This window comes from Lissotriton helveticus, chromosome 11 (assembly GCF_964261635.1).
Source record: "Lissotriton helveticus chromosome 11, aLisHel1.1, whole genome shotgun sequence".
Lineage (NCBI taxonomy): Eukaryota > Metazoa > Chordata > Amphibia > Caudata > Salamandridae > Lissotriton > Lissotriton helveticus.
The window spans coordinates 606,659,825-606,731,913 of record NC_136072.1 but is presented as its reverse complement, the minus strand read 5'-3'; positions in this window follow the sequence as shown (position 1 = coordinate 606,731,913).

Genomic DNA, 72,089 nt, shown 5'->3' with positions numbered 1-72,089 from the left:
GGTGGGATGACCGCTGGCGCAGCAGCTTGCCCTGATGGTCCGGGCTGTGGGGTATGTTGTGTGTCTCCCTCCGTGTCCTCCAAGTTGTCATCAATCACCAGGGCCTCGCTGTCCGTGCTGGGGACATCAGCGCCACCTGTGATTTAAGGTGGACGTTGATTAGTGACATGTTCCGTACACGGTTAGGCTTGCTACATGCATGCAGACTACCATTCCCTGACTCGCTGCAGGATTGACTCACACTGGGCATGTCAGGCTTAATGGTACAGGATGGTAATTGTGGTCAGACTACATGTCCCACAATGCAATAGCGCTATAGTGGTGTGCTTTGGCAGCATGATTGGGGTTTGCTATGGGATGCACTGGAGTCATGGACATTGTTAGGGGACAGGGGGTCGCTGTCGCATGGCACTTACCTGTTGTGTCTTTGGTGGGTCCGGAGGAGTCCACATGGGTCACACCCACGCAGGCCTGTGGATTGATGGTCTCCTCCACGCGGTCCTCCAGTGGTTTGTTCTGTGGGACAGTGGGCTCCCCTCTACCTGTCACCACATGCTCCCCCAGCCTCTCCGCAATCTTTTCCTTTGCCCGCCCTCTTAGGTCGTACCAGCGCTTCTTCAGCTCGTCCACCGAGCGCTGGGTCACCCCTACTGCGTTCACTTTGGCACGGATGCGCAGCCATATGCGCCTTTTGTCGGCCTCAGGCACCCTTCGGGAGTCAGTGCCAAATAGCCTGTTGTGGTCCTTTGCTACTCCTTCTATGAGGTATTCGAGCTCCTGCTCAGAAAACTTAATTTTCCGCTTTCTCCCACTGGTGGAAGCTCCTGCTGCATCCTGTGACATGCTTGCCACTGTGGTGTCTCCTGCTGTACCAAGGGGGAAACACTGGAGGGGAGCTCTGACACTGCTGCCTGTACTTCAGCCTCTCACTGCAGAATGAGGGTGTAACCTGCCTACTTCCTGGTTGTGATGCCATCACTGTGCTCAGGATGCGACTTCCCGTTTTTGCGATCTCGCAGTTAGCGAGATCGCAATTTGCGATTTCGGTAATTGCGAGATTGCAATTTCAACACGGGAATCGGCGGATTCTGCGATTATTTACCGATTTTTGGGGACTCGCAATCGCCGCTTGCGGCCGCTTGCGAATCGCATTTTTTTCTCGCTAAAATTCATGAATGCCGTTCTGCGATTTATAAATTGCGATTCGGTTTTAATCGCAATTTAGAAATCGCAGATTGAGGCATTGATGAATCTACCTGTAAGTATTTGACCCGACCCTTTGACATCGCCCCCATCTACATGCAATCCTGTGTTTGCCCATCAGTAGCGCCAAAGCGACGTATCTGTGTGAGGGTTTGTCTATGAGTGCAGTGTATCCCAATAACGCCAGTATTGGAGACATCACCACTGTCAATGATGTAATCTGTTCCAGAGCTTCAAAGACCTGTCGCCAATATTCATAAACCCTTGGGTAGCTCCATGCCAAATGGACAAAATTGGCACCTTCCATGCCACATCTATCACACCTATCATTGTCTCGTAGTTTATATTTGTACGTTTTAGCTGGTGTATAAGACAGGCGGTGTAAACATTTTAAATGGATAATATGCAATCTGCTACTTGCCGACACCTGTTGTGTTTGTAAGCAGCAGTAAGACCATTTCTTGTCTGATATCTCACACCCCAGCTCCTTGTCCCAGTGTATGTGGGTGGGGCACTGTTCCATCACCTGCTGAGTGTGTAGCGCATGGTATAGCGTTAATACAGCGTGTTAAGGTGACACGGTTTGTAGCATCATATGAAGTGGGGCCAAAGTTAGGGGCTCTGGTGGGTATGCTGGGGTATTGGGTCGAACACCTTGCCTAAGTCTCACGTATAGAAACACGTCTAATGGCGTGGTCGGAGTGGCATGGACTATCTGTTCTAAGGTGCGAAACTTCCCATTTTGATAGAGAGTCTACCCAACATGTTATGTTTGTCCTCGCCATGACTTTCCTGAACACCGTCTCTTGTAACAACTGTATGCGTGGGTGATTCGTCAGCGGAAGCAGTGAAGAGTAAAGTATAGTGGCCTGTAGCAGTTTGGGAATCCGCCTCCAGGCAGTCGCCATACATGTGATCGTCGTGGTGTCTTTATCGCGAGGCTGGGGAACGCATCATATCATGCCTGCTGAAGGGATTGGATCTGCGAGCCATTGCTCCACTGCTATTTGTGGCATGTTTCTGTCCAGATAAAACCAATAGTAAGCGTAATGAGCCTAGGTGCATATGTAGTATAGGTCAAGGTTTGAGACATCAAACCCACCATAAGAGTATGGTCTGGTAATAATGCCCCATTGTAGTTGTGGTTGCTTAACTCCCTATGTCAATTTGATCAGTTCGGAACGTAAATCTGTGAAAAAATGTCTGCCTGGGTAGTGTGGTATGTTCATAAATAAGAATTATAAATTGCTGGGAAACCACAATTTTAATTAGTGAGGTGCGTCCTGCCATAGATAGGGGCAGAGAGATCCGTTGTGTGACACAGCTCATGATGTGTTCTAATGCCCTGCCGTAATTAAGGCGCATTAGCTCCTCCCTATCTCTGGTGATACGAATACCCAGATATTTTACTTCACAGTTACACCACTCTATAGGAAAATCAAGTGAGAACTGTGTGGCCGCAGAGGTGAGAGGGAATATTTGCGACTTCCCCCAATTAATGTGGATCCCCGAAAGTCTCCCAAAAATAATGATTTCTCTCAAGATAGGATTTAGGTTCTGTTGTGGGTCATTGATATGCAGGGTAATGTCATCTGCATAGAGGGAGATGAGCACCTGCCGCATGGTACACTGCAAGGCTTTATCCTGATGGTGCTGCCTCAGTTTAGCCGCAAGTGGCTCAATTGCCAGCGCAAAAAGTAAGGGGGATATTCTATGGGGAAACCATCTAGGCTTGGGGCTTTACCTGATTTCATATGCATGATGGCCTCACATATCTCATCCTCTTCAAAGGGGGCAGCCATGGATTCCCTCTGTGAGCTTCCCAGCCAACCTAGGGCCACATTGTCCAGGTAGCTGGCCAGATCAAGTGGACCTTGCCTACTAGTAGAGTACAGTGTAGTATAAGTGGTGACCGCGGCCAGTATATCGGTATTATCCCTGTACTGAATGCCATCATAACCTGTAATTTCTAATACGTAGCTAGAGAAGAGAGGTTTGCGTAATGCTTCCACTAGGGCTCTGCCCGGTCGCTCTTCCTCCCCATATCTGTGGGCTACCCAGTGTTTACCCCTAAATCGAACCTCACATTCCGCCTTTTCTTTCTTAATAGTCAGAGAGTTTCTCCCGGAAGTCCCGTTGGGTCACCCTGTCTGCACCAGCAGCAAGTAGCAATTCCAGCTCCTTGAGTTCACCCTCCAGTTTCTGCAGGGTGCCCTGAATGTCACATAGAACTCCTGAGCTTTTAGGAATGCAAAACCCCCGGATTGTGACCTGGAAGGCCACCCAAACCGTTGCAATGCAGTCAACGGAACCCACATTTCTCTGAAAGAAATCTATGATTTCCTGCCCTAGTTCGTGGCAAAACACTGTGTCCAGCAGAGTGAGAGGCATCAGGCTCCAGCTTCTAGGGGATGCACCTAAACCTGGAGGGGTTAGTAGCAGGCAGACAGGAGAGTCATCAGAGTATGTTCTTGCCAAATGTTCTTCTGAGTCGATCGATGGGCCCAGGATGCGAGATACCAAACAATAATCCAATCTGACCCATGACATGTGCATTGCTATGTAATGTGTGCCTTCAGTTTTTTGAGGGTGGATGTGTCGCCAGGCATCCCGTAACCCATTGTCAAACACTATGTTCAGCAACAAGTTATGTGATCTAGTGTAGTGATGTGAAACAGGATTAGATCTGTCCATTGCTGGGTTTAAAGTAGTATTAAAGTCTCCCCTCCATCTTATATGAGTAGAACCTATTTCAAGGATCTTTCCCCAAAGTGTGGCGAAGAAGTCAGGGTCATCCACGTTGGGCCATAGCAGCAGACAAACGTGGTGGATACTAATCCTAATCTGCTCCACATCTTGCAGTAGAGCCCCAGCTGATGTTGCACCATGCCAGAAGGCGTAAATGGAGTGTGCTTTTTCATAAGTATTGCTGTCCCTTTGGAGTATGATGAGAATGCCCAGTGACCCGGCCACTTACTAGCAAATGAAGGGGCAATGGGGGGGGGTCCAAGTGAGTTTCCTAAAGCATTGCAACCTGGACATGGTGGTGGTCCAGGTATGCCAGGACCTGTCTACTTTTGCGTGGGTCGCCCAATCCTCTGACATTCCAAGTTAGGAAATGTAATTTCTGAGTAGTTTCCGAGCGAGCCATATAAGAAACTGCAGTCTGATGCAAAAAGTGGTGTAAGATTTACATCTGCAAATCTGGTACAATACATACAATAAAGATTCCGTCTGTGCCTTGTTCTCTCGCATATCATTCCGCATTACAAACCCCATCCCACCCCCACCCACTGTGGCATCCCAATCATGCCATGATGGTCATACTCTCACACATAACAGAATCAAGCGAAACCGCTTGCCCTCTGCGCACTGTTGCTGGTCCCCTTTGGGTTTACACCATATACAAGGTATGAATCATTGCTTGTTCAAGATACAAAGAAAACAACATAGACTGTGTTGGAATTCAATCAATGTGTATTTTTTAGTTTTTCCAAATTCTTGTTCATCATATTCTTCAGTTGTGAATTGCTACAACAATTTCATTTAATCTTGATGTTATAATCACATCAAACATTTATTTGTTTAATTCATCTTACAAGTTGCCCTGCCCAATGCATTTCGGGCCCCATGGCCCTTCGTCAGGGGCGATACCTGAAATGACAAACATAAAGCATACTTTCACTCCATTGATCAGTCTATCAATGTACAGTAGAATAATTCACCACAGTCACTAATTAGTATTTACAAGAGAATTCTCATATGTGCGAAATGATTAATTTCAAAGGGAAAAGAAACCAAAACATCATGCGGGAAGTCATGGCTAGCTACGCAGTGTATGGGCAATAACTCACTTGTGAAACTGAAACCACTGGCGGAAACAAATGGGGTCTGTGAGGAGAACGTGGTGCTCCTGATCTAACATTCCGAAGTGCTAAAAAGATAACAGAGAACAGGAATGAAACCATAATGAATAAGGGTAAGTGCAAATAATTACGTGAAAACTGAAGCGTCACACTCACGTAGGCTGTACTGTGTTGGCAGGGTGTAATGAAGACACGAGTCTAATGTTGATCCTGTGCAGAGCTGCTACACTAAACCTATGAAGGCGATAAACACACAATAAAAACCTGAGTCATCCGTCCTATTTCTATTCAACAAGACACGATCTCGAAGAAACTAATGACCATGCTCACCAACTTTTCTAAAAACATGTCCATCTACGAGTTTAAATAAAAAACGCTCCGAATAACTATCTGAAACTAACCTTATTAAATCCGAAATGGCTCATGGACTCTGCTCAAATGCTCATGGTGCTAGTTCAACGTTGACCCTACTTTCTACAACAAAATTAACAACATGTCTGAAAAAAATCCCATCCTGAATGCGCAAATACCCTCTTTCTAAGACAATACGATGTACCTGAAACAGCCAGTATCGGTCGAAATTAACCCACGCTTTCACATCCCGGTATGCGGACGCGAAATGTTAAATGCCGTATCGAACACTGAACCGTGTGCGACGACAGTATATGATGACGTGATAAGATCATGAAAATAAACGACGGACTAGACGGAGACGTGGAAAAGGGTGTAGGAACTGATAACCAAAATGAACAACGGACTAACCGAGCAAGGAGAAAAAAGTGTGGGATGTCATGCGGACGCCATGATATAACGTGTGCAGTGTTGACCTAATCATCTGTATTACATAAGATTCACTTCATCAGATACATATACAAGAAAAATTATTCATAGAAAAAAACGAAATGTACAAAATTAGTGCAGTCCTTATGCGTGCATTATTTGTGCAGAAATCACAGGAAACAAATAAGGTCCACTCGATCATTGATCCCCTTGGGATCTTGTGTCTGTAATTTCCGAATCCAAAATATCTCTCTCTGTAAAAGAGTCTTGGTGAGACTTTTGCCGGGTGTGGGGGTAACAACTTCAAGGATCTGGAATTTCATTTGCGCTATTGTGTGTCTATTATTCTCCCAGTGTACAGCCAAACTGACATACTCTCACACACCCATAATGCCCCCCCCCCAAAAAAAAACATCCTGCATTTTAATCTGCAGTAAGGGGGATCACCCTTAGGGAGGACTCCTAGGTTTATGCACGACTACACACTCCCCTCCGAGTTGCAGGGTAGTTTATAAAGAAACCCATCGGGGAAAGGGGTCCCCGGTGCTATGTGTCATACATTCCCAGGAAGGCACTTATCTGTTCATGAAGTTCTAGCCACTGCCTTTGCGTCAGTGTCCTATTGTCCCTATATAAGGCAGGAGGTAGAGTCCGGGTGAAGTGAAGAAGGGGAGGCAGTGTACCGGTCTCATGAGACACACAGTGATCAAGATGGAGTTCGTACCATTCTATGGCCGGGGACGACAATCTCGGTGAAAGTTCCTGAGTGGTACGAGGAGTATTTAGCCATTTGGTACGCTTCAAAAAGTCATCTACTTGCTGCGTAGTAGTGAAGAAATGTTGTTTTCCTTGATGTGTTACTCGTAGTCTAGCCGGATACATTAGTGCATAGTCTATTTGCGCCTGGTGAAGCTTTTTGCTTGGCTGGAATGAATTTCCGCCGCTCTTCCTGGACGGCAGCCGTGAAGTCAGGCTAAAGGGTGCAAGCATTTCCCTCGAACGTGAGCTTCCTCTTCTCCCACGCTGTCTTGAGGGCCACTTTGCGGTAATTGAGCAGCCTCGAGATGATTGGATGAGGCAGGCTTCCTGGTGGCAGTTTGGGGCCTTTGGAGCGATGTGCCTTTTTGACTATGAATTGTGAGGACAAAGATTCAGCGCCAATCGTTTCGCGCAGCAGCCTCTCTTTAAATTCTTCCATCTGGCCTGTATTGGTACTCTCCGGAATACCTATAACGCGGATATTGTTATGTTTGCTGTGCGCCTCGAGGTCTTCTTTCTTGGCAGTGATGACTCTAAGTAGTTTGTCCATCTGTGCCACGTGTTGTCTACTGTGTTGGAGATGCGGCGTTCGATCTCTTTTATACGCTCATCGTGTTTGTCCAACTTATGTACAATGGCATCCATACGTGTGTTCATGGTGTCCATTTTACATTCTATAGAGGTGAGGCTTTGTTGCATTGCTAGTAGGAGTTCTTTCAAGTCGTCTTCTTGCAACTGCACTGACCCTTGTGTTTGTTCTCCACTAGTGTGGTCAGGATCCTTTTGTTGTGAGCGGGTTCCTTATTTTAGCTTCAAATGGCCGCCGAGTTTGCTTCGCGTCAGCTTTCTCCATTCTCTAGATAGTACTCTACTTTGCAACAACTGCTTTGGAATTGACAGTCTACTACCTCTGTGTGTCTGATACCCAAGGGGAGTGTTTCCACACTTAGGGGCACATTAGGATGGTCGGTGGATTTTGTCCGCATGCCATACCGTCATAAAAAGGGACCGCCCGCCATAAGGGCGGGGGTCCCATGTGTGCCATTAGATTGCGCCCGCCACAATGGCGGGCGCATCCTGCATCCCTAACATTGTGGCGGGTGGTGCACTCAGCATAGGCCACCACAATGCCATGGAGGCATGTTGTGCACTTCAATGCACAACATGGCAGGCACCGCCTGGTGCCTGCCATGTTGTTCATGGAACTGCAGGGGGTGCCATAGGTACCCCCCCATGTGCACCCCCACTCCCCCAGAGTCCCTGGGGGCCCTCAACGGGCTCTCCAAGCAGACTCCGCATGCCTTTCCGTGGCGGCAATGCCACCACGGAAAGGCATCTGTATACCCACATTCTAATATGGCTGGCGGTGTCTTTCAGACACTGCCACCATATAGAACCTTTTTTCCGCCCGGTCGACATATTGACGGATCGCCCCGCCATCCTAATGGAGCCCTAAGTGCAAAGCGCCTAGGACAACTGAAGGGCCTCCAGAGATGCTGTTGCCAGTGGCTCCTTTTTCCACCGTAGCTCAACTGAGCAAGTAGGACGCCGTCAATGCAAGTAGGCCACTGTCACCTTGTTCCAGTGCAAGATATGTGATTGTGCATGTGTTATGTCATGTGCGCAGATGGGGCAGACTCACTCCCATAGCGCTCAATGCACTCTTCTTAGTAAGGTCAAACTAATCTAGAAGCAGCCTGTTACACAGGGGCGGCCCTACCGCAGTAATCCTTTCTCTGAGCTCCCCCAGCCCACAAGGAAGGTCTTTGTGGTTCTTTAATGTAGTGCCTGTAGGACCGCCAAGATATGCGCTGACCGGGCTCCGTAGGTATCAAAGGGGCCGCGTTCGAGTGGCTCACTAGTGAGCGGTCCATTCAGCTATTCCTCTGTTCCTTGCGGCCGCAAGACAGGGGGATCAGCAGGGGTTCCAAGTAGCTCCTGGCCACCAGTTTATCGCATGTCAGTGAGCGGGAGTGGCCAGTCTCTCATGGGGCAGATTCACTCCCTCAGTGCTTTATGCACTCTTCTTGGTAAGGCCAAACTGATCTTGCTACACAGGGGCGGCCCTGCTGCAGTAATCCTTTCCCTGTTCTCCCCCAGCCCACAAGGAAGGACTGTGTGGGTCTTTCGTGTAGTGCCTGTAGGACCGCCAAGATATACACGAGAGGGCTCCGTAGGTATTAAGGAGGCCGCACTCGAGTGACTCAACAGCAAGCGGTCTATTCAGCTATTCCGCTGTTCCTTGCGGCTGCAAGACGGGAGGACTAGCAGGGGATCCAAGTCGCTCCTGGCCACCAGTCTATCGCATGTCAGTAAGCGGGAGTCACCAGTCTCTCAAGAGGGTATATCCAATGTGCACTCACCACCACTTCTCCGTAGCACCGCAAGTCCCAGCCGGATCAGACGTGCGGCCCGGCATCCGAGTCCAGGTGCGCCAGTCGGCGCCACAAGTGTTTCTTCAGGGGAGCATCTGCGGCAGTCAGCAGCGGTCAGGAGTATAGGCAACAGCTCCTCTAGGCAACAGGGTCATGTACTCCACCCCAGCATTATGGATCCTTTAGTAAGATATCCTGGGCAGGATAAATGAGCAGAGCTGCAGGAGCCTCACAGCAGTGCGGCCATCTTGCTCGTGCGCAACTAGCGCCCCATGGTTGTGTATATCCCAGCTCTTTCGTCCCACTTTCTGTGCTCTCCTTCCACCCTCCCAATCATCAGCAGGATCCAGCCAGCCTCACAGCAGAGCCAGGCCCCAGAGCAGGGGGCACTGCAGTCTGTGCCTGTCCTTCTCCTCGCAGCTGCCCGAGCTGTGGCCTGGCTCTGGGAAGAACAGCAGGACATGAGCTCTTTGGGAGGGAGGGGCGAGGGGGGATGAGCAGACCACCAGACAAGTATATGTGTGTGAAAAAGGCCGCTTTATTGAAACAGGTGCACATTAACAAATTAAAACCTCGGCCAATGCCTTACAAAACTAATCCTCACTAAATAATAACTTCCTTAATTTCCACCACCCCCACCCCTAAAACGTCATTGACCCCGCCCCCACCCGAACATTACATCATTACAAATCCAACAATGCAAACACCCCGCATAAACATTTCAACTTATCAAACCCTCCAAACCATAAAACCAACTCCACTGTTTACCCTCAAACCCCTCTTGGTCCCCCAACCTATGCAACCATCCCAACCAGTCATCATGCCCAATTCCCCCTGCCGAATGTGCCAACCAAGTAAAAACCAACCACAAACTTGCCAAGCCTGACAAAAAACAACTAAACCCTGCACAGCACCTGTTCCAAGCGACAAATATAACAGAAAAAAGGGCCCCCGTGTCCACCTGTTCCAGCAAAAATGCCCAAAAAGAAGGAAAAAGACAGAAAAAACCTAAGAATCAGAAAAACCAGGAAAAAAGACCAAAAAAATACCCCAAAAGTACAAGTACACGAAACATGTACCGAAAAAGAGGGAGGGAGGGAAAAAATACTCTCAGCACTACCTCCCGGCCACCAGGTCACCAAACCTAAAATGGTCGCCGGGGGGAGGAGCCGCAAGCATTTATGCTCGGGCTACATTTGGTAGGAAAACAAGCCCAATCTCAAAAAATGCCCGGGAGACTGCAATAACCCCCCCCTGACCCTCCCAAACTGCCCGGGGGGGGCCTCCCTACGGTCGGCTGCCCCCCCCAAGCCCCCCTTGGGAGGGAGGGGCGAGGGGGGGTGAGCAGACCACCAGACAAGTATATGTGTGTGAAAAAGGCCACTTTATTGAAACAGGTGCACATTAACAAATTGAAACCTCGGCCAATGCCTTACAAAACTAATCCTCACTAAATAATAACTTCCTTAATTTCCACCACCCCACCCCCACCCCTAAAACATCATTGACCCCGCCCCCACCCGAACATTACATCATTACAAATCCAACAATGCAACACCCCGCATAAATATTTCAACTTATCAAACCCTCCAAACCATAAAACCAACTCCACTGTTTGCCCTCAAACCCCTCTTGGTCCCCTAACCTATGCAACCATCCCAACCAGTCATCATGCCCAATTCCCCCTGCCGAATGTGCCAACCAAGTAAAAACCAACCACAAACTTGCCAAGCCTGACAAAAAACAACTAAACCCCGCCACCCAGAAAGCGGGGGGGGGAGAAATACACCCCCCTATCTGCCCCCCAAAAACAGTGCAAAGACACTAAAGAACAAAAAAGGGGGAATTAACCAGCAAACTCCTGAATCTTCAAACAACGAGACAAAACTTCTCGCAACTCCAAAAGATATAAGTCCATACCCAACCGAGAAAGGTGAACACCATCTCCCGAAAGAACTCAACCGCATCATACAGAATGTCACTATGGGACACGCGACCAAAACCCAAATCTCTGCAAAACTTGGAAACCTCTTGGTTGATCTTTTTCCACGCCTTATCAATTGCCTTGGGCTTGTTAGCCCCTCTCCAAGATCTCCTCGGGACCAATTCCGTCCAAAAAACATGACAACCCGCCCACTGCTGCCTCAATAGAGAAAGATCCTTCTTCATTGCTCGTAAGAGAACCACTCCCTTCACCTTGAACAGATCATTTTCTCCCAGGTGAATTACTAAAACATCAGGACAGTGGCCCCCGCCCAACCAGGAATTAAGAGCAGGAATCAACTCCTTCCAACACATACCCCCTCTGCCCCTCCAAATCACATTGAAAAAACGCTCATTAAAACCAAGCATTGATCCAAAATAGCTATTCCGTGCTTGAATCTGTGCCCACTTCACGAATGAAGGACCCACAATCCAAATGGTCATAGCCGTTGACCGAGGACCACCACCGAACCTGGAATGAGAAAAGCAGCATCAGATTTTAAGACAAAGAGGGTGACGCAAGCGCCTCGCCCACTTCATTTCGTACATAGCGCTGAAAACACCTGGAGGACCAACGCCCTAAGCGCATGATATCTTGCCCAGACCAACCCCGATTATGTGCCTCAGTCGCTGCCCCAATTCGAAAAGAATGAGTGCCATACTTCTTGTCATCCAAACCAATGCTCCTCAAAGCTTTGCGTAGGACCATGCGCGCAATTGATATTCAGTTACCCTGGCGCCATCTGCGTGCTGAAAAACGCCAGCTTCCAGAGCCCCACCAGAAACAGTACACCATCTCCTGGCCCACTGCAAGGGGCACATTCCAAAGGGTGAGGATGCTTCTAACCAGACCCCTTTACCCTTACCTCTTTGATCCGTTTTTGAACGAAGCAGCTATATATGAACACCTTTCTCAGACAGATGAACATCCCCCCACCCAACACCTTTATTAAACTTAGAACCCAACAACTCTGAAACCCTAAATGCTCCAAAAAACATCCACACCATGAGCGTGGAAAACAGGCAAACCTCAAAATCATCTGTACTAATAAAAGGAAGTGCCTCCACCACCCGGGCCAGATTCTGCCAAGACAAGGGATTCCAAACTGACTGCTGTACACTGCGTTCTCGAGCCCACCCCTCCAACAATCTCCTCCCCACTTCACCGGCCGAAGGAGAGTAACCCCAAAGGAGTTTACCCATAAAGGATATGCCTGCTAACTTCCCAGCAATAGTAACCCTGGATAACCCTTTATCCATCAAGTACAGAATAAATTGAACTACATCCTCCAAACGCCTCCAACCAGGTTCCCGCCTGCGAGCTCCTGACACCAAAAAGTCCCTCCAAGCCAGGTCATATGCGGCTCGAGTAGATGAAGACAACGAACCTACCACCAACTGTAGGACCCTATGTTGCCGACCTCCCATAGGTGCTCCGGCATGCGTGTCGGTGTCCTGTCCGCCTCCGAGGCAAGCCCATGGAACCTCTCCCACTGCAAACGAGACAAAGCATCCGCAATGTCATTGTCCACACCAGGAATGTGCAGAGCCCTAAAGCTGATGTCATACCTAAGGCACCCCAACACAAAGACTCGCAGCAATTTCAGAATCTGGGTATCCCTGGCAGACTGCCTGTTGATAATGTCCACCACAGCTCGATTGTCAATTCGGAACAGAACCTGTATGTGGGCTAACTCCTGCCCCCACAGCGTCAAAGCCACCACCACTGGAAACAATTCCAAGAAAGCGATAATTCTGCCACCATCTTTCCACAGTTCCGGCCATTTCTCCGCGCACCACCTGCCTTGACAATACAAGCCAAAACCATCACTGCCTGCCGCGTCTGAAAAAATTTGAACCTCCCACAGCCAGTCCTCCTCCCGAGCCAAAGGAACTCCATTAAATGAATGCAAAAAGGTGGACCACATCCGCAAATCCTCTTTCACCCCAGCATTCAATCTCACACGGGGATGAGGCAAATGATGTCCCGACAGTGCCCTGCCCAGACGCCTGCAGAAAGTTCAGCCTGCTCTCACCACCCTGCAGGCAAATTACCCAACAGGACCTGTACCTTTTTCACTGTAACCTTTGGTTTTGCCAACATTGTCTGTAAAAGATCCAGCATTTTCACTTTCTTATCCTGTGGCAAACGAGCCTGCATAGCTCTTGAATCAAAGCTCAATTCCCAAAAAAGACATGGCCGCGCAAGGACCCATGGTCTTTTCCGGTGCCAATGGCACTCCCAAATAATCCATAAGTTCTTGAAATGTGTCCAATGCTGCCTGACACTCAGAGGATCCCTGGGGCCCCACAAAAAAGAAATCATCTAGATAGTGTGTCACAAGCTCATGACCAGATTGGTGTGTGAAAACCCACTGTAAAAAGGTGCTAAAGGTTTCAAAAAGAGCACAGGACATCGAGCAACCCATTGGCAGTGCTTTGTCCACGTACCACTTTCCATGGAAATGGATACCCAGAATACACCAGTCTTTAGGATGGACTGGAAGCAGCCTAAATGCAGATTTAATGTCGCATTTTGCCATTTCGGCCAAGGGACCCGCTGCCACCACTAAAGACATGTAGAACAAGGGGAGCTTGGCCCTTAGAGGACAAGTGGGGAGGCTGGGCCTAAATATAGTAATCAAACAAGAGTGCCTCTCACTTTTCAATTACAGCCAAAAATCAGGGCAGGTTGAAGACGCTATTTGTCATTTTCAACACGGTATTTTTATTTATACCAGTTACTTTTGTAGTTTGTTGAATATTTGTCGTACACAACATATGATAAGCAGAAAAAGACCTGTACAAAGCATCAATTTTAAACAGAGTTTAAATTATTCATTGTGACAAATTGCCAAAATTACACGTGGACCTAAATGTGGTCAACAGATAGAAACATTAAACATATGTGACAAAGTACATAGTGCAACACATATTTACATCAGTGCAAAATTTGATTAAAGCAAAGAACTAGCAAAAAAGGGAAAGATTAGAAAAAAGGAGCGCGAAAATGAATTCGGTCGCGTCTCAGTACGTTTTAATGTAACATGGATTTTTTTTCCCCAATTAATAATTGACATTTGCACAAACCACAAATCCCATAATGCAAAGCGATCCCTCAATGATTCATTGCCATAGCAACCACAGCAGCATCCATCTTGAGAGACCAGACAGAATGCTGTGAGCCGCCAACAGAATCACTACGAGGTAAGCAATGCTCCTGCGGCACAGCGCCGCGTCCCAGCGCGCTCGTAAGCACTGAGGCTTGCTGGAGACTAACAACAACTCCGTTTTTCCTTAGCGGAATTGGAGCCCGTCCACCAAACCTTAACACGTCGACTTCGCCAAGACGTCCCCTCAGACAACAGGATCCCCTTGTGGACCCACACAGTGGCAAGCGCAAAAGGTATTATTCCCGCTTGTCGGAAGGGAACTGTTTAAAGACCCAGGTTTAGCTCACAAGTGCCGATATATAATTACTTTTTTGTACACAGCGCCACTGCCCCCTCCTCGACTGCGAGCACGCAGCGGATCCTTCATCCCGCAACAAGCAGCCGTTCTGATCGACTTTGAAACTAATGACGGTACGCTTAGCGGTGATTCATTTTCATTTTCTAAGTGGTAGCATTTAAATGTCCGGTTTGTGCTATAATGCCCGTTCTTTCCAATTGTAGGCGCTCCACACTTGGACCCACTTGCAAGTCTGCACTTTATTTCCCTGCTGGAATCAGTTTTTTCTAAAAGCGGTAGGTCACAGCTGATTGTCACAGCATAAGGAGTGTTGTCTCCGCGTCAAATCATTACACTCAAACCTTTCCCTTTTCTTAAATTCACAGATAGATTAACTATGCCCTGATGAGAATCCTGACAGTTAATCTCTGGATTCGAAACGCGTCGGCGAATTAGAAAAGGACAATTCAAATTCAAGCCATTGCTGACGATAAAATAGAGTCTCGAATTCATTTTCGCGCTCCTTTTTTCTAATCTTTCCCTTTTTTGCTAGTTCTTTGCTTTAATCAAATTTTGCACTGATGTAAATATGTGTTGCACTATGTACTTTGTCACATATGTTTAATGTTTCTATCTGTTGACCACATTTAGGTCCACGTGTAATTTTGGCAATTTGTCACAATGAATAATTTAAACTCTGTCTAAAATTGATGCTTTGTACAGGTCTTTTTCTGCTTATCATATGTTGTGTACGACAAATATTCAACAAACTACAAAAGTAACTGGTATAAATAAAAATACGGTGTTGAAAATGACAAATAGCGTCTTCAACCTGCCCTGATTTTTGGCTGTAATTGAAAAGTGAGAGGCACTCTTGTTTGATTACCACTAAAGACATGGCCACATCAACAGAAGAATAGGACACTGAAGCTGACTCTTCATCAATGAAATCATTCACTGATGCCCCTTCTGGCCATGATAAGTGTTGGATTAACCTATACTGTCCAGGCTCTTTTTTAGGAACGACTCCTATAGGTGAAATGATCAAGTCCTCCAAAGGCCAATCATCAAAAGGACCTGCCATCCTTCCTTCTAGCACTTCTTTATCTAGTTTGTCCTGCACCACTGTTTGAAGCTCATCCGCTGATTTCAAATTCCTGGACCAACGCCGCACACGAGGACCTGAATATCCCAATCTGAAACCTTCTCGGAAACCTGTTAACAAAATCTCTTGAGCTCTCACATCCCCATACCCCCTCAGACTGTCTGCCAACTGATACAACTTAACCGGAGTACGAGCCTTTGGACCCAACCCCAGGGGCATTATTTCCCCCTCTGTTTGCCTGGGATTGTTGAGAGGGGCCGGACGTGCCAGCACCCTGCTGGGACCACTGTTGCCCACCTGCTGATCTAGGGCCCCAGCACTTGACCGAAGGGTGTCTCCTACCACATTGAGAGCATTCATGTCGAAATCTGCAGAACTCCTTTGAACACAGCCCCTTGTTAAAGTCCCAACAAGCCCCCCCTCCTGACTGTGTAACCGCTGTGCTTCCCACCCCTCCCCTGGTGGGCTTTCCTAGCCGTGAAAATGGTTTTACCACCGACTGAAACACCCATCGTGTGTTGCCAAAGATCTGTGTCCAATTCACCCCACTTGGCATCAGGGTCCCACGCCATACGGGCTCTGAACTCTTCATCATATTGCGCCCATGCAAAACTACTACCAGTGATCTGTGCTTTTCTGATAACATCCAAGTATTTAAATAAAGCAACGCAGCGCTCCGGAAACTTTTCGCAATACACACTAGCGTAAATTAAAAATGCTGACGTCCAGATTTCAATAGTCAGCGGTACCTTAGGGCGCTTAGCCAGCTCATACTCTTCCTCCTTTGAACCTTCCTTAGAGCGCACCTCCCTATGTAGCAACTTCAAAAGCTCTACATACTCACCTTTCCAAATCCTCTCTTTAGTGAAAACCATCAAATGGGCCCCTAAAGGCTTAGTCACACCCATATAGGGTAATTTCTTAATTTTCAATTCCTTGCTATGCAAAGGATCTTTTCCTTCCCCTATGGACTCAGTGTTCGTGCCACTCTCAACCTTAGCGGCCGCACCCTCCCCATCACCTGTTCCTACCCCTTGATCCTTAACATAGCGCCCCTTATACAATTTACCTCCCGTCTCACCTCCAACGACTCACCCCGATCCCCACAGACACCATTTTTGGTTTGGCCCGTGGTTCACAAAGCTCACCTGGGTTTAACACGGGGGCTTGCCCTGGCCCTGACCTCCATGCCATTTGGTCCGCGTTGTCCACCAACCGAGGAACCCTTCCTGCGGGGCCGCGCTCTCGAGCTGGTCTGGACACCACCACTTTCTTTGCTTGCACCGCCACCGGTGCCTGTAAAACACTATGAGAAGCATGAAAATGCCCCCCCCAGACACAGTATCACGCAGTTCCACTTCCCTGGGGCTATCCTCATCATAGTCCAAAATCAAAGACTCCTCCATCCGGGGAGGGCTTGACACCAGCGATCTCTTATGAGCCTTACCAGGCCCCCCCCCACACCAGATTGGGCCTTACCAACCCTTTTTTGAACACTCAACGGGGGAGCCGACTCTACACGCCCAACCTTTCACTATTCCTGTGAAGATTTGCAGCAGACCAATCCATCCTCTTTGTGTGAAGATATGTAGGGGCCAGCGAGGTCGCGCCGGACCTGCATCTGCTGTGCCGCGCTAGGCTCCACCCTCCCTTCTCCTCGGTGAACATGGGCTGGACTCCGCCCTACCGAGTCTGCTGTCCCACGCCGGTCCCTAACCTGAAAAGAAAAAGGCTGGACTGATGTGCCGGGCCCCTGACTACTAACCACACCGAGACCATCTGACCCCCTTAACCAATCTCCCTGCATGATCCCCTTGTCTTGCAGCACCACATCACCTGAAGGAAAACCAACCCTACGAGAAGGAGGGGAAGGCTCCACCACCTCTTCCCCACTGCTCCAATCCAGCATAGCCTGTAATACAGCCGACGCAGGACCTAGAGTTTGGCCTCCAGACGTAACCCGTTCCTGAACCACTGCATAACGAGCCTCCATCACTTGACTCCCCAACTTAGGATTGTGAAACTCAACAACCCCCCCCGACTCCTCCTGAAAACCAAAACTCACCCCACTCCTGCCCCTACCAGAGTCACGAACACCCTCAGACCAAGAAGGAAAAACATCAAGCCCCTCCCAAGACCTTTCTCCCAATCCAAAACTCTTACTCCCTACCCCCTTGAAGAAAAGGTGCCTGTCTGTAAACTCCTAAAAACCTCCCTACTTGACACCAAGGAATGAACGGGGGAAGACAACATGCCTGCCTCATGCCCCCGAGCCCCAAAGACATGTCCTCCCAACCCCCCATCTGTGCCCACTCCCCCTCTCCCACTGACCCACTCCGGACAGATATCACCTCACCCCTAGTAGAAACCGGAGGGGAAAACAACAGGGGGCTAAATTGCCCCATCCCACCTTCAGCACAAACGTCCTCTGCAGCCTGAACGTGTAACACCTCCTGCCTCACAATTCCTCCCTGCCCCCCAACAGACGAACGCGCCGGTGTCAAAAGACTCGCCCCCCTCCCTGACACACTTGAAAGCGGCATTATTTCCATCCCCGGGATGGCAGAAAAACCTGCCCCTCTCTTCCCAGAAGTATGGGATTCATTAGAGGGCGCGACGGGGAACTATCAACACGCGCTACCTCCTCCCCCCTCCCCGTGTAGACGCTGCCGATTCCAAAGCGGAGGCCGAATCAGAACGCTTCTGGCCGCCGCGCTGCGCACTTTTCCTCTCCCGCTGCGCCGGAACCGATCCTGCCCGCACCAAAGGCGCCGGAGCTTGAAACGGCTCCCGTGGCCCCCCAGCAGACAGAGCCCCTACTTGAGCGGGTCTTACCTGAACCGAAGACCGCTCTGCCTCATCACTCGCCGCTTCCTCCAGCCGTCTTGCCTTCACGCTCGGGACCGCCTTCCGAACACGAGAGCGGCCGCGTTCGCTCAGTGCCCCCGAGCGAGTATGCTTGGGGGTGACACAAGCCGCCACCACAGCCGCTACACCGTCAGAAGCATGACGGTGAGGCCGCGACGGGCCCTCTACACTGCCAATTACCAAATCGAGCCTCCCTGCTTCACTAAGAAGCCGAATGGCTTCCAATACTCTATAATCCTCAGACGCCATAATACACAATAATTAGACAACAAAAATACTAATTCACTAATATTTAGAACTACCTCAAAAAATTCTCTCAGCACTACCTCCCGGCCACCAGGTCACCAAACCTAAAATGGTGGCCGGGGGGAGGAGCCGCAAGCATTTATGCTTGGGCTATGTTTGGTAGGAAAACAAGCCCAATCTCAAAAAATGCCCGGGAGACTGCAATAACCCCCCCCCTCCGCCTGACCCTCCCAAACTGCCCGGAGGGGGGGAGCCTTCGGTCAGCTGCCCCCCCAAGCCCCCCTTCTATGAGCTCTTAGTTTCTATCAGCGCTGTCCCTTTCAGATCAATCCGCTGGTTTGCTATCACTCTCCTGTCTTCCCCCTCCTGTTCCTACACCCCACTCTATCGGCTCTGTCAGTCACGGGGAGTCAGGTGGACGGAGCTGGAGGTCTGTGGTGCTAGTTAAGCATCGTAAACCAGGCCGGGTTTCTGTAAAGCGCTGACGAAATATTCGGTGGCACTAGTTAGAGGCACCAATGCTCTTTGACATTTATACTGACGCAAGAGTAGAAAGTACATATGGAAAGTACACATTATGCTTTCCCTGCTTTGGATTCAACATGGTGTAACCACACTTGATTTTCATAATCTCCCTCCTATTGTTTTTCTTCAAAAGACTTATTTTCTAGAAAATCTCAATTAGGATATTATTCACAATGATCTATTTCTGTTGCTAACATGCTAAATTAAAACTTATTTCTGTTATAGTTTCCATACATATATTTTCTTTATTTTGCGCATTGTTTTTTAAGACTGTGCTTTGCAATGGGCGCGTTATGTAATATGCTGTTTGTCTTCTATAACACGCATAAGTGAAAGTTATCTGTGTTATATTTATTTTCAAACAATATTGCTTTTGTTCGTGATGTGTAATAATATGCTGTGAATTGATTTTTTTTCAGTGGACTGGGTGTCAGTGTAATGTGGCTAAAATTTACTTTTGAGGGTGTGCAATTCTTTTTTTTTATTACATTTAGTTGTAGGCACTTGAACTTTGATCCCTAGCTTCAAAGTCGGCACCTCTCTCCCTTTATTTTGCAGATGTTTTTTTCGTCCTAGTTCTATAATATACTGTTTTTTGCTCAAATAAAACTTATTTCTACTCTAGTTTAGCTATATATATTTTTTTCTTTATTCTGTGCAATGTTGGTTTTGTGCATGCTGTAAAATGTGCGTATTTTGTAATATGAGGTTTTTCTTAAATAACACTCGGTACTAAAAGTCATCTATGTTATACTTACTATTTAGGTTACACTATATTGCTTTTCGTCGCGGTGTGTCATAAATATGCAGTTACATTATTTTTACACTTTAATACCTGAAACACAATAGTCTTGCATGTATTTTTGCCATTCGCACTGTATATCTGCCTTACATAGGGTTACACATTTTTTTTTTACTACGTACTAGGTATAAATGTGCGCACACTTATTTATGTAAACCATTTTAGACTTAAAACTACTGCTTAATTTCAGCTGGGGTTTTCCTGTACACACCACAGCACTTAATAAGTAACATACACTCTTATAATGTAAAAATCATCCAAAAGTATTGATTGAAGTGATTTTAAATAACACCACTTAAATCCATAATATATTTATGTACACACAAAGTAAATAAAATGTTTGCCCAGGATCACAGGATATTGGGGCGACAGCAAAACTTGAACTTTAATCCCCAACCTCAAATTCGGCACCTTTCTCCCTTACGCCACATCCACTCCACAATGACCTTTCTCTCACACATTCTGCTCCTTCTTTACAGCACATTTATTTACCTTTCCCACTTGAGCCCATCCTTCTTTTCTACTCTTACCCCTAACACTTTTTTCCTTTTAACATTTTCTCCTTTTCTTCCACTTCTTTGCTAATTTCTCTCCACACTCACCCTCACTTATCCCTATTCTGTCTCTTAGCCACTCTCTAAACACGTTCTCTCCTTCTCCCATTCTCCTCCTCTTCACATCTGTTTTACACCCACCCTCTCTCATACACTCTCGTAACACCACACCACCCCACTTTACGCAACACCAAACCACTCTACGCAATGCCAATCCACTCTATGCAATGCCATTCCATTATATGCAGCTTTACTCCACGCAACACTACACTGCTTTGCTCCACTCCATACCACTCAGCTTTACTCCACAGCACTCTGCTTTACTCCACGTCGCTCTGCTTTACTCCTTTGCTGGTCTTCTTTACTCCACTCTGTATTACTCCATACCACTCGAACATTACTTCACTCTGCTTTACTCCACTCAGCTTTACTCCACTCCACACCACTCTTATTTACTCCTCTCAATTCAACAGCACTCTGCTTTACTCCACTCCACACTCCTTTACTTCACTCCATTCCACTCCACTCTGTTCAGCCCCACTCTGATTTACACAACTCCACACAACACCACTCGACTTTACTCCACTCCAATCTGCTTTACCCCACACCACTCTCCTCTACTCCATACCACTCTGCTTTACTCCACTCTGCTCAATCCCCTGCTGCTTTACTCCACTCTTCTCAACACCCCTCTGCTTTACTTCACTTCACTCAACTCCACTCTACTCTACTTTACTCCACTTTGTTTTACTCCACTCTACGCTACTCTAATTTACACCACTCCACTCAACAACACTCTGATTTTCTTCAATCCACTCTGGTTTACTTCACTCAACACCAATCTGCTTTACTCCACTCCACTCTACTCAACGGCACTCTACTTTAGTCATCAACACTCTGCTTTACTCCACTACACTCCACTTTACTCCATGCCACTCTACTTTATGGATTTAGGAGTAGCGTGCTATTCACAGAAAAAGTGCTTCAACACCTCATCATGGGTAGCAAGCGCTAAATAAATGTAAACCTTTTTCCTCTTCTATCTCTCCACTATCCTTTCTCAATCCAAATAACTGACAAACATATCCACCACTCAAATTACTTTCATATTTCACATTACTAATTCACCACTAATCGTTTATGGGTTCTGTAGTAGCATGCTACTCGCCGGAAAAATGCTTCAACATCTCATCAGGGAAGCAAACGCTATATAAATGTAACCCTTTTTCCCTCTTCTATCCCTCCGCCATCCTTCTCCATCCAAATAACTGACGAACATATCCATCACTCAAATTACTTTCATATTTCACTATACCAATTCACCACTAATCCTTTACGGGTTCCAGAATAGTGTGCTACTCGCCAACAAAGCGCTTCAACACCTCATCAGCGGGTAGCAAGAGTTATATAAATACAAACCTTTTTCCCTCTTCTATCCCTTCACTATTCTTCTCAATCCAAATAACTGACTAACATATCCACCACTCAAATTACTTTCATATTTCACTATACTAATTCATCACTAATCCTTTATAGGTTCCGGAGTAGTGTGCTAAGCGACAAAAAAGCGCTTGAATGCCTCGTCCGGTGTAGTATGCGCTATATCAATGCACTTACAATACAACGCTTTACTCTATGGCACTCTTCTTTGCTCCATTCTACTCTGCTCAATGCCACTCTGCTTCTCTCCACGCCACTCTGCTTTGCTCCATGCCACTGGTCTTTACACCAATCCACTCAGCACCTAAATAAAATGTTTGTGGCTACGACGAAACTGAATCCCCAACCTCAGAATCTGCATCTTTTTCCCTTACGCCACATCCACTCCACAATGACCTTTCTCTCACACATTCTGTTCCTTCTTTACATCACATTCGTTTACCTATTTCACCTGATCCCGTCCTTCTTTTCTGCTCTTACCCCTTCACACTTTTTTCTTTTTAACATTTTCTCCTCCTCTCTTCCACTCCTTGCTCAATTTCTCCCCAATCTCGCCCTCACTTACTCCTATTTCATCTGCCTTTTAGCCACTCTCTCCACACGTTCTCTTCTTCTCCCATTCTTCTCCTCTTCCCTTCTCATCTGTTTTACCCCCTCCCTCTCTCATACACTCCTCTCCCATAGGACGCATTTCATAGTGAAATTAACTGTATTTAAATTAGTCCTTGATTTTATTCTGGGGTTTCCGGTGAACACCACGGCACTTAATAGGGAAAAAATCACTCAAAAGTATTGAAAGTAATTTTAAATAACACCATAATACATTTTCTTACATACAAAATAAATAAAAATGTCTGTCTCTTTGTTTAAATAACGTTTTCTTTCATATTTAATGTTAAACACTGTTTTTTTGGCTTGGGTGGCCTTTTAAGCCAACAGTGCACACATTGCATTCTTTCTTTTTTTATATAAAAACGCTTCTCACTTGCATTGGAAGGCCTTTTGATACTTATGAGCATTGCCATCTCTTCTATATTGTTAATTTGCACCCAGACAGTAAACAGAGCATGTGCTTTATCACATGCTGTTTCATTTCACAGTTTGTTGTGAACTTTCAGCCAATGGGCTGAATTATTAGCTTGCTGGATATATTAACACCCTGCATTCAAAACACAATTGCACTTTACTATGTTTCGGCAAAATGTTGGTACTATCTGTACTGCAAATATGTTTATCTAACCCAAAGATATTACGCTTTTTTAAACATCATTTAAGAACATAATACATTTTCATACAGACAAAAACATTACAGGATTTTCTCAAAAACACATGCAGTTAGGGCACGCCACGTTTGTAGTTGTAAGCTGCACAATATGTGTTTTGCTTGTACAACCCGTGACGCTGCAGAGTAGATACTTTTATTATATTGAGAGCTCTGGAACATGCTTTTTGTTTTAAGCAATTTTAGCCTTTAAATCAGTGCTTAATTTGAGCCGGGGTATTCTTGTGCACAAAATGAAGCATATTTCTACTATAGTTTTGCTATATTCATTGTGTCGAAACGCGTAGCGTGTAAACTGTAATCAATAAATCACTTTGTAAGCGGATTCCTGAGTGCGCAATTTATTGCTTTGAAGCAATCGTGTTTTTCATATAAATATATATATAGATAGATATATATTCTTTATTCTGCGCAATGTTGCTTTTGGGCATGCTGTATAATGTGCATGTTCTGTAATATGCGGTTTGTGTTTTATAAAACCCAGTACTAGAAGTAGTCTGTGTTCTTACCATTAGGTTACACTATATATTGCTTTTCTTTGCGGTGTTTTATAAATATGCAGTTACATTATTTCTATACTTTAAGATCTATAACACATTTGTTTTGCAAAGCCATATTAATTTTTTAGCCATATATTGGACTGCACACTGTAGCATGGCTCGGAAAAAAACATTTGCAATGCAATAGGTCTTCCATTTGTTAGAGCTATAGCGGTTAAAAATGACAATGTGTTTTACTTTTGCTTTTTTAATAGCAATGGCAATAGCGCTATGCAAATATAATTACGCAATTGCAAATGAAAAACTAAAAGTAAGAAACATTGTCATTTTCAACACCAACCCCTCTATTTAGCGAGATCGATTGCATTGCAAATGCTTGCTTAGCTTAAAGTAATCAGTTTGGGATTGCCTCGTCAGTGTTTAGGGGCCCTGGATGTAGTGGGGTGCCAGGTCCCCCATCTGAATGGTGTATGTGACCGAAACAAGAAGCGCTAGGTTACATGTCAGACCGGATCACCTTAATTGTGCCAGTTTTGCACAGTGTTTCACTCGTGCCAGGCAACATTGTATTAGCCTTGAACTGACCAAACTGAAACAAAGTGTAATTTTTCTACTGGTAAAACGTTTTTGCGTTTGTATCCAGTGTAAATGCCATGTCAAAATTGTTCAGCAATGGTGCAAAATTACGGGATCTTTTAATGTGCTCTGGGGCTTCAACGCCCATAGGGTTCAAAGGGCTTACGCCCCCCACCCCCACCCCACCCCCTGTCGTGTGTGTCAGCCCGGCTGAGAGAGCATTTACTTGTTAACGAGGCTTTGTTGTTTTTTCACCCCTTCTAAGAGCCCCTCGATCTCCACTCTGCCTATTAATTGGAAGAATTACCCCCCCCGAAAATTTTACTGCCCCCCCCTCCCCCCCCCCTGAAATTTCGCTCTAGTTCCGCCTCTGACCTGTGGCGCAAGAGGCTTGTAAATAAACTCTTCTATTTGTCAACCTACTTTCACGTGGGGGTTTCTCCCAGGTAGGGTTAATTTTTGCATTGTTGAAGGTGCGCAAAATAATCTATTGAAATAACCCGTAAAGCGCTTTTTACAAAATTGTCTCAAGGCGCTATAGAACTGAAATAAACAGTGTAGCAAATTGCAAGAGCTAGAACGCAAACTTTTATTGAAGATTTATGTGCAATCTTGTAATCCTTTACTCAGCTCTGTCTACTTTAAAATTCTCATTTTTGTAAAACGTTTTGCATATTTTCAGTATCTGGACCAATTGAGAGCTTTAGAAAGTTGATAAAGCTCAAGGCGTGGCACCATATTTAATAAACAGGTGCCCAGATTTACTAAAACAAAATAGGACAGTGATGTGCTGCGTGAAAAAATGTGTTGCACAAACAGGATATCATTGTACAATCCCATATTTGCAAAAAGGGGTGCCTTGATAAAGACTTTTCCATGCTTGCACTAAAAATCTACTTCAACACGTAGGCACCTGTGCACCCAGCTCCCCTCTTTCCTGTGGCCTCCAGTGCTACATGCTTGTTCCAGCCTGATGAAGTGACCATGCTCACCATTCTTCCCGTCTGTGTCCAAAATATGAGCAGGCAAAGTGTTCCATAGTACAGTAGTAGCCACCTAGATGAAACAGCCTCCCCATCTTGTCTTCTGAAATCTGGTAATGATCTCACTCTTACGGGTGGAAGATCTGAGAGGCCTGCTAGGCATATAGACGTGAAAGAGAGTATTGAGTTGGCTTGGTCCTTTCTGATGCAGGGCTAAGAAGATCGGTCCAAAGGGGTATATTGGAAGATCTTTCCTAGGATCCTAATGATTTTTTAAATTTATTTGAAAAGTTTTATAAAGCGCGAACATGACCCAGCAGGATATCAGAGCGCAGTACAAAGTCACCCACTGGTTAAGCTTGAGCAGGAAAACATAATTGATACCTACGCATAAACAGTAGAAGCCCACAAGTTTCAACCCATTGCCCACATCATCAAAGGCTTTCACTGGCTAGCAGTAAAGAACAGAATAAAGTTCAAAGCCCTCTGCATCGCCTTCAAAGCCACGCAAAAACAAGGTCCACATTTTCTTTTAAAACCCCTTGCATTTCACGTCCCAAAAAGATCACTTCGATCAATGAATACACTCATCATGACGGTTCCTCGAACCAGAACTGTCACATGGGGCGATCGCAGTTTCACAGTATCAACAGCTAAACTTTGGAACTCCCTTGACCCAGACATCAGATCAGCCCCTACCCTGACCATCTTCAGAAAACGAGTTAAAACCTGGCTTTCCAACCAATAAATCTCCCCCCTCAACTCACACCCTGCACTGTCCACAGTGCCGAGACGCCCTCGGGCATTTGTTCGCGCTATACAAATCGCATAAATAATTAAATAAGCATATTAGAGACAATAGAAAATTGACATCAACACTTTGAGCAATAGGTAGATTGCATCGTTTGTCGGGTAGGTCAAAGTTGTAAGGTAATTGCAAGTAGTATGTGAGGTTACAGTACTATTGTCTCAAGTGTCTAATGATCAGACCTTTGACTTTTGACCTGACAGGGTAACAAAGCACTGTACGGTGTTGCCTGCTGGTTAATCTTGAGCAGGAAAACACAAACAAAAACTACGCAAAACAACAGAAGCATAAGGACAAAAGAAAATGGACATCAACACCTTGTACAATAAGCAGATTGCATCGTAGGTAGGGAAGTTCAAGGTTGTAGGGTCATTCCAAATAGTTTTCGAGGTTACAGTACTATTGACTCCAGTAGCTAATAATGCAGGCCTTTGACTACTTTTTAAAAAGAATAGGGACAAAGGGATTGTTCTGATTTTTGGCCGTAGAACATCCCATACTATCAGAGCAAGACCGGAGAAGGTGCACTTGTAAGTGCCTTTCTTTTTTAACTTTGGGGGTTTCAATAGTAGAAAGTTTGAGCTTCTTAGTGCCTAGTACCCACCCGATTGTTCAAGTTTATTTGCCAGCGTGTTCTGATGCAGTGCTTTGTGAGTCAAGCAAGCTATCTTATACTTGATCCTTGCATCAATGGAAAGCCAGTTTATTTGGATTATTTCAGGTGTGGTGTACTCTTGCTTTCTTGATCCGGTGATTAGTCTGGCAGCAGAGTTCAGATTGGCTCTTAATGGGGCAGGTTAGTTTTGGGCAGACCAGCCATGATCGCATTTCCTTAGTCTAAAAGAGAGATCGCGATAGATTGGACAGCTTGTTGCAGATCAGAGGGCAGCATGAACTTTTGGATTTTCCATAATGTGCAGAGATGGTAATTGGCTCCTCTAGTTGTAGCACTGATGTGGTCCTGCATGTTTAGGCATTTGTCCAGGATTAGGCCTAGTGATCTAGTGGAGGTAACAACATGTGGGGTGCAGTTGAAGGCTGTGATCTGTTTGAGCCAGTCCTGAATGGAAGCAGTATGATTGTGCGGGGCGAGCAAGAGGAATTCATTTTTGAGTGTATTTAGCAAAAGATGGTTGTGAGATAGTCATTGTTGGGTTTTTAAAAGTGCATAGTTGAGAGTAGTAATGGCATCTGGTGAAATTGTTTTCATATACAGTTGAGTATCATCAGAGTATATATTATATTGAATATTCGACTGTTTCAGAATTTCGGTGAGAGGCTCCAGATACAGGTTGAAAAGAGTTGGTGATAGTGCGTTTCCTTGTGGGACTCCAACTGAATTACTGTTGGAAAGGTCGTTGGTGACTTTGAATCTTTGAGTTCTACCTTGAAGGAAATTTAACACTGTACCTGATAACCCCATCCTTGTTTTAAGTAGGTCAATTAATTTGTCGTGTTTGACCACATCAAATGCTGAGGAGAGATCCAACAGTACAACTAGGCAAGTTTCATTCTGGTCTAGTAATCTTAGGGCTTCGTCCACAAAGTGTGCTAAAGCAGATTCTGTACTGTGTCTAATCTGAAGCCAGACTGGTATTGGGCAAGGTGTTGACAATGATCAATTACAGAGTTCAGTATGTATATATTTCTCAAGTAGTTTGGCTAGTGTCATGATTTTAGAAATAGTAGTTGTTAGGATCAGATATGTCTGCATTAGGTTTCTTTGGTATGGGGATGACTTGCCTAATCATGAGGGAATATAGAATGAGGCCTTGCATGAGGGATTCATGTACAATCCTCGACCAGAGCTGGACAATGGATGAGATAAGCACTTTAAAGAATTTGGTGGGCAAAGGATCGTTGAGGTGATTTGATCGTTTTAATGTAGTTAATATGTTAAGCAGGAAACATGGTGAGGAAACAGGTGCTCATGGTCCAGCTGACATGAATATCAATGCTCAAGGTGTCATCAAATATGACACCTAGGTCTCCGGCTGACTTGACTAGAATGGGTCCACAGTCCTTCGGCTGACAAGTGTTGGACTGGATGGACTCCTGAGTGCCAAACAACAAGACATCAGTCTTATCTGCAGTTTTAAGGTGTTGTACTTCGTACATCCACTGATGCTGGACATGAATAGATGGATCTTCTCAGAGCCAGATCATTAGAGATGGACCCGATGATTTGGGTGCCATCTGCATAAGACAGCACATGGAATCCAAAGGATTGCACCAGTTCGGCCAACGGGAACACATATACATTAAAGAGGGTTGAGGGATATTCCTTGGGGCACCCCACAGGGAAGACTGAAAGCTTCCGCACTGAAAGCCCCACAACTGACAATCTGTACTCTATTGGTTAAAATAGAAAGGAGGAATCTCAGGGTGATCCCACAGACACTGACTTGCTGCAGACGTTGGACCATCCATCTAAGTGAGATGGTGTAAAATGGTGTAGACAAGTCGAGCATTAAGAAAATGGCCTTACCTCCCTGGTCAACCTGGCAACGGATACTGTCTGCAGCCACTATGAGGAAGATTCTGTACTAGGGCCACTCCTGAAGCCATCTGCAAAGCGTACAGATGTTAGGCATATCAACACATTTAACCAATTCTTGGTTTATACATTTTTCAAGTATCTTGGCCAGAGCTGCCAGTAGGGCTATGGGGTGGAGGTTCTTCAGATCTTCAGGATCCGCATAGTTTTTTTTAAAGTAAAGAAGTTACGATCGCTTCCTTCCAGGGCTGGAGAAGACTCCTGAGAGTGAAAACATTCTGCAAGATGTCAGGGATAGGGACAGGGGCTAATTGGAGAGTTCTGGGTGAACAGGGATCCAAAGGAGACCCAGATTTATTGCTCAATAGCAGGTCCTTGCTTTGCTGCTGTGAGATGGGGGATCTCAGAGAACTGAATGGGCTGAGGGTCAGAGGTAGCAATTTCAAAAAGTGTTTTGCTGTCCCTAAGTAGATTGAAGACTGAGTAAATATTCAAGATTTTTTCCCAGAAATAAAGTGCTATCTGTCACAAAAGTCTTGAGATGACTTCAGAGCACCTGGGACGGGGGACTGGACAGTTCTTTCACTATTCTGAAAATAAGCTTGGAGGAGTTTCTGGCGGCCCTGTTTTCTCAGTAATGAACCAAGATTTGGTTATTTTGATGGCTTGTTTGTAGCGCAGTAAGAGGGCTTTATGTTTCTCTTTTCCCCTTGGCCTGGATTAGCCTTCCATTTCCTCTCTTGGCTAATGCAGTCTCATCATAAGCCCATAGGTTCATCAGAGAACCAGTGTGCAGATGGTTTACATCTCATAATCTTTCTAACCTTAAGGGGGGCATTCGTGTACAGAGCAGCGTTGACCCAGGCTTGGAAGCCTTCAGCGGAATAGACAGAGGAGTTATCAGGTCTGGTCCTGGTGTAATTGAGCACCTGTTCTAGGCTCTCAGCAGTGATTTTAGTCAGATTTCTGCTTATTATAATAGGTTCATGGGTGTTGTAAGTTGCCCCCGGTGTAGACCCGGGAGACAGAATGTAAATGTGATTCCTGATGGTCCGCCCAGTTAAGGGGATAGCTACTTTCAATGGACAAGTCATCATGATTGGTAAATATGCCATCAAGGGTATGTCTGGCAGGGTGAAAAGAGCACCTGCAGGGTGTCCTTACATAAGGAGTCATTAAAATCGAAGTTAAAATCCTCCAGAATGGTAAATTGATTGTGCCCCAAGAATGGCTCCAGGGTCTGGCACCAGATCTCTGGAAAACTGGCAAGTGTACTCGGAGGACTGTATAGTAGGAGACCGGAGAAGGTGTTATTAGCAGAGAGTTTCAGCCTGAAGTGGACTACCTTTGTATAGTCTTCAGTACTCATAGCCACAGACTCGAAGTGCTGCAAAGCACATCGCGTGCTACAGTGGCCAGTCCACCGCCCTTATGACCCTGGCGGTCGAGTATGGAAATAGTGTATCCTGATGGGACAGCATCCACCAGAACAGGACCAGAGTCCTCTTTGGTCCAGGTTTCCGTTATAAATAGGCAATCCAGGGACAATGCAAGAATCAGGTCATTGTTTCAGTATTATGTTTAATGAGGGACAAGGTATTGAGTAAGACACAGCAGAGATGGTTCTGATTGCCAGTGATGATTCTTGCAACTTTATATATGTACTATTGCCCTGCAGGCAATGGGAGACAACTAGGAGCATCCTGAGTGTTGAAATGGAAGTAACAGTTGGGGTAGTTACTGACTGCACTGTTACATAAGTCAAGCGTAGTCTGACATGCACCCTTGGAGCCTGTAGGCCGGAAGTTCATAATTTGGACTTAGGAACAATGACTTACCATGCTTGTGCTGTGTCCCTAAACTAGGAGCATCCCTGGCCTGTGGGCCATCCAGGCCTGGGCAGGCGCAGACAAACTTGCTTTCAGCGTGACCGCAGAGTTGTATTCATTAAGTAGCCAGGTAGCTTAAGTGTCTCCTTCCAGCTCAGCGCTGATTGACTGCCTCCTGATTCAGTGCCAATAGCGTGAATGTTCAAAAAGGCAGAAAAATACAGAGCTGCAAATTTAGTTTTGAAAACAATTACTCAGGTAAAGTGCAAAGAATGCCTCTAATTTAACTAAAGTGCGGTTTAACAGTTTCACCCCCAGAGAAGCGTCAGAAGTTTGTGCCCTACTAAGGACCTACTTAATGCAGACGGCAGCGCAACTGGGCAGTTGACCTGCACAGCGGGTGCCGCTGCACACCTGTCTGCGCCAATCATTGCTTGGACCACGTACAGTGTCACAACCCCTGGCCCTCTTGCGCCCCCAGCAGATACACCATTGCCGAGCTCTACACCATTGACCCTGGATGCTGTAAAAAAAAAGCAGACCCACACTCCATGGTAGGACCTTTCACCTGCACCCATTGCAACTTCACCTGCCACAGCACACACACCAGCCCATCAACCAGACCCACCCCGAACACACCACAGACACCACCTGAACAAAAACAACAACTCGCATTTGCCATTCTCAACACACGCTCACTATGCAAACAGACCACCGAGATTTGGGACCTCATGTCCACCCTCACACCTGACATCCTCTTCCTCACTGACACTTGACTCAACCCCACTTCCAAGCCTGACATCGCCACCGCAATACCTAAAGGATACAATATCAACCTGCGTGACCGCATCAACAAGCCTGGCCGAGGGATCACCATCATTACACAAGGAATACATCCATTGTTTGGGCCTCATGCGAGCACTTAAAAAGGTCTTTCAATGGACTCCTCTTCATTCCAGGAAGACTCTGGTGCAAGCGCTGATAATGAGCTGCCTGGACTACGGCAATGCCCTTCTGGTGTATAGTAATGAAAGCCTCCTAGCAAGGTTCCAGTTGGTGCAGAACTCTGCTGCTCGCCTGATCCTGAATCTCCCTCCTCCCCGTCAGAGCCCTCTCTGCACTCCCATCATTGGCTCCTGATGAAAAAGCGCGCCCTTTTCAAAATTTCCTGCCTAGTGTGTAAGACCCTGCTTGAGAGGGATCCACTCTACCTTAGGCAGAAATTGCAGCCATAGAGTCAGATCAAGTGATCTATTGCTTCTATGCCCCAAACGCATTAGAACGATTAGGTTTGGAAGTTGCTCCTTCTCATTCCTGGCTCTCCATCACTGAAACCAACTACCTTTATCCATTAGAGCATGCTCTGACTTCACCACATCAAAAAAAGGTTTGAAAACAAGGTTATTCACTCAGTAAGCTCTTACTCACAGTCTGCTCCCACACTGCAAAGGCGCCTAGAGATCCCTTCGGGGATGATTTGTGCACCCAATAAGTGGAATAAATAAATACATTGTATCACCACAAATAACGACTTCACCCCAACCATGGTAAACCTCAACATCTGACCTCAAACAGATAGCAAAACCACCATCAGGGGCACCCTCTCCTACCAACCGCCAAGGACCACGTCCAGCCTTTTGCAACTTCATCGCTGACTTCATTCCCCCCTTGCCATAGACTCCAACAACTATATTTTCTTCAGCGACCTCATCTTCCATCTTGACGACCACAATGACATCAACACTAACAACCTCCTTGACAGCATAAACAACATAGGACTCACCCAACTAGTCCACGACCCCACGCATACTGCAGGCTACAAGCTAGACCGCATCAGGTACATCCACACCACATAATTTACCTGGACCAACCACTTTGTTGTAAACTTCAACATCACCAGCTCACAGACCTTCGCATCCAGGTTGCCCAACATCACCCTCCGGCAACTGGAGAAAAGTCTCAAAGGACACATGGCTCAACGCTCTCAACACCTTCCACCCCATCTCTTCCAACAACCTAGACCAGAACGTAAGAAACTTCAACAATTGGATCACCAACTGTGCCAACAGTGTTGCTCTACTTGGCAACAACACCCATAGAAGGTCTACCAAGCAGGGTAGCTGGTACAGTGAAGACCTCAGGTCCGCTAAACGACACTGTAAACAACTGGAAAGGAGAAGGCACACCAGTAAGGACACGACCGACAAGACAGCCTTCAAAACAGCCCTCAACCTATACCACAGACAGTTGAGAGATTTGAAGAAAAAGGCCTTAGCCTCATGCATCAAATCAAGCTTCAATAACATCAAAGATCTCTTCAACATCATCAAAGAATTCTCCAACCCCCCACCTGCAACAAATAACATTACCCCCTCACAGGAACTCTGCCACAACCATGCAAACTTTTTCCATGACAAGATTGCCCGCATCTACAGAAACTTCAAACCCCAGCCCAAGGCCACTGACTTCTTCAAGCAACACAAACACCCTGCTACTCACAAGACACCACCTCCATCATGAACTCTGTCCACCCAGGGGCTCAAACCGACCTATGCCCTCACCACATCTTCAACCTAAGTGAAGCCAGCATCAACCACTTACTCAACGCCTTGTTCAACACATCATTTGCTTTGGCCCCCTTCCCTGAGGACTGGAAACATGCAGAAGTCAACACCCTACTAAAGAAACCATTGGTAGACCCCAGTGTACTCAACAACTACAGACCGATCTCCCTGCCCCTGTTCTTGGCCAAAGTATTTGAAAAAGACATCAACCAACAACTCTCCTCACATCTGGAATGGAACCTCCTACTCGACTCCTCCCAATCCGGATTCCACAGCGGCCACAGTACTGAGACATCCCTCACCGAGGCTACCGACGACATCCAAGGAAACACTGCAACTCTGATCCTCCTAGACCTCCCTGCAGCCTTCAATACAGTCTTCCACCACACAATCATCACAAGGCTGCACAACATAGGCATCCAAGGAGCCACACTCAGATGGATCACCTCTTTCTTCACAGGGAGAACGTAAAAAGTTCACCTCCGAACCCAAGGAAATCATCTGTGGAGTTCCCCAAGAATCCTCGCTCAGTCCCACCCTCTTCAACACATTTGACACCTCCTGCCAACATCACCAGAACCCACAGACTCAACATCATATCCTACACCGACGACACACAACTCATCCTCTCCCTCTCCCAAGACACCACCAACACCAAGACCAACTTCCACAATTGCATGACATACATCACCAAATGGATTAAGGACAACTGCCTGAAGCTCAACTCGGACAAGACAGAAGTACTGGTTTTCAGAAACAAAAGTTCCCCATGGGACACATCCTAGTTGCCCTCAGAACTCTGACCTAGTCCTACCCCCACTAACCATAGGAACCTAGGCATCATTCTGGACAACAAGCTAGCCATGACAACACAGGTCAGCTCTGTCTCCTCCTTCTGCTTCTTCATCCTCTTGCGTGCTTTGTAAGATATTAAACTGGCCACCTCAAAGCTCAAGACGCCATCGCCCGGGCCCTTATCTCCAGCCAACTGGACTAAGGCAACGCTCTCTATGAATGGTTCGCAGCTCACTTCCTCTGATGACTGCAAACCATACAGAACACTACAGCCACATTTGTCCTGGATCTCCCTAGACAAAATCACATCACTCCCTACATCAGGGATCTCCACTGACTCCCTATACAGAAAATATGCCAGTTTAAGCTCCTGACCCATGCATAAAAGGCCCTACACAACTGCAGACCCACCTACTTGAATTACTGCCTGAATTCCCATCAACCCACCAGACACCTATGCTCCACATTTCTTTCTCTAACCCTCACTTCCGCATCTGACATAGCAGATGCACAGTTCGCTCCTTTCCCTACCTAGCATCAAAGACATGGAATGAGCTACCCTTTCATATATGGACCTACCCCTTTTCTCTTTTAGAGTTCCAAAGGTCCCTAAAGACTTGGCTATTCCGCTAATCAATGGACCCCGCCAGCGTCTAGATACCCTCAAGGGTGATAATAAGCACTCTACAAATCTATTGATTGGTTGGTTGATTTAAGTTGTGCTACATTAGTAGGTCTGTCTTTGCATTGTATTCTAGGGTGGATATGCAATCCCCCACCCTCTTATGCATTTTATGCATAGATTAGCAGAGGTGTACCTTTGGGCTTTCATTAACTTTCAAGCAAAAATTACTTTGCAAGTAAACACTGATTCTCACATTAATTTACAATGCTTTGCAGCACCTAGAACCTAGGACTTCATAGCATTGCACAGGTGCCCTCAGTAAGCAACAGTAATCCTGGGTCGGAATTTTATAAAATCTGCTATAACATTCATGTCCATGTATATATAACTCAGAATAATTATGCACCATTGTATTTGGTTAGTTATAATATGTGTTGCACCACCAGTGCAGAATGCAGGGGACCAGTACAAACATTTGATTTTATAGTGAGTAGGAGTTGCTTGAACATTGAAACTGGAGGAAAATTGAATATTATGTGGTGTGGGGATTAGTTCTCACCATGTATTAATATCATGATACCCCAAAGACGGTTCTTGGATTCACTCTAATAAATCTTTAACTCAGTCCTGGTACAGTGGCAAAGAGCAGTGAGGCTTTACTAGAGGAGTTTGTGTTAAGCATTTCAGAGTACCAAGATGGATGATAAGGGATGTATGTCATTACGACGCGGTGTTTACACCGCGCTACCATTACAACGCAGAAATCACAACGCAAGTCATTACAACGACTGGCGTTTGAGGGCGCTGGATTGTGGATTATATTAATTTTCTATTCCAACTCCAGCCCACATAACAGTAGGGAAGGTGTTGGAATAGAAAATTAAACTATTCCTTGAGCAAGAGCGCCATCCAGCGCAAGTCGTAGTAATGACTTGCGTTGTGATGGCTGCGGCGCAAAGGCCCCTCGGTGTAAACACCGCGTTGTAAAGGATGTTTCCCGATGATAAGTAATTGACACGGCTCAAGAGAAATCGAACACCAATGTATAAAAAAAATAGAGTGTATTTCTATCTTAATTTAGACACCAAAATTAATGGAATTGCATACATACAACCAGAGTTAGAGATTTTAGAAGTAATACAAACACAATGCAAAATAATACAGTGAAAATTAAACATTGCAGTCAAAGGGAAAAACCACTAGTCACAATCGGTCACTTGCAGGTCGAGTTGCATTGTACCCTTGCAGGGTAAAGGTGATGCAGGTCCCAGGACAAAGCCACAACAGTCAGTTCAGTTTTACCTGGTCCGTGGAGCCTGGATTCAGAGTTGTGCTGACTGTCTCTAGTGCTGAAAGGGAGCCGCAGGAGAGCTGCTTTTACCGCTTTACATGGTGCTGCTGAAAACAAGATACAAAAACACAAGAGCGGGTCATTTTTGATATCGGTAGCAGGTATTGCTGAATGCCCTCTTGATGCAGCGTCGAGTTAATGGGTCCGTTACCGGGCTGGCAACCAATAAGTCTTGGCAGCGGTAAGCTCAGCTGGGAGCTTCTTCACCGCAACATTTGGAGATCCAAATAAAGACAGTAGCAGCTTGAAACTTCGTGGAAGGCTGGACTACAGTCCCCACACTGTACTAGTCCATCTGATCCATCTAAGGGCCCGATAGCCAGTGATTCTTCAGTTCCTGAGAATCATATGACCTGGAGTTTGCAGGGGACTAGGCCTACTAGTCCAAAGGAATCTGAGTTTGCTTCTGGCTCTCTTAGGGCTCCCTCAGTTGAGTGGCACTGACCTTTAGCCTAGGACAAGCCTCCTTCATACAGTTCCAAGAAGTGTTGCCAAATGTTCAGAGTATACTTCTCCCTTGTTTGTGCAAGTTCCTGTTGATGACACTGGTCCCTTCTGTGTCCTCTTTGATGTAATTTGGATCAGAACTGAGATTCAGGCATCAGGACTATCCCTTAAATACTAGATTTAGGGGAATCAGGGGTGTGAGAGCTGGTAGCCAAAGGGCATCTGGTCAGGATGACCGAAATGCATTGGGTAAGATTGAACGTTGGGAATTAAGAATTTCTGAACGTGCCTGTGAATAAGCCTGGATAGGCGGTAGCAGAGTATTTAGAAGCATGAAATAAAGAAACTTTGGCTTTGACGTGATGGTTAAAAATATGGATGAAATGTCGAAATAAACTGGACAAACTGGTAAACTATGGAGTACTTGTGGATATTGTTCACTATTGTGTATATTGCTGTGCAACTCTTTTGGCGACACGCAAACAGCGTGCCACTACAAGGACTTACAACCTCCAAAGTAGCCACCCGAGTGCATGCCACATCACTCAAGGCACAAGATTCATGGTAGAGGTGAGAAGGCACATTGTTTGATACCAAACATCACATATTTTTATCAGTACCATAATGGAGCTGCCAACCTCAAGAGTCCCTGGATGGCAGCCTATGTTATCCAATGGACCACTGACACTTATAGTAGTTTCCAATGGGGAATGCCACTATAGGGACATATAGGCTTGCACTTATATGTCTTCACCTTTAATATAATGCACCCTGCCTCCTGCACCCAGGAGGCCTTCCGTAGGGGCGCCTGTCATATATTAAAAACAGTGCATTGACTGTGCCACACATGGTGAGGGCATAGTTGATTTCAAGCAGTTTACACTGTCCCTGCAGTCGGCAATTGAATCCATTCTGTCAGTAGTTTACTTGGGTCAGTCATGGTGACACACAGCTGTGCTGCAGACATGGGGACCCCTTTACCACCTATGCCCTGGGAACCCCTGGTTATATATAACATGGTCTTATGAGGGGTAACGTTTTTGCCAATTCACACATAACAGTTTTGAGGAGAGAGCATTGGCACTGAGCCTGGTTGGCAGGTTCCAGTGCACTGTCAGAGTTGAAAACCAGCATCTAGTTGTCCAAATGGGTGCAAAAAGTGCGGGGCGTTTGCTAAAATCCTTGTTTTCTTACAGAAAACTTTGTATGTGTCAGTTCACTGTTGGACCCGGCCTCATGGCGTGGCCCTACCCCTCCCGCATGGCGGGCCCAGAACGACCTCGGCCCTCCGCCGAGCCTAGGGCGGCCCTTTTGCCCAACCCCGCACGCCCCAACACTGCCGTTCCGGTTACTCCCCCGGACCACCACTACCAACCTGACTCCATCTTGGGCCCATCACGTTCTAAGCACGAGGTCGCACCCGACTCCATCTTGGGCCCACCACGTCACGAACACGTGGCCTCGGCCTCGGCCCCGGCCCCAGCGCCGCCCCGACATTGAGGCACCAAGATCCACCCAGGTGGTCGAGTGGCCACTCAACGGATCCAAGAGGAGGGGAGTTTCGATGGCCCTCCAGCCGTCCCCGGACGCCTGGTATCGATCGCCCTCCGGCCTCCCTGGGCGCTGGCTCCACCCCCCTGCTGGGTGTCTGGACACCATCGTCCCGGCCCCTCTGACCCCCCCAGGCGCGAGGGTCCGGACATCAAAGGACTCGAGTCCTATATCTGAGCCAGCCCTGGAGTAGGACGCCAGTTGTATCCTGGACTGGAGAGCCCTGCTGACGCTGTCGCAGCCGACACCAGAAGAACTCATTTTCCTGTAACCCGAAGCTACCCTGGGAGCCTGCTGCCGCTGCCGCGGCCCATCTTCGCTGTACCATCTTGAGAGCCTGCTGGCGCTGCCGCGGCCCATCTTCGCTGAACCATCTTGAGAGCCTGCTGGCGCTGCCGCGGCCCCTCCTCGCTGAACCATCTTGAGAGCCTGCTGGCGCTGCCGCGGCCTATCCTCGCTGAACCATCTTGAGAGCCTGCAGGCGCTGCCGCGGCTCGACCCCTCGGAACCCCCTACTCGAGGATTGAGAGCTGTGCGCAGGGTATCCCTTCCTGCACCCGTACTGAGACTGCCCCGCTACCCTGTCCCTTCTTTACGAGACTTTTCAGATCCCTCGATCTGCCTGTACATAACGCTGAGAACAAGCAACCTGTATTCTGGATAAAGTCTAAGAACTTATCATTTTGTGTGGTGTCCGTTTGTAGTGTTGTGGTTACTCTGCTGTACGATCCTAGGAGAGGACCCTCACCCAGGAGGTCTCTCGATAACGCTCGGCTACTTCTCAACGGAGAGGTGGGACCAGGGGTGGTCAGTCAGACATCTTCTGCCTCCCCCGGGATCACCTTTCTAACATTGGTGGCAGCGGTGGGACCCGAGCCGACGCAGATCGTACAGAGAGTGATTCACCCACTGTCAAGAAAGACACACTACGACCATGACTACGCAAGAAACAAGACCGACTACGGAATTCCAGAAAGAGAAAATGGAAGATTACAGTCACAAAGAATTAAAACAATTCTGCAAAGACCTGGGCATCGCTACCACGGGCCTAAGCACCAAGGAAGACTTTAAATCGGCCCTACAAGCATGGGTGGACGCCAGTGACACGCTACCCCAGAATGAAGATAACCCGGGCCCGAACGGAAGCCCAGAGACCGGCACGACCCCAGCGGGGGAGAGACCCACAAATCCAGACATGGGCCTCCCCCACGAAGACGCCCGAGAACGAGAGAGGAACTGGCTCCACGAGTTGGAGCTCGCCCGACTCCGGCTAGACGGAGAACTCCAGCTGATGACGAAAAAAATAGCCCTCGAGCAACTACGGCTAGAAGGAGACCTGGAGGAGAAACGAAGACAAAGAGACCTCGAGGAAAAGAGACTCATGCTCGAGCACGAGCGCGGCTTAAAAGAACTAGAACTCAAGGCTAAAACAAATGATGCTAACACATCCGGGGGCAAGACCTCGCCCCCGCCTATGGACACAAAGGTGCACATACCCAAGGATGTCGTCAAAGAGTAGCATAAGAATGACGACATCCAACAATGGTTCAAAGCCTACGAAGTAGCCATGACCGCCCATGGGGTACCCCTCAAGGACTGGGGCGCCGGCCTGTGGGGGAAGTTCATCAACGACGGGAGAGACGCCCTGCTAGAGCTTCCCGATGCCAAAATGACCTTGTACGAGCACATGAAAACCGCTCTCCTCACTCGCTACGGGCTCACCCCCGAAATGTACCGGCAGCGGTTCCGAGACTGTAAAAAGATCCCCGGTACCACTTGGGTGGAGTACGTGAACTTTTACAGCAGAGCCTTCGAGGGGTGGATCAAAGGCAGCCAGGTCACCACCTACCAGCAGTTGGTCGACCTCATTATATGGGAACATCTTTCCAATAACTGCTTCATCGAACTTCGACAGCATCTCCTCGACAGCAAATTGACAGAGCCACGAAAACTCGCAGTCGAGGCTGATAGATGGGTGAGCACCCGAGTCCCCCGGAGCCCGATGGGAGACTACGGCCGGGGACCCCCGGGTAACCACCGACCGCGAGGCGGCGGAGGAGGCCCGACCAGGGGACGAGACGCCCCCACGGGGTCCCTACCTCCACTTCACCATCCCTGGGCAGAAGGGGGGTTCCACCAGCAAGACCAGGGCCCCGCCCGAATGTTACGTGCCACAGATGCCAGCGACAGGGTCATTATGCGAATGACCCCCTCTGCCCGATGAACCAGCGACCCGGCACCACCGGTCCTCCGAACCGCCAGATCGCGGCCGCCGCCCTGGGTACAGAAGGAGGCGAGGAAGAGGACAACTACCCCGAGCAGGCCGAGTGGGAGCCCGCTGCTATGATCTTGGCATGCCTGGGTGATCGAGACATGATCCCCCGAGACCCGATCCCCAGCAACACACAGAAATACCGCCAATGGGTCACCATCAATGGACGCCGGGCCGAAGCCCTCCGTGACACTGGAGCCAGCGTGATGGCGGTCCGCTGCCACTTGGTGACCCCAGAACAGATTCTACCCAATGTCCTGTGCCCGGTACGGTCGGCGGACAACTCCGAGAGTTTGTGCCAGATGGCCCGTATCCCCTTCGAATGGGGAGGGGTGTCGGGTATGCTGAAAGTGACCGTCCGAGATGATGCCCCCGTGGACTGCCTCCTCGGGAACGACCTGGAAAGTTCCACCTGGACCCACGTCGAGCGGAGAGAGCATCTGGGGATGCTAGGCCTTCCCGAGTGGGCCTGTGCGACCACTCAATCCATGACCGCCCGGGCCTCTGCCCCAATCGAAGATGCCATGCCGGAACAACCGGAGTGGCCCGCACCGCCACCGGCCGCCGTCCCCGAGGACGCCGACCCGGAACCCGACCCCCAGGGGCCCAGCCATGAAGACCTCACCGAGCTCGGCCACCTTCCAGAACTCGCTCAATGGCGCCAAGAAGGTGGCCCCACCCGCGAACAATTCCGGCAGGAGCAGAAAACCTGTCCCTCCCTCGAGGGAATCCGACAACAAGCCGCCACTCAAGCCACTGGAGACCCCTCGGGGTCCCACTGGGTCTATTGGGACCACGACCTTCTCTACAACGAGCAGAAGATTGCTGAACTAGGGGCCAGCCGGGTGCTGGTGGTTCCCCTCCGATTCCAAGACTTCCTCCTGAAATTGGCACATGACGTGCCCCTCGCCGGGCACCTGGGGCAGGACAAAACTTACAGCCGCCTGGTGACCCATTTCTACTGGCCGAAAATGCGCAACGATGTGAGTATTCACTGCCGATCCTGTCCGACCTGTCAAGCCAGCGGGAAGAGTGGGTGAAAGATCAAAGCTCCACTCCAGCCTTTTCCCGTGATCACCACCCCCTTCGAGCGAGTGGGGATCGACATAGTGGGACCCTTGGACCCCCGCACCTCTCAGGGGCACCGCTTCATCCTCGTCCTGGTGGACCATGCCACCCGCTATCCTGAAGCCGTCCCCCTCCGAACCATCACGGCCCCCGTAGTGGGCCGAGCCCTAATGGGGCTCTTCTCCAGAGTAGGCTTCCCCCGAGAAGTCGTGAGTGATCGGGGCACAAACTTTATATCCAAATATATGCGGTCCCTGTGGCAACAGTGCGGGGTCACATATAAGTTCACCACCCCGTATCACCCCCAAGGGAATGGATTCGTGGAGCGGTTTAACCGAACCGTGAAAGGAATGATCAAGGGCCTAGAGGAGCCGCTACGACGCAAATGGGATGTCCTGCTGCCCTGCCTCCTGTTTGCCTATCGCGAGGTACCCCAGAAGTCCCTGGGGTTCAGCCCTTTTGAACTATTGTATGGGCACCCGGTCCGAGGCCCCCTCAGCCTGGTCAAAGAAGGCAGGGAAACGGCTGCCCGAGGTGCCCCACCAGATGTCTACCAGTACCTCCTGACCCTCCGCACCCAGACTCGGAAATTCCGGGAACTTGCCGAGGCTAACCTGGAAGCCAGTCAGGAGGAGATGAAACGCTGGTATGACCAGAACGCCTCGTCCATCGAATTCGAGCCGGGCCAGCAAGTCTGGGTCATGTCCCCGGTTAAACCTTGTGCCCTCCAGGACAAATGGACGGGGCCCTTCAAAGTAGTGGAGCGCAAGAGCCCCGTCACCTATCTGGTGGACATGGAGTCCCCCAGGAACCTCCTCCGGGTTCTACACGCTAACCGGCTCAAGCCGCACTTTGCCCGCACTGAACTAAGTCTGCTGCTAGCAACCGATGACGGAGCTGAAGACGACTCCGAACCTCTACCAGATCTCCTGAGCACCACCGAGAAAGACGGCTCCGTCGAAGGGGTCACGCTCTCCTCTACCCTGACCCCCGAACAGCACCAAGACTGCCGGAAGCTGCTGGGGCAATTTGCAGATCTATTTTCTCTCACTCCTGGGGTCACCCGGTGGTGTGTCCACGATGTAGACACCGGAGACAGCCCGCCTGTAAGACACCGAGCTTTCCGAGTGGCCGACCGAGTTCTGGCCTGCATTCAATCCGAAGTGGCCAAGATGCTAGCTCTGGGGGTAGTCGAACCCTCCGACAGTCCCTGGGCCAGTCCCGTTGTCCTGGTCCCTAAGGCCGCCGCCCTCGGCACGCCCCCGAGCTCCGGTTCTGTGTTGACTACCGGGGGCTGAATGCCGTCACCAGGACCGACGCCCATCCCATCCCCCAGGCGAATGAACTGATCGATCGCCTGGGGGCCGCAAGGTATCTCAGCACCTTCGACCTCACGGCCGGGTACTGGCAGATCGGCCTCACCCCTGGTGCACAAGAAAGATCGGCCTTCTCGACCCCTGATGGCCACTACCATTTCAAGGTGATGCCCTTCGGCATGAAAAACGCCCCGCTAGAAGAAGAGTTCAGTGCCGCCTATCTAGACGACATTGCAGTGTACAGCCTCCACTGGGATGAGCACCTGACCCACCTCTGGGAGGTCCTGACGGCCCTCCAACGGGCCGGACTAACAATAAAGGCCAGCAAGTGCCAGATAGGCCAAGGGTCCGTGACCTATCTGGGACACCAAGTGGGGAGCGGCCAAGTGGCTCCCCTCCAGCCAAAGATTGACGCCATCCGGGCCTGGGAGCCCCCGGTCACCCAGACAGCAGTCCGAGCCTTCCTGGGGCTCATGGGATATTATCGGAGCTTCATAAAAGACTATGGAAGCATTGTGGGGCCCCTCACAGAACTAACCTCCAAAAGACTACCACCAAAGGTGCGCTGGACCCCCGAGTGCCAGGTCGCCTTCGACACCCTGAAGACCGCCATGTGCACCGCCCCTGTGCTCCAAGCCCCCGACTACAGCCGAGAGTTTGTGGTACAGACCGATGCCTCGGAGCATGGCATTGGGGCGGTCCTCTCCCAAATAAACCCTGAGGGAGCCGACCTTCCCGTTGCCTTCATCAGCCGGCGGCTGCTGGCCCGAGAACAACAATGGAGCACCATCGAGAGGGAAGCCTTCGCCGTCGTGTGGGCCCTAAAAAAGCTCCGGCCCTACCTCTTCGACACCCACTTCCGGGTCCAGACCGACCACCGGCCCCTGCGGTGGTTGATGCAGATGCGGGGAGAAACCCCGAAACTATTACGATGGTCCATCTCCCTCCAAGGGATGGACTTCACTGTGGAGCACCGCCCCGGAAACGACCACGCCAATGCTGACGGCCTGTCCCGATTCTTCCGCCTCGGCGAGGAGAACCCCCAAGAAGATGGGTGACTCTCCCCTGCCTTCAGCTGGGGGGGACGCGTGTTGGACCCGGCCTCATGGCGTGGCCCTACCCCTCCCGCATGGCGGGCCCAGAACGACCTCGGCCCTCCGCCGAGCCTAGGGCGGCCCTTTTGCCCGACCCCGCACGCCCCAACACTGCCGGTCTGGTTACTCCCCCGGACCACCACTACCGGCCTGACTCCATCTTGGGCCCATCACGTTCTAAGCACGAGGTCACGCCAGACTCCATCTTGGGCCCACCACGTCACGAACACGTTGCCTCGGCCTCGGCCCAGGCCCCAGCGCCGCCCCGACATCGAGGCACCAAGATCCACCCAGGTGGTCGAGTGGCCACTCAACGGATCCAAGAGGAGGGGAGTTTCGATGGCCCTCCAGCCGTCCCCGGACGCCTGGTATCGATTGCCCTCCGGCCTCCCTGGGCGCTGGCTCCACCCCCCTGCTGGGTGTCTGGACACCATCATCCTGCCCCTCTGACCCCCCCAGGCGTGAGGGTCCGGACATCAAAGGACTCGAGTCCTATATCTGGGCCAGCCCTGGAGTAGGACGCCAGTTGTATCCTGGACTGGAGAGCCCTGCTGACGCTGTCGCGGCCGACACCAGAAGAACTCATTTTCCTGTAACCCGAAGCTACCCTGAGAGCCTGCTGGCGCTGCCGCGGCCCATCTTCGCTGAACCATCTTGAGAGCCTGCTGGCGCTGACGCGCCCCATCTTCGCTGAACCATCTTGAGAGCCTGCTGGCGCTGCCGCGGCCCATCTTCGCTGAACCATCTTGAGAGCCTGCTGGCGCTGCCGCGGCCCATCGTCGCTGAACCATCTTGAGAGCCTGCTGGCGCTGCCGCGGCCTATCCTCGCTGAACCATCTTGAGAGCCTGCAGGCGCTGCCGCGGCTCGACCCCTCGGAACCCCCGGCTCGAGGATTGAGAGCTGTGCGCAGGGTATCCCTTCCTGCACCCGTACTGAGACTGTCCCGCTACCCTGTCCCTTCTTTACGAGACTTTTCAGATCCCTCGATCTGCCTGTACATAACGCTGAGAACAAGCAACCTGTATTCTGGATAAAGTCTAAGAACTTACCATTTTGTGTGGTGTCCGTTTGTAGTGTTGTGGTTACTCTGCTGTACGATCCTAGGAGAGGACCCTCACCCAGGGGGTCTCTCGATAACGCTCGGCTACTTCTCAACGGAGAGGTGGGACCAGGGGTGGTCAGTCAGACATCTTCTGCCTCCCCCGGGATCACCTTTCTAACATTCACCTTTCCTTATTCATGTCAATAGATATTTAGAGGAGGAAGAGTGTGGTGTGTTGTGCTTACATGGACATCGATTCATCAATATGTCATAGGTTGCTAAAATGTATCACATGTTCTTTGACCTATAATGGTATTACAGGTTTTACCTCTGGCCCACCCTTAGCCCCCTGGCTCCTCTTATTTGCAGATCAATGTTTTGTGGGCTTTCAAAGGAATGGTTATAATGTGTGCAAACTCTGTGGCAGGTGACCAGTATGTCATGCACTGGTTTCCCCTTTTTGACAGAGTATTGCATAATAAGGAACAACCAATGTGCAAAACAGAGCTCTCAGATCTAATAATTATTTGTTGTCTGCTCAATGGAGACTGCAGAGAATTACCGTGTTTCCACAGCAGCCACAGTACTGAGACATCCCTCACCGAGGCTACCGACGACATCCAAGCCCTACTCGACCAAGGAAACACTGCAACTCTGATCCTCCTAGACCTCCCTGCAGCCTTCAATACAGTCTTCCACCACACAATCATCACAAGGCTGCACAACATTGGCATCCAAGCAGCCACACTCAGTTGGATCACCTCTTTCTTCACAGGGAGAACGTAAAAAGTTCACCTCCGAACCCAAGGAAATCATCTGTGGAGTTCCCCAAGAATCCTCGCTCAGTCCCACCCTCTTCAACACATTTGACACCTCCTGCCAACATCACCAGAACCCACAGACTCAACATCATATCCTACACCGACGACACACAACTCATCCTCTCCCTCTCCCAAGACACCACCAACACCAAGACCAACTTCCACAACTGCATCACATACATCACCAAATGGATTAAGGACAACTGCCTGAAGCTCAACTCGGACAAGACAGAAGTACTGGTTTTCAGAAACAAAAGGTCCCCATGGGACACATCCTAGTTGCCCTCAGAACTCTGACCTAGTCCTACCCCCACTAACCATAGGAACCTAGGCATCATTCTGGACAACAAGCTAGCCATGACAACACAGGTCAGCTCTGTCTCCTCCTTCTGCTTCTTCATCCTCTTGCGTGCTTTGTAAGATATTAAACTGGCCACCTCAAAGCTCAAGACGCCATCGCCCGGGCCCTTATCTCCAGCCAACTGGACTAAGGCAACGCTCTCTATGAATGGTTCGCAGCTCACTTCCTCTGATGACTGCAAACCATATAGAACACTACAGCCAGATTTGTCCTGGATCTCCCTAGACAAAATCACATCACTCCCTACATCAGGGATCTCCACTGACTCCCTACACAGAAAATATGCCAGTTTAAGCTCCTGACCCATGCATAAAAGGCCCTACACAACTGCAGACCCACCTACTTGAATTACTGCCTGAATTCCCATCAACCCACCAGACACCTATGCTCCGCATTTCTTTCTCTAACCCTCACTTCCGCATCTGACGTAGCAGATGCACAGTTCACTCCTTTCCCTACCTAGCATCAAAGACATGGAATGAGCTACCCTTTCATATATGGACCTACCCCTTTTCTCTTTTAGAGTTCCAAAGGTCCCTAAAGACTTGGCTATTCCGCTAATCAATGGACCCCGCCAGCGTCTAGATACCCTCATGGGTGATAATAAGCACTCTACAAATCTATTGATTGGTTGGTTGATTTTAGTTGTGCTACATTAGTAGGTCTGTCTTTGCATTGTATTCTAGGGTGGATATGCAATCCCCCACCCTCTTATGCATTTTATGCATAGATTAGCAGAGGTGTGCCTTTGGGCTTTCATTAACTTTCAAGCAAAAATTACTTTGCAAGTAAACACTGATTCTCACATTAATTTACAATGCTTTGCAGCACCTAGAACCTAGGACTTCATAGCATTGCACAGGTGCCCTCAGTAAGCAACAGTAATCCTGGGTCGGAATTTTATAAAATCTGCTATAACATTCATGTCTATGTATATATAACTCAGAATAATTATGCACCATTGTATTTGGTTAGTTATAATATGTGTTGCACCACCAGTGCAGAATGCAGGGGACCAGTACAAACATTTGATTTTATAGTGAGTAGGAGTTGCTTGAACATTGAAACTGGTGGAAAATTGAATATTATGTGGTGTGGGGATTAGTTCTCACCATGTATTAATATCATGATACCCCAAAGACGGTTCTTGGATTCACTCCAATAAATCTTTAACTCAGTCCTGGTACAGTGGCAAAGAGCAGTGAGGCTTTACTAGAGGAGTTTGTGTTAAGCATTTCAGAGTACCAAGATGGATGATAAGGGATGTATGTCATTACGACGCGGTGTTTACACCGCGCTACCATTACAACGCAGAAATCACAACGCAAGTCGTTACAACGACTGGCGTTTGAGGGTGCTGGATTGTGGATTATATTAATTTTCTATTCCAACTCCAGCCCACATAACAGTAGGGAAGGTGTTGGAATAGAAAATTAAACTATTCCTTGAGCAAGAGCGCCATCCAGCGCAAGTCGTAGTAATGACTTGCGTTGTGATGGCTGCGGCGTAAAGGCCCGCGGTGTAAACACCGCGTTGTAAAGGATGTTTCCCGATGATAAGTAATTGACACGGCTCAAGAGAAATCGAACACCAATGTATAAAAAAAATAGAGTGTATTTCTATCTTAATTTAGACACCAAAATTAATGGAATTGCATACATACAACCAGAGTTAGAGATTTTAGAAGTAATACAAAAACAATGCAAAATAATACAGTGAAAATTAAACATTGCAGTCAAAGGGAAAAACCACTAGTCACAATCGGTCACTTGCAGGTCGAGTTGCATTGTACCCTTGCAGGGTAAAGGTGATGCAGGTCCCAGGACAAAGCCACAACAGTCAGTTCAGTTTTACCTGGTCCGTGGAGCCTGGATTCAGAGTTGTGCTGACTGTCTCTAGTGCTGAAAGGGAGCCGCAGGAGAGCTGCTTTTACCGCTTTACATGGTGCTGCTGAAAACAAGATACAAAAACACAAGAGCGGGTCATTTTTGATATCGGTAGCAGGTATTTCTGAATGCCCTCTTGATGCAGCGTCGAGTTAATGGGTCCGTTACCGGGCTGGCAACCAATAAGTCTTGGCAGCGGTAAGCTCAGCTGGGAGCTTCTTCACCGCAACATTTGGAGATCCAAATAAAGACAGTAGCAGCTTGAAACTTCGTGGAAGGCTGGACTACAGTCCCCACACTGTGCTAGTCCATCTGATCCATCTAAGGGCCCGATAGCCAGTGATTCTTCAGTTCCTGAGAATCGTATGACCTGCAGTTTACAGGGGACTAGGCCTACTAGTCCAAAGGAATCTGAGTTTGCTTCTGGCTCTCTTAGGGCTCCCTCAGTTGAGTGGCACTGACCTTTAGCCTAGGACAAGCCTTCCTCATACAGCTCCAAGAAGTGTTGCCAAATGTTCAGAGTATACTTCTCCCTTGTTTGTGCAAGTTCCTGTTGATGACACTGGTCCCTTCTGTGTCCTCTTTGATGTAAGTTGGATCAGAACTGAGATTCTGGCATCAGGACTATCCCTTAAATACTAGATTTAGGGGAATCAGGGGTGTGAGAGCTGGTAGCCAAAGGGCATCTGGTCAGGATGACCGAAATGCATTGGGTAAGATTGAACGTTGGGAATTAAGAAGTTTCTGAACGTGCCTGTGAATAAGCCTGGATAGGCGGTAGCAGAGTATTAAGAAGCATGAAATAAAGAAACTTTGGCTTTGACGTGATGGTTAAAAATATGGATGAAATGTCGAAATAAACTGGACAAACTGGTAAACTATGGAGTACTTGTGGATATTGTTCACTATTGTGTATATTGCTGTGCAACTCTTTTGGCGACACGCAAACAGCGTGCCACTACAAGGACTTACAACCTCTAAAGTAGCCACCTGAGTGCATGCCACATCACTCAAGGCACAAGATTCATGGTAGAGGTGAGAAGGCACATTGTTTGATACCAAACATCACATATTTTTATCAGTACCATAATGGAGCTGCCAACCTCAAGAGTCCCTGGATGGCAGCCTATGTTATCCAATGGACCACTGACACTTATAGTAGTTTCCAATGGGGAATGCCACTATAGGGACATATAGGCTTGCACTTATATGTCTTCACCTTTAATATAATGCACCCTGCCTCCTGCACCCAGGAGTCCTTCCGTAGGGGCGCCTGTCATATATTAAAAACAGTGTATTGACTGTGCCACACATGGTGAGGGCATAGTTGATTTCAAGCAGTTTGCACTGTCCCTGCAGTCGGCAATTGAATGCATTCCGTCAGTAGTTTACTTGGGTCAGTCATGGTGACACACAGCTGTGCTGCAGGCATGGGGACCACTTTACCACCTATGCCCTGGGAACCCCTGGTTATATATAACATGGTCTTATGAGGGGTAACGTTTTTGCCAATTCACACATAACAGTTTTGGGGAGAGAGCATTGGCACTGAGCCTGGTTGGCAGGCTCCAGTGCACTGTCAGAGTTGAAAACCAGCATCTAGTTGTCCAAATGGGTGCAAAAAGTGCGGGGCGTTTGCTAAAATCCTTGTTTTCTTACAGAAAACTTTGTATGTGTCAGTTCACCTTTCCTTATTCATGTCAATAGATATTTAGAGGAGGAAGAGTGTGGTGTGTTGTGCTTACATGGACAACGATTCATCAATATGTCATAGGTTGCTAAAATGTATCACATGTTCTTTGACCTATAATGGTATTACAGGTTTTACCTCTGGCCCACCCTTAGCCCCCTGGCTCCTCTTATTTGCAGATCAATGTTTTGTGGGCTTTCAAAGGAATGATTATAATGTGTGCAAACTCTGTGGCAGGTGACCAGTATGTCATGCACTGGTTTCCCTTTTTTGACAGAGTATTGCATAATAAGGAACAACCAATGTGCAAAACAGAGCTCTCAGATCTAATAATTATTTGTTGTCTGCTCAATGGAGACTGCAGACAATTACCGTGTTTGGAAAAATAATTGCTGAAATCTGACAAACATTATGTTCAGTATTCTCTCCTGGCTAGCCGGCCAGCCATTCAGGCTAAGGGAGATCTGGTATCCAGCGACAGAAACCTCACAATGTGTAAATGTTGAACCAGAAAGGGACCATTATTGTTTGCAGTTTTTTTAGGCAAAGAAGAAATCCAGTATCTCTCTCCTTGTTGGGGGACAGGTACAAAGCTCCTTCCTCTTGGATTCCTTCTCATGGGCAGAGAAGCATTACAAGACAACAAAGCTGTGTGAAAAGCACCTTGAAGTGGAGAATGGAAGGCGAGGGACTAGGAACAATCCTAGTCCCATCCCATTTTAATCTACACCTCCTGAGTACTTTCTTCTGTAGGTGGGCATGGATAAGTGGATTTAGGGAGAGTTGTATGATATCGGCTGCTCCTCCCACCCACACTTCTTCCTCCTCCCTCTCTTCCCGACAACAGAATGAAATGCTTGGCTTGGGGGTTCTGGGGGCAGTAATGGCTGCCCCTACTGCCCCCCATAGTGATGCCCACCAGCTCGATCCTTGCTTTAACTTGGAGGGGTTATGGAATCCCTCCCAGATCTATTAGATATGTATGTGATGTCACACACGTATTAATGAGACAGAAGGGAGCAACATTCCCCTTCCTTCAGTAGTTTGCCTATCTCTGGAAGGAGTTGAGCACCTGCAAACACCATACACTCAATGGCAGTCTCAGAAGGAGTTGATCCCTCATCAGAGGGAATGAAATATATTGATTGGAAAAACAGTAAATGGTGGGACAGGAATGTCCTATGCATGGTAAACAGGAATATGCCCCCGCCCTAATGCTCAACTTCTTGTGAAATTGGTATCCTGACTTTTATTTTGGTCCTAGTATTGCACTAAACTACTTTGCATACAGATGCATCAAACATGCCCTCATTGTGAATATTGGACTACTGTCCCTGCCCTGGGTTTATCACATAATCCGGTGGGGACACACTACTTTGTTTTATGAACCTTGTACATCTTTAGTGGGACCAGACATTTGTCTCTCTACCAGAGAGAGTGCACTCCACTGACCCACTCATGGAAATTTCCACTGTTATGTGAAACCCTATTCTTGCAGTGTCATTCTGTCTGCTTGTCAAGTGCATGTATGAACACCAGGGTATGACTCTGTGTGGTACAAGCCTGAGTAATAGGCTAGTGGGATCAGTTTTGGATGTCGCTGTGTAGGTATGGCACAAGATGGAGGATTAGGGCAGCTTAGCTTCCCCATACAGTGGAAGGGTAATGCTTGCATGCTTGGGGCTGGAGGGTGGATGCTCAGACACTGAAGTGAAGGACGATGGTGACAGCATTCCCCTTTAATATTTAATGGGGACCTAGTTAGCAAATGGGTGCCGATTAGTTCTTCCTGAGCTATGCTATTTGGTAAATTGTAGGAGCAGGGGTCTGCAGTCTCTCCTGTTCCAGGTGAGGAAGTTGCTAAGCAAGGTCTAACCCTTTTTCTGTCCCTGATTACTGCTTTAGGAAGGCTGCTGACAGCCAGGTGCAGAGTAGGCACACTTTGTTGTGCTAATGTTTCAGATACTCTTGCTAGAAGCCAGCAACATGCCTACCTACTGTCAGAGCCACCACCTTGTACAACGGCAGTGTCTGAGAAGCAGTCGGAAAATTGCATTTGAAATAGACACAAACCAATTTGGTTCTTAATCACTTGACCGTCGAGCCACATTGCGTCTGGAAAATGTGACTAAAGGTAGGATCCAAACCTCCCATTTTGTTCCAGTTACAAGTCCTTCTTGACCAAAGAAAGGAATGCTCCACAGAGTACTCAAAGAGCTGCTTTGTCACTAGGGCTGGCGTCTGCATGACAGCCAATCTCCCAGAGGCGAGGGGAAATCAACTGAAGTTTTCATAACTTGCTGGAATAAAACCGGCCTAGCACCTAGAAGCCTGCCAGCCTACTCATTGAAGAAAAGAGAGTGCCTAGTCCAGTAGACAGATAGACTGTCAAAGAGACGCCAGCGGTGTTCCCAGCATGAGGAACAACCAGAAGTTGCTGATGGGGCTCACCCATGTTGCAAGAAGGTCTCCTGGTCTCTCATTGTGGCCCTCGCAATGGACCACATGCCAAAATCAAGCCAAGAAGTCATCCCCTGCAACACCTGAAGTTTTTTGATGATCCTACTGAAGCTGCAGTCAATCCTGAGGGGGAGCTGCTGCTGCCACTTCTGAAGGAGAAGCTGATCCCTGCCCAGAATCCACAACTGCCAGATGAAGTACTCCCATGCCCAGCCAGAATGGGTGCCCACCGAGCAGGATTGTCGTGCTTCTTCCTTGCCATGGTTCCAGTCCCATGTGAAACTGCTGCGGGTCCATGTGACATGCAACTGAGACAGTTAGAGGAACTCCCATTAAGGCCAGCCAACCACGATATTGGTACCAAACAGCAGGGCCTCACATGGAAGATTGAGCTAGATGCACATATCATGTTCTGCAACTCTGCAACACCAGAAGTAACTGTTGCTCATGCAAACTCATTAAACACGTTTTTGGGGTACAAACTATTAAACTGAACTGCAAGTTACTCTTATTGAGTAAGGACCTAGTGAACCTCACTTGTGCATAATTTGCACCTATGACTATATTTGAGAACAAGATCTATTGTCATGATAACCACACTTAAAACATAGAGAGGGCAATATAATGGGTACATTGTTCAACCAGGCATCATAGTGAAATTTGCAACCTTGCAATTGGCCCCAATTGAATTGTGTTATACAATGTGTTGCTGTGATTATAAAGTCATATTTTCAATAATGGACTGGACAACACATTTATTGTGTTTGTTTTTGTTGACTGTTGGGTTTGGAGCAGTTGCCCCTCCCATACCACCTCTGAGATTCATTTGACTGATCACCCTTGCTACATTGAGAGTCAAGTGTGGCAGTTTGCCCCTGGCCTGGTTTGCAGAGCCATCGAAGGATAACATTCAGAACATCAGTGGCAAATGACCTCAGCCATCATGATTAGGGACTAGTAGTCCCTGTCTACTCAGTAGCCCACAAATGGATTCTGGCAGCCACATTTTGTGTAAAGGAGTTAAATGTGAATTACACCTAAATAGCCAGATTTCATTCACACATCATTTTCTGTGAGCAGCTTCCACAAGGACATGATTAGTTACAGAAATCATGAGAAAACTTGTCTTAGTCCTGGAAATTCATGAGTGGATACCTGAGCCTGGAGTAAGAAATAAAAGCTCATAGAAAATTCTATATGAATCAGGGCTGGATATTTAGGTGTAACTCACATTTAAGATGGAAGAAAGAAAGACACACCTACCAATAGAAAAACCTTTGTAAATTAGACAGAGGGGGCCTGATTTAAAGTAATAGTTGAGTTTTATTCCCATCTCGTATGTGAATAATACAAAATTTATGAAGCAGTTTTTGAAAGTATCTGTATTTTCAGGAGTATGACATGACTACCCAGAGAGAAAAGCATTGCCAATCTCAAAAGACCCATCTCATTAAGTTTTCTTCTATGAAAACATGTGACTTACTCCTGGAAATTCATGAGCAAGTCAAGAGTATGTCACACCTACTCAGAATAAGTTGTGAATTGGGCCCCACTCCTTTTTTCTGTCAGTAAGTATGTATTGCTCCTGAAGGTTCATGCACAGGACACACCTAAGCCAACGGTAAGTTAATGCTACGCAAAGAAAGTGCTTTTTGAATCAAGACAAGATAATCAGGAGTGATTCACATATACAACAAAAGTAAGACACATCTATCTTGGAAAAGGCTTTGTGAATTTCCCCCAAATTTTTTGCACGATAGGTGACAAGCTTTCTCCAAATCGCTCACACCATCATTATATATTATATAGGTTACAGGGACATTGTAGTTAGGAAATAGCATTAAAAACTGTAGAAATTCATAAAAAAAAAAACAAAGGTTACAGAGTTGTTATACATGGAAATAGAATTTAAAAAAAACCTTAGAAATTCACTGGAAAAAGAAAGATTACAGGGATGTTATAGTTAGGTTCAGATTTTACACACACAAAACTATGGACCTTCAGCAGTTGTAGTTACCTGAGCTAACTATAACTTATACCCCTGCAATGCACCATTAATGACCTCACATATTACACCACCTCTGACATGGTCAGTGACATCACTGATGACATTGCAAATGAAAACTAAAAATGAAGGTACGGTAATTTATGAAGTATTTCTGTAAATGCAATGCACCAGGTCTTTTTTTTTGTAAATTAATTTCATTGATGCACAGATCCATCACGAATCCTCAGACAAATAAGGGGTCTGCACATTTAATATAAACACATGCTATTACAATTTCTATACGTGTAGCACTGCCTGTGTGTGGGTGTGTGAGTAGTTGTATGAGTGGGTGTGTGAGTAGTTTTGTGGGTCAGTGAGTGGGTGTGTTAGTGGCTGTATGGGTGTGTGAGTGGGTTTGGTGCTCTGTGAGTTGATGTGTGAGGATCTGTATGGGTATGTGAGTGGCTGTGTGGGTATGTAAGTGAGTTTATGAGTGTGTGTTGGGTTTGTGGCGGGTGTGTTAGACCTTGTGTGGTTCTCTGACTGGCTGTGTTAATGGCTATATGGGTGTCTAGTGGGTGTGTGAGTTGTTTCCTGAGTCTCTCAGTGGGTGTGTGAGTAGCTGTATGGGTGTGTACCCATATATAGCAACCCTGTAGTCTTTGTTTTTTGTGTGAATTTCTCTGGTTTTTTAATATAAATTGTACTACAATTTCACCTATAAGTTCAATTTAGTAATATACATTGTTGCAAGTTAATAAACCCATTTTATTCACACATTTGCTCTTATATATTTTGAGAGAAACATTTAACAGATTAAGGTAAGGTATATAGCCTTTCTATAAGTGCAATACACAAAGTCTTTCTCTTTTTTCATTTATTTGATCGATCCGCCTAGCCACTGCGAATTCGAGAAGGAAGCCCATGTGAGCACTCAGTAGCGGTCGGCAGTAGGAGTTTCGGCAGGGCGGTGATGTGGGCAGGGGGAGGGGCAGGGTGGTGTGCAGTAATGTATGGATTACGGAGTTTTACAGGTAAGTAAACATTTAAATAAATAAAACGAATTTCGTTGCGCGCACTGCATCACCAAATGTGTTGCAGTGCGGGCCACGCAATTCGTTTTATTTATTTAAATGTTTACTTAACTGTAAAACTCCGTAATCCATACATTACTACCCCCCACCCTGCCCCTCCCCCTGCCCACGTCATCGCCCTGCCGAAACTCCTACTGCCGACCGCTACTGTGAGCACTCTATAGTTACTAGTTCCTGTGACAAAATTGCTGTGGATCCACGGATGAAGAAAATAAAATAGAAATATCATATACAAGTCCCACAAATTTTAACATTGGCGTCACAGAAACCATATCCATACATTAATATTTGGAAACCTACCTGTGTTTCACATCATACTTATTATATGAGTTAATTGAATCTGCGGATCTGCCGCAATGCCGCCACGGATCTGCTGCAATGCCAGAAACATACCAAATCTCAACTTCTCATTGGATACAGTATGCCTCCAGCCATGCACATTGAAAACCACACCCTAAATCAGTTGTTTGGTTTCACATTTTTTCTGGAGTCAGACTGAAAAACAAAGCACCATCAGTTTTTGGGATTTGTTCCAAAAGAAGTCTTTCAAAATCAAGATGTCTTCTGCTTAAGAACACGAGGGAAAAAACAATTTGAAGAGCAAGAAGAATTCCCACCTCAAAAAAGGTATCCGATGTGTGGAAACATTTCTCCATCCCTTCGGGAGAAAATAAAGTTGTTGCAAAAATTGTGCAGCGCAAAATATGCAACAAAAAACCGTCAAGAGGTAAGTGGAAGAAGTATTCACATGTCACATCATCCATGATCTCCAAACAATTCATATGAGGACATATGACAGGATGACAGAGAGAGGAAGGTGGCACAGCATCAACATCAGTAGCTGGACCATCTATGGGACCCTTACCACACGATCAGATGATTAACATCCATGCTGTCTCACGAAAACTACCAGACAGTCACTTATTGTAGCAAATGCCATATACCAGTGGGACTGAAAATGTCATCTGTTGCAGAGTTGCTGTGAACAACCACAACTGCTCATTTTTTTTACCTCACTGTTCCACCTTCCTTCCCCTCTTAAAGATTGCAGCCAGTTGCATCTTCCAAGTTCCCTACCTTTACTCCTTTTACTATCCTAGCTATTGTTGTTCCTAAGGACCCACCTCCAAAAAAACAGTACTTTTTAGAGCCACTTCATCTGGTCAAAGAAAAAACTAACTACATGTTTTATGTGTTTGTGCAATGGGGTGTTTGAGTGTTTGTGAGATTTTTTATGTATACTTGTACCATACCCCACTTAAGTGAAATCAAAGTAGCACATCTGACTACTTTAATATTCACCAAGGAGAAAAAACCTATAAAGTGAGTGGGTGTGTGAGTGTCTGTGTATGTGTGTCAATAGCTGTGTGAGTGACTGTATGGGTGTGGTAGTGGGGATGTAAATGTCTGTATGGGTAAGTGGGTGTGTTAGTGACTGTGTGGGTCTGTGAGTGGGCGTGAGCATGGATGTATAATTGTGTGATTGGGTGACTGAGGGCCAGATTCATTAAAGTAATCTGAGACAAAATCCTAACTTTATGACTTTTTGTCTCAGTTAATCTTAAATTTTGGTCTTAAGTTAAACTCAAGACAACCAAGTTTAATTGAGACAAAATCCTAGTTTTACAGTTATGATTTTGTCTCAGTTAAATTTAAGCTTGTCTTAAGTTTAACTTAAGACCAAAACTTAAGGTTAAATGAGACAAAATCCTACCGTTAGTAATCCTAAATGCCTTCTGTGAATACCGAAAGTCGTAAAGTTAGGATTTTGTCTCAGATTACTTTTGTGAATCGGACCCTGAGTGACAGTGTGCGTGTGTCAGTAGCTGTGTGATTGGCTGTATGGCTGTGTTAGTGGGGTTATAATTGTCTGTATGTGTGTATAAGTGGGTGTGTAAGTACATGTGTGTGTGGCTGTATGGGTGTGTGAGTGGTTGTGAGAATAGCTGTATGGGTGGGTGTCTGAGTGACTGTGTGGGTGTGTCAGTAACTGTGTAAGTTGTATGTTAGTGGGGATATAAATATCTGTGTGGGTGTGTAAGTGGGTGCGTGAGTAGGTGTGTAGTCTGTGAGTCAGTGTGAGAGTGGTTGTGTGAGTGTGTGAGCAAATATGTGAGTTGGTGTGTATCTGTATGGTTGTGTTAGTAGGTGTATAGAAGTAAATGTGTGGTGTCTGCCTAGCTGTGTGAGTGTCTGTGCAGGTGTGCACGTAGGTCTCTGAGTGGCTATGTTGGTGTGTGAGAAATTTGTGTTTGTATAGGTGTATGAATGACTGTGAGGGTGTGTGTTTTTATTTAAGTGTAGTCCAGAACACCCACAAATCACAGTTTCTTTTATCTTTTATTTTTGTTATACCACTCCTAAACAATCACTATTTTTAAACCCTTTGCATGTTTCCTGTAAAGAAGCACACTTTACTCGTTTTCTTTTTTTGTGGATCTGTGGATCCATTGTGGCACTCAGCATGACCCCCTGTGTGAATCTATAGCAGATCCATGGACCCACAGGAAATCCCTGGAGACCATTCAACAATCTTTTCATTAATATTTTATTTTATAAACTGTTGTCAATTACACGACATACAGTCCCTACTGAGCAATTTATGTACACCAGTCTGCTTTTCTGTTTCACACTGCAGTATCTTTTCTTCCCTTTCTGTCACACTCTTTTGGCTCCATTAATAATAGTAACAATGTTTTCAATAGTTAGGTCAATAGTTCACAAGACCTTCTCTCAGCAGCATACTAGTTTCACATTAACTATAGCAGATGTGGTTGACTGTTTGCAATGCCCAGCATATTCCAAACAACATACCTTTTTTTATTTTTCCAAAGCCCATCACAGAGATATCCACTTTTTTTTCTTAAAGTCACTACCTAATTTTAGTGCTCTGCACATCTCCACCATCCAAGAAAATATGTTCTTTTACATTTTACTTGCTGTTCTCCATTGTAACTGCCTTTCATCTTCAAAACTGTATCATTCTGCTGCAGTCTTTTCCTGTCTGCTAATCCTGCTTGTCTCCAAAATGGTCACAGTTTGGATTCTGGGCCACAATGTTGTCTTTTGGGCCAGAGAGAGTGTTAGAAAGAGTGGCATTGACAGGGACCTCTGTTTACCTAATGTAGACATTACTTGGGTTGGCCAGAGAGGGTTAAAGTGTCATGTCATCAATTGATACCTTTGGTTGAAAGCATTGCAGATTGCCAACATCCAGACATCATGATTATGCACTGCGGTGGCAATGACCTAGGCACAATTACTGGGGTAGGACTGGAAATCCTAATGAAGGATATTTTTGGTATATTAATGTCGGACTAGTCACTTACCTCCGGTAATGACTTATCTGGTAGAGACTTGATCTAGCCCCAGATTCCTTACCTGTGAACTTCCAGGCGTAAGGCTGGATCTGGGAGATTTTTCCTAGCAGTACCCCTGCGCGCCAGTAGGTGGTTTTGGTCAACTCTGCATGAAGTCCTACGGAGTCGAGTTCATCGGTGTGACGTCCACGTCATCTATATAGATACCACCTCATGAGTTGATATCACACCTTTCACGACTTTCCATGCTAGAAGCATGAAACCATGCAGTTAGCTGAGAGTGTGTGTTTAAACAACTAGAACCCTGAAGGGGAACAGCCCTGACAAAAAGAACTTATCCGCATTGCATTGGAGGATGGGTTGGTCGGTAAGGAGTCTGCGACTAGATCATGTCTCTACCAGATAAGGCGTTACCGAAGGTAAGTAACTTTTCCATCTGATAGAGACATCTAGCTGCAGATTACCTGTGAACAGATACCCAAGTAATACCATCCCCGGAGGAAGGACTGCAGAAAAGTTTAAACCAGAAAGTCCTGTAGGACCAAAAGGCCAAAGAGGTCTTTCCTATGGACCTGATTGTCCAGGCAATAATGCTTGGCAAACGTGTGCAGGGATGCCCATGTAGCTGCCTGGCAGATGTCAAGAACTAATACACCATGCTGGAGAGCCATGGTGGCTGCCTTAGACCTGGTGGAATGAGCTCTGAGGCTGTCAGGACACTTTTTCTTTGCCAGAGCATAACAGATTTTAATATAGAGGATACCCCATCTGGAGATGGCCCTCTTCTGTACAGTATGTCCCTTCTTTGCTCCAACATATGGCACAAAGAATTGGCCGTCCACCCAGAACTTTTTTGTGTGGTTAAATTAGAACGATAAACCTCTTTTTAGGCCCAGACAGTGGCGACATTCCTTAGAAGGATGCGGAAGAGCTTAGAAGATGGGCAAGATGGCAGATTTCTCTATCTGGAAAGGTATCAAGACTCTAGCCAAAAAAGAAGCCCTAGTGCAGAGAACTACCTTGTTTGGAAAGACAGTCAGGTAAGTAGTCTGATAGGAAAGTCGCGCAACGTCCTGGTAAAGGTTACTGCTACTAAAAAGGTTATCTTAATGGTGCAGAGCCAGAGGAGACAGTTGTGCAGTGGTTCGAATGGTGCACACATCAGATAAGTGAGGACCAAGTTTTTTTTGGAAACTTTGTTTATTGACAGTATTGATAGTACATGTTACAGCATACAGTGCATTCAGGATCGTCATGTTGTGGCATGCATCCATATACATAGTAGTTCGGTATATCAGCAACATTTTCAATTTTTATATTTCTGTAATTAAACCCATAACACCCCACCTCCCTACCCTCCCCCTCCCAGTACTCATAAGCTAACGTGGTTCTAGTACTCGGTACGAGGCTACACCCATCACATTCGATACTCGTGGTAATTGCTACTTCAGCCGTACAGAGGCCACATCAACAGTAACTAACTACGCTTTTCGGTTGCTGCACCTAAAATGCAAACATTCCCAACTGCCTGGGGTAGCACCAGCAGTTATGTCTCAGTTCGGCTGGCAGTTGATGATTGGTCAGATCCACCGGTCCCTCCCATCTCAAATGACCCCAGAGTAGTATACCAGTCCAGGGAAATCGGGGTTTTCCTGTGTCCCTTCCTTTCCTCAGGTTGGAGTGCCTCACCCTCTGCTTTGCCCCATCTCATCACTTCCGCCCTCCATGTGTCTGGGTCAGGTGGCCTGGCCGATTTCCACCGCATTGTTATAGCGTGCTTTGCAAACAATAAGGCCATGTCAGTGAAGTGAGCGGCCACGCTTCTCTTGCGCCCTCTCGGCCCAAGTCTTAGTATAGCATAGTCTATGGTGTTTGTCAGCCTAGAGGTGACCACGGTAGATAGCGCCTTGTAATTGTGCTCCAGTAGTATCCTAACTTTGGGCACTCCCAGAGCATATGCAATAGACGCGTGTCATCGGTCCCGCATCGGGGGCAAGTGTTAGTCGTGCCAGGGAACATGGCGTGTATGCGGTGGGGTGTGAGATACGCCCTGTGTAGAACCATCAGCTGTATGAACTTGAACTTTGGGTTCCTAGCTACTTTTTTTGGGAACTTCAGGACGCGTTCCCATTCCTTGTCCCCCAGAGGCCTCCCAATGTCGCCCTCCCATTTCTCTCTGAGAGGTCGCAACGGCGTTGTTTTGCCTGCCCTTATGCCAGTTGTGATCCATTTAGTGAGATGGCTGCCCGTTTGCATAAGATATTGCATCGTTATCAGTGGGTTCGTAGGTGGTTCGGTCTCATTCTGCGTCCATGTCCTCGTGATGTAGCGTCTCACACCGGCGTGCATAAGAAATGAGCCTCCCAGAACATGATGTGCCGCCCGGAAGTCCTCGAAGGACATCATGCGGCCATCTGCAAAGAGGTCCCCAACTCGTGTCACGCCAGAGTCGTGCCACGCAGCGAGGGCTTGGTTTGTCACCAGTCCCGTCCCCAGAGGGACACCAAGTAGAGGGATTGTAGGGGCGTATGAGGTCGACAGCGTTGTATATTTCACCGCCTTCCTCCAATAGTTCAGTGCATGTCGTAGGAGCGGGGGTGCCGCCGCTGGGATTTCCGAGCGAGGTAATAGCAGCTTATGAAGTTTCCCCCTAGATAGGTCCTCCGGTGACATGTCAATTTCGTGCAGGTTCCGACCCGCTAGCCAATAGGCAAGCCATTGTAGTTGGCAGGCAAAGTTATATGCCCGGAAGTCCGGTACCCCCATGCCGCCAGCATCTGTGGCGAGTTGGAGCTTGGCAAGGCTTATGCGCCTCCGTCCCGAACCCCATACGAGCTCTGTGAGAGTCGTGTCCAGCGCCCGGAACATTGCTGCCGGGATGAGAAACGGTAAGCCCGTGAAGTAGTAAAGTAAGCGGGGAAGTACAACCATCTTGGAGATGGCCACCTTGCCCGCCACAGAAAGAGGCAGTGAAGACCAGAATTGTACTTGTGACTTCAGAGCTATCAAGGACCTGCCCAAGTTGCCGTCTACCATTTCCCCCGCTCCTCTCTAGATCTGAATCCCCAGGTAGCGGAAGGTCGTTTCCGCTACTTGAAAGGTATGCGGTGCGATGTGCAGTGGGTCAGACGAGCCGGTGGCGGCAAAACTGTACCCATACGATTTAGGTTCACTGATGGAGAGGCCTGACAACTCGCGGAATTCCTCAAATATCCGAGGTATGGGATCCAAGTCCCCCCTCAGGTCTCGCAGGTATAGGATAAGATCATCTGCGTATGCCGAAACTACGTGGGTCGTGTCGTCTCTTACTACACCCCTGTGGGCCGCCAGTGTTCGGAGTTTACAGAGCAACGGCTCGAGTGCCAAGATAAATAAGATCGGAGATAGTGGGCAGCCCTGTCTGGTGCCTCTTTCAATGTTCAAGGACTCCGAAATGCATCGATTCGTACGTACCCGCGCTGTGGGGCGGGTGTACAGTAGTCGTACCAGGCAATGTATTCGGGCGGCACCCCAAAGTTCTCTAGCATCGCAAACATAAAGTCCCATCTGAGGGAGTCGAAGGCCTGTTTCAGATCTAATGAGATACAGCCCTCTGTCCCACTCCCCGCTCGGTCGTGTAGCATTAGCTGCGCCAGTCTCCGCAGGTTCATAGCCGTGCCTCTGCCGGGTACAAACCCGCACTGGTCAGAGTGAATCAATTGTGGGACGTATTGGGCCAGTCTGGTCGCCAGTATTTTACTCAGGATTTTAGAATCAGTGTTCAGGAGTGATAGAGGCCTATAATTAGCTAGTTGCATTCCGTCTCTGCCTGGTTTCAGGAGAGAAACTATCAGAGCCTGCAGGGACGATTGCGGTAGCGATTGAGTTTGCAGCGCCTCTTGGTATATAACCTGCAGCCGCGGGGCAAGTAGGTCTACATAGGTTGTATAGAACTCCGCTGGGAGTCCATCCGTCCCTGGGGTTTTGTTCCTCGGGAGAGCATGAATAGCTTGCCGGATTTCCGCGATCGTAATAGGGCGTTTCAGGTCATCCCGTTGTCTGTCCATAAGTTGGGGTAGGCCTAGACCTCTCATGAAGTCCTCGTATGCCGTGTGTGATAATGGGCGGTGTGGGCCATATAACGTGGCATAGTAGTCTCTAAAAGCAGTGTTAACGTCTATTTGCGTCGTGGTGATAATTCCCTCCTGGTTCAGAACCTCTAGTATGGGCGAGTGTGGCGGGGCATCACGGATAATACGGGCTAGCAGGGGTCCTGATCTATCAGCCTGTGTATGTAGCCTGTTGGAGTATTCCCTGTAGTCTAGTAGTCGAAGTTCCTCTAGCAATTCGGCGTGACATATGTGCGCCTCTTGCAAAGGTGTGAAAGGCAGGTTCGTACCTGCAGCTTCACTCTCCAACGCTGCTAGCCGACCCTCTACCTCTCGAAGGCCGTCGGACACTTCACGTCTCATGCCTACTCGGACAGCCATGGCCTCCCCTCTAATTAGCACCTTAAAGGCGTCCCATTCCACTTGCCTGGAGCGGTATCTGTGTTTACTGCGAAGAAAGTGTCAATGGCGTCTGCCAGTGTCGTTTTATAGACAGGGTCATCCAGCAGGTCCGCATTCAAACGCCAGGTTGGTATTGGTGTCTGTACCCTGCCCCATTGAAGTGTGACTTCCACCGGGTTGTGATCAGAGAGCGTCTTGCCCATATGTTCTGCAGCGATCACAGCTCCTGTCAAGAGCTTGGAGCAAATAACCCGGTCAATTCTGGTGTGTAATTTGTGGGGTGGGGAGTAAAAGGTGTATTCCCTGTTGAGCGGGTGTTTGCAGCGCCATGTGTCCACCAGGTCCCAGCCCGTCGTCCATCGTGTCAGTGCATCTGCCTGCTTCCTACTCTCGGTGGCATGCAGTGGCGGGTGTGATCTATCAAGCAGGGTGTCTAATACCGCATTGAAGTCCCCCCCTATGAGCACTCATATTCCGCCCAGTCAGCCAATACCCCACTGATACTGTCTAAAAATTCAGATTGACTTGAGTTCGGTGCATACACACTACCAAGCACAACAGGGGCGCCATCCAGCAGGCCACGTACAAACACAAATCTACCGTCCTTATCAATCTTTTGTTCCACTGCCTTGAAGGGGACTGAGTTCTTAAGCCAAATGGCTGCCCCCCTCGAGAAAACAGAGTATGAAGTAGCAGACAGTTGACCCTTCCATTTCTTCAACAGTTTCGAGCCCTCCGCAGTATTAAGATGGGTCTCCTGGAGGCAAGCCATCAAGACGCCTCTCCGGTTGAGCTGTGCCAGCATCCTGTGTCTTTTATGAATGGAGCCCATTCCCCTCACATTCCAGGTGCACAGTTTGTAGGTATTAAGGGGCCCCATGTTTAACCGAAGTGTGTGTCATTATCAAGTCTGTGGGCGGATAGGCCGATCGTACCTTATGCAAAAAGTTGAGTGCCATGTGAACTTGTAACCCCCTAACATAAAGGTCCCCAAGCAAAAAGACCCAAGGTCCAAACCAGGTCGCCCAACATGGGCAAATGTCAAACCTTGACATGTCTATACGGTGGGGGGTGCAGTCTACTCGCACCCGTCTTGCTCCTGTCGGTGGTGTTACAGCGAGCCCATAACTGGTGTGTCCCTGTTTCCATCCACCCTCTCTCTCACTTGTCTGTGTGGAATGTGCATACGTTACCATCCGAAGTCAGCCATGGCGCAATCGAGGTCCTCTGCCATCTGTGCCGTGATATTGGGAAGAAGCTGCAAGCTATCAGCCGAGCCGGACACCTCTGTATGGGTGCCAGAGGCGCTGACCAAGCCAGTTGCGCGCCCTGCATCATGTGTGGCCAGTGCTGCTTCCGTTAAGTAGGCCACGGTCACTCTCTTCCCAGAGCGGCCCCTAGACGACTTTCCACTCGCCATTGAACGTGCCGTTGAACGTGCCAGGCGCCCTCCGTCTGCAGTGGATCTGGCACGGTGTCGGTTTGTCTGGCGCGAAGCTCCACCATTTCCATCATCTGCGAACGGGTCCTGAGTGGTCGGTGGTGTTAGTGTCACTTCCATCCATTCCTCCGCCTCCTCAGGAGTGTCAAAAAAGTGTGATTTGTTCTCGTGCAGGATTTTGAGGCGAGCAGGGAACAGTAGGGCATATTTCAAATTTCTGTCCCTCAGTTTACGTTTTACTCCCAGGAATGTGGATCTGGCGCGTTGCACCGTCGGAGTAAAGTCTGGGTATACGGATATAGTTTTATCTTCGTACCTCAGCGGTGCCTTCTCTCTTGCCATACGTAGTACTGAGTCGCGGTCTTTGAAGTGCAGGAGGCGCGCTATCAATGGGCGCGGAGGTGCCCCCGCTTTCGGCGGCTTCGCAGGCATTCTGTGCGCGCGTTCCACACTATACATCGGGGTCAGATCTTGCGGGTCAACAACTCACTTGAGCCAGTCTTCCACGAACTGCGTGGGATTTCTCCCCTCACTGCGCTCCGGAATTTCCAAAATCCTGACGTTGTTGCGGCGGGCCCGCCCTTCCGCGTCGTCCATCTTGTCCCATAGCAACCTTATCGGCTTTTCCATGCCTTCCATCTTCGCAGAGTGATCCGTTTGCTGTGGGATCAGGTCATCTAGTGCAAGTTTTTGTTCCGAGACCCTCTCCGCCAGTTTGTTGTGGTCTGCCCACAGCAGGGACAAGCCCGTGGCCATGGTGTCCATCCGCAGCTCCAGCGCTTCTCTCGTGGCCCTGATTTCAGTCAGTATAAGGTCCAGCTTGGCATCTTGGGTGCCCATTCCTGTCGGTGGTATGACATCCGCTTTGGAGGAGGCAAGTGGATCTTCCGATCCAGTAGACTGCATGTCCGTGTGTGCGCCTTGTTCTTGGGCCTTGGCTCTGTTCCTCCCCATGATGTTCGTCTGCAAGTGGATGGTGTGGTGGCCCTCCCCGGCCCCGCACGCGTGTGCGCCCGCAGCACTCCTCTCGCCGTGCCGGGGCGGTGTTCGTATCAGCCGCCCTAGCTGCAGGAAGTGCTAGCGTGTCTCAGGCCGGAGGATCTCTCCAGTGTCACAGGGCCCACGCCGGCTCAGAACAGCGGGGGGGTCGGACCCCTCCCCAAGGTCTTCGCAGGGTCTTCAGTGATATGGGCAGCAGTTGCACATTAAGTCCTCCTGGTCAAAGCCGGATTCAGACAGTCTCTCACTGTGCAGCCCCGCCACGTGTGTCCAGCCGGTGTGTGCGCCTCCCCACGCAGGGCGTGTAATGCATAGTCGTCGTGCCAGTGCTGGGGCGATAGGTAAGCAACTGTTCCGTTATACGCTGCGGCCAGCGGTGGTGCGCACCATCTGTGGAGGCCTCTCCAAGTTCCCGCTCGACTTGGCCCGTGTAGCGGGACCAAGATGGCGCCTCACTCCGCCTCCCGGCGGCGCAATGAAGGAGGCCGTTCGGGGCCGCAGCAGCTCGTTCCTGGGGCGCCCCGCGGTTGCTCCGGTGTCTGGGCTAGGCGAGGCTTCGCTAGCGTTGGCAGGCCCCTGGGCTCCGCATGCAGTCGCTGTTGCTCGGCCCGCAGTGTCCCAGACGACCCGCTCAGCACCTGCGGTAGTAGTAGCAGCAGCCCGGGTTCAGGGCAGGGGGAGTGCGTGTCCCCGGGCTCCGTGTCCCTGTGTCTCTGGACGCCCTGCGCTCGTCTCGGGAGGGCGGGACAAGGGGGTGTTGTGCTCCAGGCGTCGCGCCGGGTCCCAGCAGAGCCGCACACCCGACTGGTCTCCACCGCACCGCCAGTCGGCACAGGCCGTCGCAGTCGCGGCTGAAATCGAGGCCGCGGCTTCACTCAGGGGCGAAGGCCGCAGCAGCCTCGGCAGGTCCACTCGGTCACCACTGGCGTTGGTGAGTGGTGAGACGCCAGTTCCAGGTCACTCACACCTGTGGCGGTTCAAGGGGGCTCAGATCAGGTGGATGGGGCCGCAGGGAAGCAGGATAATTAGCTAATTTGTTGGGCCATCGACGGAGCTCAGACGCTACACGTCCGCCATGATCGGCTCGTAGCCATGCCCCCAAGTGAGGACCAAGTTAAGGTCCCACTGGGGCATGATGAAAGGTGAAGGCGAAAGCAAATGTGTAAGCCCCTTCAGAAATCTATGTACAATAGGGGTCATGAATAGAGATGGTTGGTCTGGCATCCGTAAAAAGGTAGAAAGAGCCAAAAGGTAACCCTTTAGAGTGCCCAGAGCAGAGCCAGGCTGTGCAAGAAACAGGATGAAAAGCAAAATGTCACAGAGAGAGGCATACAAAGGGTCAATAGACTCTTCTGTGCAATATTTATAAAATTTTTGCCATTGGCAGGCGTATACCAACTTAGTGGAGGGACGCCTGGCTGACAAGATAACTTTGCACACTTTGAGAGGAAGGTCGAATGTTTTCAACTGTCATCGCTCAATTTCCACACAGGAGGCATAGGGTTCTGACTGGGTGTGTGAGTAGTTCTATTAGTGTATGAATGGGTGTATGAGTGGTTTTATAGGTATCTGAAACTGTATATAACTGGCTTTATGGGTTTGAGTGGTTGTGTAAGTGTGTGTGTGAATGTGCAGTGGGAGTGTAGTAGATGCATGAGTGGCTCTGTGTGTAGGTGTGTGACTGGTTGTATAAGAGTGTATGTGGGTGTTTGAACATGTACATGGGTGTGTGAGTATCTGTGAGTTGTTGTGTGACTGCTTCTTTGGAATCTATAAGTGGGTGTGTGACTGGCTGTAGATGTCTGGTCCCGATCTATGGATCCACCATGGATTCAAGCGAATTCATGTAGATCCTAACTATAACTACCTACTGGCAATCACCAGTAAGTAACATATATATTTCCTGCTGGCGGTCACCAGTAGGTAGTTATAGTTAGGACCTATTTTCCATAGGAAAGGCCTTTTTTGTTTTCCTTGTAACTTTGATGTCATTTGACGATCTTCCCAAAATTTTCGAAACTAGTTTGCGATAATTCAGTAAGGGGGTTCAAGAAAAAGGGGAGGGGTTCCAAAACACACTTTTCCCATGCAATTTCCCGTTGGGATTTTAGTCATGACTACAGCCCGAATCACTGAACAAAAGTACACTAAATTTGGCAGAAAGCAAGATCTTGGTACAGAAAGAGAGTGCTTTTTTGTAATTTGATGTAAATCTGTCCAATAGTTTTGGAGTTATTGAAGAAAAAAGATTTATACATTTATACATTTCTAGGATACCCACAGTGGATCCCCACAGTGGATTCACGAATCCACGCGTCAATAGCAATGCCTTTATTGGCTTGCCGCAACCTGACATAAAAGTTGTGGCCACCATTTTATAATTCAGGACACATTCCGTGGGGGTTCAAAATAAAGGTGCAATGTGATAGAAGTAGTCAAGGAAAGGGTACCCTGAACCCATTGTTTTCAAACAGGGGACTCTGAGGGACCCCTCATTGGCAAGAACGTGCCCCCAAATGTTTTATTCTAAACACACACAAGGATCCGCTGCAACACTTGGTGCAGCCCCATGTGAATCTGCGATTGTACCGCAGATCCAGTCCCATGAGAAAAACAATATACATACCCACTCACACCCAGACAGCCACTCAGACATCCACTCACAGACCCAGACAACCCCTCACAGACTCACACAACCACTTATATACCCATTTAAAGACCCACTCACACACCTATTCATTCACACACCTACTCATATATCCACGCACCCACTCACACACCCACACAGTCACTCCCGTACCGCTCACAAACCCACAGTCGCTCATATACCCACTCACATACCCATACAGCTACTCACCATTCACATTGCTACCCACAAACTCACATACCTACTCACACCCCCATACAGACATTTAAACTGCCTCTCACGAACCCACGCAGCCAACATCACACCCACTCATACACCCACACAGCCACTCATACATACACACACACACTTACACAGACATGTTCACACTCTCTCATATACCTACACACTTGACAACCTCCTCAGACATCCACACAGTCACTCATACATCCATTCACACACCCTCTCAAAGATCCACAAAATCACTGACACACCCAGTCACAGACCCACACAGCCACCCAGATATTCACTCACAGAGCTACAGTCTCTCAGACTCTGAGTCACAAATGTACACAGCCACTCACACAACTACTCAGCCAATCTCACATCCAACCACATACTCACTGAAACACACACAACCACTGAAAAACCCACACATCCACTCACACACATACCCAGACCCACAAACAACTCACATACCCAGTCATAGACCCATGCAGCCACTCACTTACCCACTTCAGACCCACACAGCCAGTGATACCCCTGTTAACAAACCCACATATCCACACATTTACAAACCCATGCAGCCACTCACACAGATACTCAAAACCACTCACACACTCAGTCAGAGCTACACAGCCACTCACATATTCACTCACAGACCCACACAGCCACTCACACACCCATTCACAAGCCTGCACAGCTACCCATTCACATATCCACACAGTCACTCACACACCCACTCAGCCACTCTCACCTCACATCCAATCTCAGACCCACTGACACACTCACATACCCACTGACACACACACACACCTACTCACAAACCTACACATCCACTCACACACATACTGACAGACCCATGCACCCACTCACATATCTACTCAAAGACCCACACAGCCACTAACCCATTAAAAAATTCCCATAGCCACCCATTTACAAACCCACACAGATATTCATATGCCTACTCACAGACCCACACACCCACTCACAGACCAATGCATCCATTCAAATACCCATACACAAACCCACACAGCCACTTGCACACCCACTCATACAATTGTACAGCCACTCACACATCCAGACACTTCTACACTCTCACAACCACTGACAGAGACACTCATACCCACTCACAGACCCACATACCCACTGACAGACCCACACATCTACTTACAAACCCATACAGCTGCTGGCATGCCAACTCATATACTCACAGTCACTCACACACCCACACATACAGACACTTGTACACTCACACACCCACACACTCACATAACCCCTCACATACCCACAGAGGCACTCACATGTCAACTCATACAGTCACTCACATACCCCCTCACAGACCCGTAAAACCACTCGTACACCCAGTCACACAGCCACACTGCCAATCACATATACACTCACAGACCCACACAGCCACTCACATACCCATTCACAAACCTACACAGCCACCCATTCACAAACCTACACATCCCCTCACACACACACTCAGCCATTTGCATACCCAAAGACCTACACACACACGCCCACTCACAGACCCACACATCCACTCACATGCCCATTCACAAACCCACACAGCTGCTTGTATACCCACTCATGCGCCATCACAGTTACTCACACACCCACACAGACACATACTCTCTCATATACCCACAGGGTTATACACTCAGTCACTCACACATCCACTAACCCACTCACACAGCCACTCACACACCCACTCATAGGCCCCAAAAACTACTCACAACCATTCACTGAGCCACACAGGCACTCACCTACTCACTCACATACCCATTCACAAACCCACACAGCATTCACAAACCAACACCACTACTCTCACACAGCCACTCACACACCAACACATACACTTAAGCTCTCGCTCACACACCCAAAGTCACTTACTCTTCCATTGTATCAAATGTGTTGTTGTTTTAAAATTGTGCCTTAGATTTGGAGTAGAGACACAGATCTGTAACAAATCCTAAATTGACTGTTTTGTATTGTGGTTGTGCTTTTGATTTGGGGATCTGCAACAGATCCATGGATCAGAAATTAAAAAAAGGACTTAAAAGCAAAATAAACCAGTGTTTGGCAAAAGGTTTGGCTCTGAAAAGAGCCTTTGTGTTTATGGTGCGTAGATAATTACACATAGAAGATGCAGTCTTTCAAGTTGTTGGGGAACACCCTATTGCCTCTGTCTGTAAAATGCACTCCATCTTTTCGCTATATTCCATTCATAGCAAAGCATAGGTTGTTGTGGTATATAGAGCCCATGTTCTGATCTCGGAGGAATATAGAAACAGTTTTATTGACATGTTTCCTGGATTCCTTGATCTGTGGACAGAATTCAGTTGATTACTGTCACATCTGTCTTTGGCAAATATTAGAGAACACCAAGGCAGTATAATGGAAAAGTGGCATTAATTTACCAAAGGTACTCTTCATCAGGATTTCCAGGCCTACCTTTCTAATTGTGCCTAGGTCATTGCCACCACAATGCACAATCATGAGGTCTAACCGAAGGCAGCAATTGATGCCACTTTAACTCTTTCTGGACAACCCAAGTAATGTCTATATTAGGTAAACTAAGGTCCCTGTGACTGCTACTCTTTCTAGCAAACTCTCAGGCCCAAAACACACAACTGTGGCCCACAATCCAGACTCTGACCATTTTGGAGTACAGCAGGAGTAGTACACAGGAAAAGGCTGCACCACAATGAGGCAGATTTGAAGATGAAAAGCAGTTAAAATGGCGGACAGCACCTAAAATATAAAATAACATATTTGATTGGATAGTGGAGAAAAGCAGCAAAGTAAAATTAGGTAGTGATTGTAAACAAACAAAGGAACTACCTCTGTGATTGATTTTGGAAAAATAAAAACAAGTTATGTGGTTTGGATATGCTTGGAATTGCAAACAGTCGACCACACCTGCTACAGTTAATGTGGAGCTAGTATGCTGCAGAGACAAAGTCTTGTGAACTTTCAACCTACTGGTAGCCAGAGACTGTTAGCAACTTGTTTACTATGGAAAGAGAGCTAAAAGAGTGGGAGAAACAAAACAGAAGAGACTGTAATGTAAAGCACTAAAGTAGAGTGGTGTACAAACATCGCTCATAAGAGAGTGGTTTGCTTGAAATTGACTATTTTTTTACAAAGTTAAATATAAATGGAAAGGATTAACATAATATTGTTAAATGCTTGTAAGGGTTTCCGTGTGAATCTGCAGATTCGCTGCAAATTTACACGGGGCCCAAAAACCCTCCCAAATTGGGCTTCTTTATAGGAAACATGCAAAGGTTTAAAATTAGTGAACAGTTAAGAGTGCTATAATAAAAATAAAACATGAAAATCACTCTGTGATTTGCTAAGTGCAAGAGTATCAGTGAGATGGCAGTGGGAAGGGTAGCTATTATTCGTACTTTTTTACTGAGTGGAAGAGAATTGAGAGATTTCTGATTTTAAATTTGCACTAGAAAGCAGATATTATCAGATATTGATATAAAAGTTGACCAATAGCAAAGAGATTTTACAGGTATGCAAATTATGGTTTACTATAAAAAAGTATATGTACATAAAAAACATTTAGGAGTGTACATAAGGTGAAAGAAAATGTGCAGCTTCTAGACACAGCAGTAAAAGGCAAAATAGAAGGAAGGTTAGATGAGGAGATTAAGTAAAAACATAGGGGCATATTTACAAGCCCCTATCGCCACCACAACGTCACATTCCCAGACGATGTGGTGGCTATAGTCAGTCAACAAAGCTTTGTTTCGATATGAAATATCTTAAAAGCATTTTTACAATTAAAAACACATTTCATAATAAATATGGTTAAAAAGAAAATTACATTAACAAACATTATTTACAATGAAATAGTAAAAGTGTATTGAACTATAACAGCTTTGATGAAGGCTTAAAAATTGATAACCATACAGATTCATCATAAAACTTTCGATCTTATCAAACAAGCCCAACTTAAATATTTTGCCACCCCGCAAGCTAAGGTTGTATTTGCATCTGCTTGGAGGATTCTGAGAGCAGTAGAATGATTCCTGGTCTCAAGCTGTCGGCAAACGGGTTTTAACAACTTCAGTCTGGGTTTGGTGTAAGCCGGACATACAAAGAAAAGGTGCGGAAT